Here is a 72,089-nt window from a genome sequence, read left to right on the forward strand (position 1 = left end):
AGCATGAGTGTAAAGAGTCAGCCGGAAAATGTGTTTCCTGTAATAGTAGTAAGTTTACTTGATTTTTATGCATTTGATACAAAATTTGCCCCCTTTTAGAGGCCCTATTTATTCCATTGACGTTATAAGACCCCAGCTACAGCCGGGTCCGAGAGAGGTTTGTAGGTATCATAGCAGAGTGTGTAAAAAAAAAAAAAAAAAAGTGCAGTAAAAAACAGGGAAAGGCACTCCAAGATAGGAGTCCAACAAAACTATAGTGTGGGCTTAACAGACTAAGCACAACACTACGTGAATATCACGTCAAAGGCACTAACTGTGCCTAGCCTAATTTTGAAAAAAAAAAAATGAAGGAAGGGGGCAGTTCTAAGCCAGATCGGGGAAGACGGAGGAGAACACCCTGTCGCGTACCTGAGTAGAAAATTGTTACCCAGAGACGTGGCAGTGGAAAAGGAGTGTTTAGCCCTGGTGTGGGCTCTAAAGAAACTTACACCATATCTGTATGGCCAAGAATTTACCTTTATTACAGATCATAATCCCTTGGTATGGTTGAACCGAGTGGCTGGAGAAAATGGACGCTTGTTGAGATGGAGCCTAGCACTACAACCATACAATTTCTCCATCCAATACCGCCCTGGCAAGTTGAATGGGAACGCGGACGGACTGTCCAGGCAAACAGAACTTTTACCCTGACAGTCAGTCGGGCAGCCCAAGGTTGACCCGAAAAGGATCAATCCGGGTCTGCCGGAGTGTTCCACAAAAGGGGAGCAGTGTAACAGACCCTTACCTTTAACCACTTAAGCCCCGGAAGATTTTACCCCCATTCCGACCAGGGGGTATTTTGCGATTCGGCACTGCGTGACTTTAACGGACAATTGCGCGGTCGTGCGACGCTGTACCTAAACTAATTTGGCGTTCTTTTTTTCCCACAAACAGAGCTTTCTTTTGGTGGTATTTGATCACCTGTGCGATTTTTTGATCACGCGCTATAAACAAAAAAAGAGAGTCAATTTTGCAAAAATAACAATATTTTTCTCATTTTTTTATATGAAATTCCCCCCCAAAAAAATGTAAAAATCAAAATTTTTTAACATTTTCGGCCAATTTGTTTTATGCTACCTATGTTTGGTAAAAAAAATCGCAAAAAGCGTATTTTGATTGGTTTGCGCAAAAGTTATCGCGTTTACTAACAAAGGGAAAGATTTTGTCATTTTTGTTGTTTTTTTTTAACGCGTAATGGCGGCGATCTGCAATTTTTTTTACGGTACTGCGACATTGCGGCGGACAGATCGGACCCTTGACTGACATTTTTGACACTTTTGGGGTTACCAGTGACATTTCTACAGTAATCAGTGCTATATATATATGCACTGTTACTGTAAAAATACACTGGTAGTGAAGGGGTTAACTTTATTTGGGAGGGAGGGGCTGTGTGTGTCCCTAGGGGCGTGCTTTCTACTGTGATTGGCTGTGGCTTCAGCTGTAAGGACACTGATCAACGGATCTACATAGTAGATCCATGTGATCAGTGTCTTTGCAGCGAGGAGAATGACAGGCAGCTTGTTTACACAAGCTGCCTGACATTCTCCCTCTCCCCCGCCGATCGCCGAGTGGCCGGCGGACATCGGGTCCGCTGGTCAGACGCGCGGGGGGGTCCATGACCACGCGGGAGCCGGAGCGCGCCTCCGGGGGGGCGCGCGCGCTCGCTCCCTAGACCCTCACAAGCAAGCAACGTAGCCCTACCTTAGTTTGCCTGTGAGGGGCTGACCGCCGACGTAGATAGTCGTGCGGCGGTCGGCAAGTGGTTAACAGAGAATATTTGTGCTTACCTGGTTCATGTGTGTGAAGGATTTCCGTTATTTACACTCCCTGCTATCATATCTCTCTTTGCACTGTGAGCCCCAGGAAGTGACTCCTTATATGGACATTCCATGAAGTCAAGGTATGGCCAGCCTAGAGACGAAATGTGTGCTGATTAACGAGGCGCTTTTGTCTACATTATGTTGATTTGGGCTGAGGCAGCTTTTGTTAAGTGTGGTAATGACCTTACCTATTTGTCTGGGTGGATGTCAGGCCATTGTTTAAGTAGTGTCTGATATACTCCCCAGGTGTATAAAAGCCTGTATTCTGGTTTCAATAAAGTGTTGTTTTCCTTGACCCTTCAAAACGTAGCTTGGTCTCGTTCCTGGAGGGGGATTTTCCAGCATTACCCGGTCGTTCAACAGCTGAACCTGACTCTCCTCTTGGATCCTATGGTTGGGATTCTACTACTCCATTACTACACAGGGACTTGCCAGGAAAAAAGGACATCCCCAACGGCTGATACCCTCTCACCACCTGGATAGCCGTTACATCCGCGAACCGCGAGTTTGCGGCGGGCCCCATTGACTTTAATGAGAGGCAAACTTTAAAAACCTTTAGGTCATATTTGCAGCCACAAAAGACATACTAGCTGTGCACAAATAGTCCCAGCACATGGACAATGTCATAACAGAAGTATTGCAATTGAAAAAGTTGCCCTAATTTTTTTTTTTTTTTTTTTTACAGCAAAAAATATATATATTTTTGTCATAAATCAGCCAGAACTGACATCAGCTTTAAATACATTGTCTAATACATATAGGGTCCATTCACATTGACAGAACGAATTGTGTTTGACTGCAGCCAATCTCTAACTGCCCCTAAAGCAACCACTGGATACCTGCCCCTATAGTAAAGAGACTGTAATCTACCCTATAACAACATTGGCACATTTTAAATTACTTTTGTGGACATTGACATAGCGATTTCTGTGTGACTGCAGCCAATCTCTAACTGCCCCTAAAGCAACCACAGGATACCTGGCCCTATAGTAAAGAGACTGTAATAGACCCTAAAACGACATTGGAGCATTTTAAATGACTTTGGTGGACATTGACAAAGCAATTTGTGTGTGACTGCAGCCGATCTCTAGCTGCCCTTAAAGCAACCACAGGATACCTCTCCCTAAGCTCTAAAGATACTAGACCTATACCGAAATACCAGCCCTCAAAAGGACTTTTGTGGACATTGACAGAGCGATTTGTGACTGCAGCCAATCTTTAACTGCCCCTAAAGCAACCACTGGATACCTCTCCCTAAGCTCAAAAGATACTAGTAGACCTATACTGAAAAATACCAGCCCTGAAAAGGACTTTTGTGGATCTTCACAACACTATATGTGTCTAGCAAACCCTCCCTGACGAGCACAGCAGACCTCTCCCTACACTGGCAGAAAGCGGAATGTGAAATGGCCGCCAGATCGGGTCTATTTATAGGGTAGGGGGACTGTCCATGTGCTGGAATGTTTCACTTGGCTGTCCCGTTCCACCTGACGGCTGTGTCACGGGTCAAAGTTCTCCCCAATGTAAACAAATATGGCCGCCGCGAACGACGCCATGTGTCCAAAAATTTGGCGGGTAGCGAACAAGCAAAATTTGCCGCGAACCGACCGCCGGGCGAACCGCAAGGCCATCTCCATTAGAGATAGGGTTAGGGATAGGGTTTGGTTTAGGGTTATGGTTGGGGTTAGGGATAGGGTTGGGGTTAGGGTTGGGGTTAGGGATAGGTTTGGGGTTAGGAATAGGGTTAGGGTTAGGGTTGGGGTTGGGGTTAGGATTAGGGATAGGGTTTGGGTTAGGGTTAGAATTAGGGATTAGGGATGATCGAACGGTTTGGGTCGACCATCGGTTCAACCCGAACATTGGGTGTTGGAAATTCGGCCGAATTCCGAACTTTTTGCGGTAATGCAAAAAATGCAATGGGACAGGAAGTGGGCTTTAAAAGCCCGTGATTGGCCCAGAAACGTCAGTAAAAGCCAATGAGGGGGCAGGAGTCTGCTAGGAACGTGATTGGAGTGACTACGGGACCAATCAGGAGTGAATACGCCTCCCAGTATATAACATAGCCCCGCCTAACCTCTAGCACTGTAATATAGAGGCTGTGGAAGAGAGTGGAAGCATTTGTGTTACTCCTGCTTTGTTACACAACGTTTGCTGCATAGCCGATTGCTTGTAAAGCTCCATATCAGCAGAAGAGCAGTTAGCTTACAGACAGATTGTCAGTGTAGTTAGAAATACAGCAATTGTGCTGTTTGAGTCAGAAAAAAAAAAAATTAAAGGGACAGTGTCAGTTAGAAATTTTCTTCTGCTGTATGGAGCTGTTCTTTTAGTGTGAAGAAAGGGATATGCAGTGTAGTTAGGGTACTATATACCACTATAGTTAGATTCAATAATCTAGTCTTTGTAGGGATACTTTTAAGTGTCAAGGTTCTGTCTAGTGAGCACGTTGCACTGCTGATATATCTACAGCAGGTATACGTGCTTGCTAGTCAGCTATTGCGATACACACATCTGCTGTATTTAGCGACAACTTTGGGTCGCATAGCAGTGTGCGTTTTGCAGGTGAATTTCACCGGGCAGAGTTGCCAAAGCCTCAGTGACAAGTTACGCCTGTGCAAAAGGCTTTGCTACTCTGCGTCACACACATCTGCTGTATTTAGCGTCAACTTTGGGTCGCATAGCAGTGTGCGTTTTGCAGGTGAATTTCAATGCGCAGAGTTGCCAAAGCCTCAGTGACAAGTTAACGCCTGTGCAAAAGGCTTTGCTACTCTGCGTCACACACATCTGCTGTATTTAGAGCAACTTTGGGTCGCATAGCAGTGTGTATTTTGCAGGTGAATTTCACAGCGCAGAGTTGCCAAAGCCTCAGTGACAAGTTAACGCCTGTGCAAAAGGCTTTGCTACTCTGCGTCACACACATCTGCTGTATTTAGCGACAACTTTGGGTCGCATAGCAGTGTGCGTTTTGCAGGTGAATTTCACCGCGTAGAGTTGCCAAAGCCTCAGTGATAACTATGTCAGGTAGACCAAGGAAAGGCATACGTGGCCCTGCTGCGGAAAGGGGCACAGCTTCTAGGGTGTCTAGAGGCAAGGGTGGACGTGGTGGTCTGTCCTCAGCTAGGCCACCATTGCTATTGTTCTCCCGCAGTGGCCAAGCTATACGTCCACAGTATGTACAGGAGGTGGTAGACTATATTACCAAACCCTCATCATCGTCATCATCAGCAACTACAGTGACCTAGGCAGAGAAAAGTGGTCAGTCTTCTGCAGTTGGCAGAGCAAATAAAGATGAGTCCGTGTCCACCTCAAGTCCTTCCTTAGACCCAACTTCAGACATGGCAGAGGAGTCAGCTGAGCTGTTTGACCACAGTGTCGGCCATCTACTCCAGCCTGATGCTCAGTCCTTTATGGAATCTGATGTTGGGTCTGAGGTTCAGGAGGAGGCAGAGCAAGCAAGAGGGGAGAGCAGATGGCCCACTCCATCTAAGGCCGCATCTGTTGTCTCCCGGGCCACTATACAAACCTCTTCTTGCTGGGCCTTTTTTGAGACATCTCATGCAGGTCGAACAGTTGCGATCTGCAAGATTTGTCATAAGGGAATAAAACGTGGCAAAAATGTCAACCACTTGGGTACAAGCTGCCTAACCAGGCATTTGACAACCCACCACTTGGCCCGTTGGCAGGAGCATTTGAAGAACCCGCAAAAGGGCCAAAGATCGGTCAGTCGGCCTCCTAGTCCTCCTCGCGCTCCTCCTCGTGCTCCACCTGCACATCAGTCTGTCCCTGCTATAGTCACTCGTCACCTGTTGGCAGCCTCCACTGACAGGGATGATGATATAGCACGCAGTGTCGCATCTACCTCCAGCACACCACCAGCTGTAACATCTAGACGGCAAATTTCGATTCCACACATGCTGGAACGAAAAAAAAGTATACTCCCCGCCACCCACATGCCCAGCGTCTAAACAGTAGTTTGGCAAAACTACTGGCTCTGCAACTCTTACCATTTAACCTGGTAGAGTCTGCTTCCTTCCGCGACTTTCGAAAATGTGCAGTTCCACAGTGGCAGGTGCCAAGTCGGCATTACTTTACCCGTAAGGCCCTGCCATCCCTATACCAACATGTGGAAGGCAATGTAGTGTCGTCCCTGGCCAAGTCAGTCAGCCGTAAGATACACCTGACGGCTGACACTTGGTCAAGCAAACATGGGCAGGGAGGGTACATTTCTGTCACTGCTCATTGGGTGACACTGCTTGCCAGCGGAAGGGATTGTAGCCAGAGCTCGATGCTGCAGCCAGTATTGCCCCCACGTCTGCAAACAGCTGGTGGTGTCACTGATCCGGGTAGATCGATCACTTCTACCCCCTCCTGCTCCTCCTCCTCATCCTCCTCCATGCCCTCCTCTGCAGCATGGTTCTTTGAATAAGATGGTACCACGTAAGCGTTCAAAGGTCTATTCTATGTCTCAGGCCAAAAGGTGTCACGCAGTGCTGCAGCTTGTGTGTCTAGGGGACAGGCAGCACACTGCCCCTGATATTCTTGGGGCTCTGCAGGCACAGGCCCAGAGGTGGTTTACACCACGTCAGCTGCAGCCAGAAATGGTGGTTACCGATAATGGGTCAAACCTCCTGGCCGCCCTTTGGCAGGGAAAGTTGACCCATGTGTCATGCCTGGCGCATGTCCTGAATCTCGTGGTACAGTTTTTGAACTCGTACCCGGGAATGCAGGATGTGCTAAGGATGGCAAGAAGGGTGTGCAGTCACTTCAAGCGGTCGTACAGTGCCACTGTACGTTTGGCCGAAGTGCAGCGTGAGTTTCACCTGCCGGTACAACGCCTCATCTGTGACATGCCCACCCGCTGGAACTCCACCTTGGCTATGCTGCAGCGCCTGTACACGCAGCAGAGGGCCCTCAATGAATATCTATGCGAGTACGGCACCAGCACTGGCTCTGCGTGCCTGGGCTTCTTTTCACCACGGCAGTGGCTTTTGATTAAGGATGCATGCGCTGTCCTCTCGCCATTTGGGAGGCCACAAGGATGGTCAGCCGGGACAGCGCATGCATCAGTGACACCCTACCGGTACTGTTTTTGTTGGAGCACACTCTGCGTGGCATTATGGACAGGGCACTGGAGGCAGAGCATCAGGAGGAAGAGGATGACTTCCTTGTCTCTCAAGGCCCCCTTTATCCTGAGAATCCTGACCCCATTATGCCTAGCTCCCAGAGGCCCAAGCAGGATCCAGGGGTGGAAGAGGAGGAGGAGGACAATTCTTCGGGAACTTTTGCAGGGTTTGAGGAGGAGGAGGAGGAAGACATGCGGCAATCTGCAAGGCCTATTTTGACTCCCTCGGGACACTTTGGAGTAGTACGTGGCTGGGAGGAGGAGGAGCACGTTCAAGATCATGTCATTTTGAGTGACCCCGAGGAGTCAGCTTCTCAGGCCTTTGCAAATGTGTGACGCATGGCAAACATCATGCTTCAAAGCCTGCGAAAGGACCCCAGAATCAAGGCCATTAAAGAGACTGACCACTATTGGTTGGCCACCCTACTTGACCACCGGTACAAATCAAAAGTCTCTGAGCTTTTCCCATCCACCCAGAGAGTCCACAGGATCAAATCCCTTGAGCACAGTCTCAAGAGGATTCTGGTGAACACGTTCCCCGACTCCCGTAGGGTGCAGGGGCGGGGACAACCTACCATGGATTCTACTGCGGGTCACGAGAGGAGCGTTGGAGAAGGCGTGCGGTTGACGGATGCCTTTCGGTCTTTTTTTAGTCATCACCGCCCAGGCCTCTCAGCTGCCACATCGCATCGACAGCGTCTGCATCACATGGTGGACGATTACGTCAGGGCACAAAGTGACACAGAGGGCTTTTCATGTGACGAATCCGATCCACTGGCATACTGGGTCTTAAGATTAGACCACTGGCCTAAACTGGCCCAGTATGCCATGGAGTTGTTGGCCTGCCTTGCTTCCAGTGTCCTATCGGAACGGGCATTCAGCGCAGCTGGAGGATTCATCGCAGACCATCGAACGAGACTCTCCACCGACTCAGTCGACCGTTTGACATTCATTAAAATTAATCAGTCGTGGATATCAAGCTTTGATGCACCTGATGCAGACCTTGTAGACTAGTCTATCGTTGTGATGTGGCAGCTAAGCCTCAGTTTAAGCCTGGACCAGGATGCCACCCTCAAACCCTCCTCTCGTTCTGTTTACATAGTTACATAGTTACATAGTTACATAGTAGGTGAGGTTGAATAAAGACAATAGTCCATCCAGTTCAACCTGTGTAGGTGTGTGTGGCTGTAATCATCTCACATACCCCTGAATGTTCTGATCCTTGAGATTTAAGTCTAAGAGTCTTTTGAAAGCCACCATACTACCCGCAGAAACCACCTCTTGTGGTAGAGAATTCCACAAACTTGTAGCCCTAACAGTAAAGAACCCCCCACGTTGCCTGAGGTTAAAACGCTTCTCCTCTAATCGCATTGTATGCCCTCGAGTCCTCATGCAATCCCTTCGAATGAACAGCTTTTTTTCTAAGCTGGGATCCCCATTAAGATATTTATAAATTGCTATCATGTCCCCCCTCAGAAGTCTCTTCTCCAGGGAGAATAAATCGAGCGATTGTAGACGCTCTTCATAGTCAAGGTCCTCCAATCCCCTAATTAGTTTAGTTGCCCTTCTCTGGACTCTCTCCAGCTCCAACACATCCCTCCTGAGGACTGACGACCAGAACTGGACAGAATACTCCAGATGCGGTCGGACCAGAGTTTTATAAAGTGGAAGGATTATAGTCTCATCTCTGGAATACATCCCTTTCTTTATGCATGCTAATATTCTGCTGGCTTTGGCAGCTGCCGCTTGACATTGCATGCTGTTGCCTAATCTATCATCAACCAAGACTCCCAGATCCTTCTCCATTTTTGATTCCCCCAAGGGTTCCCCTCCTAACGTGTATTGTGTTTTTATGTTTTTAGTCCCCAAGTGCAAAACCTTACACTTCTCCACGTTAAACCTCATTTGCCATGTCGTTGCCCACTCTGTAATTTTGTCCAGGTCATTCTGTAGGATATCTGCTTCATGCTGTGCAGTTATTGCCCTGGCCAATTTTGTGTCATCTGCAAAAACTGATATCGAACTACTGATCCCGACCTCAATGTTGTTTATGAATAAATTGAACAAGGTTGGTCCCAGGACTGAGCCCTGGGGCACCCCGCTTACTACCTCAGACCAGTCTGAGTATGCGCTGTTTATTACCACTCTTTGGACACGCCCTTTAAGCCAATTCCGTATCCAAGAGCAAACCCTGCTGTTGATACCTGCAGACCTTTTATAAATTAAGCGCTTGTGGGGAACTGTATCAAACGCCTTAGCGAAATCCAAGTACACCACATCCACTGGTCTCCCCCTATCTAGCTCACAGCTCACCTCCTCGTAGAATGTTAATAGATTGGTTTGACAAGAACGCCCATTTGTAAACCCGTGCTGATTACTGCTGATGATGTTGTTGTCTTTAGCAAACTCTACGATATAGTCCCTTATCATCCCCTCCAGAAGTTTACATACTATTGATGTCAAACTGACAGGCCTATAATTTCCCGGGATATGCCTCTGACCCTTTTTGAATATCGGAATCACGTTAGCTTTCTTCCAATCCCCTGGTACATCTCCTGTCCTAATACTGTCAGCAAAGATCAGGAACAGTGGTCTGGATATAACCTTACTGAGTTCCTTGAGTACTCTCGGATGTACGCCATCCGGGCCTGGTGATTTGTTTGTGTTAAGTTTATCCAGCCTTTCCCTGATTACACCCTCTGTTAGCCAGAGTGGCAAGTCCTGTGTATTACTACTAACCATACAGTCATGGTCAGTGTACCCCTCCGTTTCCTGTGTAAAGACTGACGAGAAAAAAGCATTCAGCACGGTTGCTTTTTCAGTGTCCTCTGTAACCATCCCCCCATCATCGCTAATTATGTGTGCAATATGCTCTGCCCTAGTTTTTTTGCTGTTGATATATTTAAAGAATTTCTTTGGGTTTTTTTTACTATCCCCCGCTATTTGTCTTTCAAAGTTGATTTTAGCCATCTTGATTTCTTGTTTACTTTTCTTATTTGCCCTCCTTGTATTGCTCGAAAGTCGAAACTGTGCCCTCTGATTTATACTTCTTGAAGGCCAATTTTTTCCCCCTAATAAGTTTTTTGACGCTACGGTTTAACCAGCCAGGTTTGGCTTTGTCTCTTCTAAATTTATTTCCCATAGGAATGCACTGCAAGATGCCTTTGCCTAATATGTTCCTAAAGCATTCCCATTTTTCCTCTGTGGTCAGGGATCCCAGGGTTTGGTCCCAGTTTACCCTTTCCATCAATGAGTACAATTTTGGAAAGTTTGCCTTTCTGAAGTTTAGGGTTCTTATGTTCCCCACTTGCCTTGTTATATTGTTATTTATACTAAATGTGATCATCCTGTGATCGCTAGAGCCCAGGTTGTCCTGGACTCCTACCTCCGAGATTATGTCTGGGTCATTAGTGATCAATAGATCCAGGACTGCATTTTCTCTAGTGGGAGAATCCACCAACTGTGACATGTAATTATCCAGTAAGGTTTCCGTGAATAGGCGGGCCTTCTGTGAGTGTGTAGTCCCCTCGTCCCAGTCAATGTCGGGATAATTGAAGTCCCCCAATATGATGACTGATCCCAATTTTGCCACTTTACTCATTAGTGCTAAGAATTCCAGCTCTACCTCCTCCCCTTGGTTAGGTGGCCTATAGCAAACCCCCACAATTACTTTCCCCTTTTCTCCTTCCCTATGGAGTTCAACCCACACAGATTCTAAATCCATGCTCATCCCATCCGTAATGTCACTCCTTTCTATCACCTTTATATTGTTCTTGACATAGAGACATACCCCTCCCCCTCTTTTTCCTACCCTGTCCTTCCGGTACACCGAATACCCTTGGATATTGGCCAGCCAGTCATGTGAGGGGTCGAACCAAGTCTCTGTTATTCCCACAAGGTCTATGTCCTCCTCATGTACCAATATTTCCAACTCATCCATTTTATTAGCTAGGCTCCTGGCATTAGCATATACCCCTCTTAGTTTTACGGAAGTTAAGCGCAATTGGCGGATATGTTTATTCCTGTTTGGTCTGAGATTTTCCCGCACAGACCTGCCAATTGACATTGTGGACCTACTGTCGCTGCTGACCCTACAGCTGCCTTCAGTCCTCTGCTCCCTCCTGACTGACTCTACTTCTGAGCCCTCCCCCACGTCTCCTAGTTTAAAAGCCCCTCCAACTTGGTGGCCATCTTTCTCCCCAAAAGAGCTGTACCGTCCCCATTAAGGTGCAGCCCATCCTTACTAAAGAGCCGGTAGCCGACTGAGAAGTCAGCCCAGTTCTCCAGGAACCCAAACCCCTCCTTCCTACACCAGTTCCTCAGCCACTTGTTAACTTCCCTAATCTCCTTCTGCCTCTCATGTGTGGCTCGAGGTACAGGCAGTATTTCAGAGAAAACCACCTTGGAGGTCCTTTTCCTCAATCTATTACCTAAGTCCCTGAAATCGTTCTTAAGGATCCTCCACCTACCTTTAACTTTGTCATTAGTGCCCACATGCACCATGACCGCTGGGTCATCCCCAGCCCCCCACATCAATCTGTCTGCCAGATCTGCGATGTGCCGAACTCGGGCGCCCGGTAAACAACAAACTGTTCGTTTCACGAGATCTTTTTTACAGATTGCCCTCTCTGTCCTCTTGATAATTGAGTCCCCAACTACCACAACCTTTCTAACCTTTCCTGAGTTACAGCCCCCCTTCTTCCTGAGCCGTCCCTCCCCTGGCAGCTGGGGGAGGGTGCATGCTCCAGCTCTGCCACCCCTGAGTTGATATCCCCCTCAACCTGCAACTCGGCAAATTTTTTAGGGTGTACCAACTCAGGATTGGCCTCCCTGGCACTCATCCCTCTACCCTTCCTAACAGTCACCCAGCTGCGTACCTCTGCTGCTTGCGTCTCCTCTATTCCTCCCTCCTCTATGCTGGCCCCTGCCAGCACCTGATAGGTAATGTCCAAGCTCCTTTCCAGGTTGTTGATGCCACGCAGTGTTGCCACTGTGTTCTGTAGGTCCAGGATCTGGTCTAACAGAGCAACAAGTCGCTCACATCTTGCACAGCAGTATTCGCCCTCGATTGGTTCATCAAGGAACGCATACATGCAGCAAGAAGTGCACTGAGTGGCATCCGCAATCCTGTCGGACATTATTACCCACTACTCTATGGGGATATATTAACGACCTGCTCTTCCTTACCTACACTACCTCTGTCTCCCCTGGTACTAAACCTGGGGTCCTCACCAGTCGCTAAGATACTCACCAGTCGCAAAGATCCAACAGACGCAAAGATACTCACCAGTCGCAAGATACTCACCAGTCGCAAAGGATACTCACCAGTCGCAAAGATACTCACCAGTCGCAAAGATACTCACCAGTCTCAAGGATACTCACCAGTCGCAAGGATACTCACCAGTCGCAAAGATACTCACCAGTCGCAAGATACTCACCAGTCGCAAAGATACTCACCAGTCGCAAGGATACTCACCAGTCGCAAGGATACTCACCAGTCGCAAAGGTACTCACCAGTCGCAAAGATACTCACCAGTCGCAAAGATACTCACCAGTCGCAAAGGTACTCACCAGTCGCAAAGATACTCACCAGTAGCAAAGATACTCACCAGTCGCAGGATACTCACCAGTGGCAGAACCTCATTCTAGTTTCCACTAGAAAAGATTAATTTTTTTTGGCCTTCTGCAACACCAGCTCTTTGGGCTTACGGTGGGGAGGCTCCGCCAACACCAAAAATACCATGTTTGCGCACCTGTTCCACAGGTGCACACCTTCATAATTTTTTGGCCTTCTGCAACACCAGCTCTTTGGGCTTACGGTAGGGAGGCTCCGCCAACACCAAAGATACCATGTTTGCGCACCTGTTCCACAGGTACACATCTTCATAATTTTTTCGCCTACTTCAACACCAGCTCTTTTGGCATACAGTGGTATGGCTCCGCCAACACCCAAACAACAATTTTTGCGCACCTTTTTCACAGATGCATATCATTGCAATTTTTTTCCTTACAAAGGCAATTATTGCCTACATGACCAGCACTTTAATAGGGTTATGTTGTCAAGGCATCGTCGGCACCACCAAAGGCCCAATTTTTAAGCATCCTTTACTTCTATTCAAAGTCAAGAGACAACAGTATTCATCCAAAACATCTCTAATCTTGTTCACTCTGCACTACATTGTGGCCCCTACCCCTAACCCTAAACCTAACCCTCAATGTATCCGTGCATATATGTCTGTTTCTTGTGAGAATTCAAGTTAAAGTGCACCAAACACCATTTTACATGAAATAAAGTGCATCTACATACATCTTTTGACTTCTTGAAAACATTTGGTAATAATAGCCCCATTGTGAAAATACACCCGTTAATTATATCCACATTTAAAGAGACCGCACCTTTTTCCAAAAAAAAAACTCTTGTTCCCAGTGCACTGCATTATGTCCCCATCATACACATTGGCAGTGCAGTTGATTAGGAGCAAAAGAAAGATACCGCTAAGCAAAAAAGTCATTTTTGAAGTTTTGGCATGCTATAATTCTGGTTCTGTACATGCTACAGAGCTGAAACTTCACATGCACACTTTTTTAGAGCCCCCAGACACTAAATCCAAAGAAATCTCATTTTTTTTTTCAAAAATGTTTTCAATAATTGGCTCTCAATCAAAAACGACAATTTTTAAGAACTTTTTTTTGCCTGATTCATAGTCCCTGGGGCATGACCCAGAACCCTAAGCACTTTTTAGGGGCACCTATTAGGTTTTAGGGCTTCAAAATGGTGTTTTTTGATTCCCGAAGTTCGGGTCCCATTGATTTCAATGGGGTCCGGGAATCAGAACCGAACTTTCGGGAAATTCGGGTGTTCTGATCGAACCAAACTTTTCAAAAGATCGATCATCCCTATTAGGGATAGGGGTAGGGGTAGGGTTAGGGTTTCGGTTAAGGGTAAGGATTAGGGATAGGGTTAGGGTTAGGGTAAGGGTTGGGTTTATGGTTATGGTTGAGGTTAGGGTTAGGGTTGGGGTTAGGGATAGGGTTAGGGATGGGGTTAGGGTTAGGATTAGGGATAGGGTTAGGCATAAGGTTAGGGTTAGGGTTAGGATTAGGGATAGGGTTAGGGATAGGGTTAGGGATAGGGTTGGGGTTAGGGATTGGGTTGGGTTTAGGGTTATGGTTGGGGTAAAGGATAGGGTTAGGGATAGTTATAGGGTTGGGGTTAGGGATAGGGTTAGGGTTAGGGATAGGGTTAAGGATAGGGTTAGGGATAGGGTTGGGGTTAGGGTTAGGGTTAGGGATAGGGATAGGGTTAGGGATAGGGTTGGGGTTAGGGTTAGGATTAGGGTTAGTGATACGGTTAAGGTTAGGGTTAGGGATAGGGATAGTGTTAGGGATGGGGTTAGGGTTAGGGATGGGGTAAGGGATAGGGTTGGGGTTAGGGTAAGGGGTGGGGTTAGGGTTAGAATTAGGGATAGGGATTAGGGTAAGGGTTAGAGTTAGAGTTAGGGATAAGGTTAGGGTTAGGAATAGGGTTAGGGATAGGGTTAGGGTTAGGGAAAGGGTTGGGGGTTAGGGATAGGGTTAGAGTTAGGGTTAGGGATAGGGTTGGGGTTAGGGAAAGGGTTGGGGTTAGGGATTGGGTTAGGGTTAGGGATAGGGTTAGGATTAGGGATAAGGTTTGGGTTAGGATTAGGGATAGGGTTAGGTTTAGGGTTAGGGATAGGGTTGGGTTTAGGGTTATGGTTGGGATTAGGGCTAGGGTTAGGATTAGGGATAGGGTTAGGGTCAGGGATAGGGATAGGGTTAGGGATAGGGTTGGGGTTAAGGTTAGGATTAGGGTTGAGCGAACACCTAGATGTCCGTGTTCGACGGGTTCGGCCGAACTTTAAAAAAAAGTCCGGGTCCGTGTCCCGGACTTTTACCGAACTTTTCCCGGACACCGAACCCCATTGAAGTCAATGGGGACCCGAACTTTAAGGCACTAAAATGGCTCTAAAACACCAAAGGAAAGGGCTAGAGTGCTGCAAATGGCAGCAAAACGTAATTAAGAGCATGGCAAGTGCTCTGCAAACAAATGTGGATAGGGAAATAACTTAAAACAACAAAAAAAAAACAGAAAAATAAAACAATGTTCTTCTTCATCTCTGAAGGACGAGGCCCATATGGAGTAGGAGGGAGGTTGAGGTGGTGGTGGATGTGGCGGTGACATAGGCGTGCGCACAGGGTGTGCTGGGTGTGCCTGGGCACACCCTAATCACCTAGGGCACATAGCATTGCCAGTGAGGAGATGGGAAAGATCTCCCTGGGACCTGCTCTGCTCTATTTCTCCTTGCCTACAGGTACATGGCCCCGATACATTACTCTCCCTGCTGGCAAACACATGCATGTGTATTTCAACTTTGGGGTGCACACCTTAATGCAATAGGCTGCGCACACCTATGGGCGGTGTAGGTGGAAGCGGCGGTGGAGGAGGACCAGGGCCGGATTAACAGCATCATGGGCTTGGTGCTGAGGATTTTGAAGGGCCTTAAGGGCCGTGCCTTGCCATGCACCCAGAGGAGGAAGGGTGCAGCCATGCATGCCTAATTCAACATGGGATGCTGTCTCTGAAGCCCATAAACACATCCATGCATCGCCAACTGTCCCTCCTTGTCCGGCCTTCACGCTGTGTGGGGAGGTTCTGAGGGTGCTGCCTGGGGAAGCGAGCATAGAAGCCAGACTTCTGTGTTTACAAGTGACAGAAGAGCGGTAACAGTGAATATGGCCAACCCGGGGCCTATATAAAAGGTAGGGGCCTGGAGCTGCAGCTCCAATAGCCCCTACATTAATCTGGCCCTGAGGAGGAGGACGAGGTAGCCAACACTGCTTCTTTTCAAAAATTTTAAATGAGGGTACACCCCAAAAGAGTGAGAAAGAGCAAAAATGGAACAATGGGTGGGTAAGGTCGGTATCCATTGCTATTCTGCATAAGGTACGGAAAAGTCCCGTGGGATCCATGCCTGGTTCATTTTAATGAACGTGAGCTTGTCCACATTGTCTCTGGACAGGCGGCTGCGCTTGTCTGTTATAACGCCCCCAGCCGTGCTAAATACCCGTTCAGATAATACACTGGCTGCAGGGTACGCCAGCACCTCCAAGGCGTAAAGGGCAAGCTCAGGCCATGTGCCCAATTTGGAGACCCAGAAGTTGAAGGGGGCAGACCCGTCATTCACTACATGTAGGCGTGTGCACACATACTGCTCCACCATGTTGGTAAAATGCTGCCTCCTGCTAAGACGTTCCATCTGAGCTGCTGGTGCTGCTGTTTGTTGTGGCGTGCTGACAAAGCTTTTCCACATTTCGGCCATGCTAACCCTGCCTTCTGAGGTGCTGGCGGTGCCCTGGTTGCGTTGGCGACCTCCTCCTCCTCCTCCTCTGCCTTGTGCTTCCACTGTGGCCCCGCTGTCAGATGGGAATGCCAGCAGCATGGCGTCTACCAGCGTGCGCTTGTACTCGCGCATCTTGCGATCGCGCTCCAGTGAGTGAATTAAGGACGGTACGTTGTCCTTGTAACGGGGATCCAGCAGCGTGGCCACCCAGTAATCAGCACAAGTTAGAATGTGGGCAACTCGGCGGTCGTTGTGGAGACACTGCAGCATGTAATCGCTCATGTGTGCCAGGCTGCCCAGAGGCGACGAAAGGCTGTCCTCTGTGGGAGGTGTATCGTCCGTGTCCTCTGTATCCCCCCAGCCACGCACCAGTGATGGCCATGAGCTGGCCTGGGTGCCACCCTGCTGTGAACATGGTTCCATCTCCTCCTCCAGCTCCTCCTCCTCCTCATCCTCCAGAACTGTGCCCCTGCTGGACAATTGCGTCCCTGGCGTTTGCGTGTGCAGGAACCCACCCTCGGAGCCCCTTGCGAATGACTGCCCTGAAAGCCTTGGAAATGTTACCTCTTCATCCTCCTCCTCCTCCTCATCCTGTGCCACATCCTCTTCCATCATCGCCCGAATTGTTTTTTCAAGGAGGCATAGAAGTGGGATAGTTAAGCTGAGAACGGCGTCATTGCCACTGGCCATGTTGGTGGAGTACTCAAAACAGCGCAACAAGGCACACAGGTCTCGCATGGAGGCCCAGTTATTGGTGGTGAAGTGGTGCTGTTCCGCAGAGCGACTCACGCGTGCGTGCTGCAGCTGAAACTCCACTATGGCCTGCTGCTGCTCGCACAGTCTTTCCAGCATGTGCAAGGTGGAGTTCCACCTTGTGGGCACGTCACATATGAGGCGGTGAGCGGGAAGGCCGAAGTTACGCTGCAGCGCTGCCAGGCGAGCAGCAGCAGGGTGAGAACGCCGAAAGTGCGCACAAACGGCCCGCACTTTCTGCAGCAGCTCTGACATATCGGGGTAGTTTTTAAGGAACCTCTGCACCACCAAATTCAGCACATGCGCCAGGCAAGGGATGTGCGTCAAACCGGCTAGGCCCAGAGCTGCTATGAGATTTCGCCCGTTATCACACACCACCAGGCCGGGCTTGAGGCTCGCTGGCAGCAACCACTCATTTGTCTGCTGTTCCATGCTCCTCCACAACTCCTGCGCGGTGTGTGGTTTGTCCCCCAAACAGGCAAGTTGTAAAACTGCCTGCTGTCGTTTACCCCTGGCCGTGCTGAAGTTGGTGGTGAAGGTGTTACGCTGTCCGGATGAGGAGGCGGTAGAGGATGAGGAAGCGGAGTAGGAGGAGTTACGAACAGGAGGCAAACTGAAGCGCCCTGCAATCCTCGGTGGTGGAAGGACATGCGCCAAATTGCTATCCGCCTCAGGCCCATCCGCCACTGCATTTACCCAGTGTGCCGTTAGGGAGATATAACGCCCCTGACCGTGCTTACTGGTCCACGTATCCGTAGTTAGGTGGACCTTGGCACAGATGGCGTTGCGCAGTGCACACCTGATATTTTCCCCCACTTGGTTGTGCAGGGAAGGGATGGCTTGCCTGGAAAAGTAGTGGCGGCTGGGCACGACGTACTGTGGGACAGCCACCGACATAAGGTTTTTAAAACTGTGCGTCTCCACCAGACGGAATGACAGCATTTCAAAGGCCAATAATTTTGAAATGCTGGCATTCAGGGCCAGGGATCGCGGGTGGGTAGGGGGGTACTTCCTCTTCCTCTCAAGTGTTTGGGAGATGGAAAGCTGAACGCTTCCACGGGACATTGTGGAGATGGTTGTTGGTGACCCAGGTGGTGGTGTTGCTGACAGATCGTCTGTTTGCGGGGTGGCAGGTGCCGGTATCACTACAGATGTGGCTGGAGCGGCCGAGACTGCAGCAGAAGAGGAAGCAGGATGAGCCAGAGACGTTTCTTGGTTTTGAAGGTGTGTACTCCACTGCAGCTCGTGCTTTGCACTTAGATGCCTGATCATGCAGGTTGTGCTCAGGTTGAGAAGGTTCATGCCTCGCTTCAAGCTCTGATTGCACAGGGTGCAAACCACTCGTGTCCTGTCATCAGCACATTTTCTAAAGAACTTCCACGCTAGAGAACTCCTTTGAGCTGACTTTGGTGCGCTCGTTCCCTTGCTGCGTTGGGCAGTAGCGGGCGTAGTGTCTAGGGCACGGCCACTCCGCTTCTGCACCCTGCTCCCTCTTCTGCTGTGCTGGTGGCTCTGTGCGACCACCGCCTCTTCCTCCAAACTACTCAGGTCACCTGCATGACGTTCATTCCATGTGGGGTCGAGGACCTCATCGTCCTCCACATCATCTTCCACCCAGTCTTCACCCCTGCCCTCCTTGTCGGTCTCCACAATGCTGAACGCCGCAGCAGTTGGCACCTGCGTTTCGTCATCATCGGAGACGTGCTGCGATGATCCTTGCATGTACTCATCTTGAGAAATAAGTGGTTGGGCATCGCTGCACTCAATCTCTTCCACTTCTGGGGCAGGGCTAGGTGGATGGCCCTGGGAAACCCTGCTGACAGAGTCCTCAAAAAGAATAAGAGACTGCTGTATGGCTTGGGGCTCAGACTGCTGGCCTGATTTGCAAGGGGGTGAGGTGAAAGACGGTTGGACATTGGCTGCAGGTGCCAACTCTGACCTTTCTGCAGTAGACTGGGTGGGAGACAATGTGAAGGAACTGGAGGCACTGTCAGCAGCAAACCAATCTACTATCGCCTCAACTTGTTCTGGCCTCATCACTTCTAGGGGCGTTTGATGCCCTACCAAATACTGATGCAGGTTCTGTCGCCTACTCACACTTGAGGAAGGTGTTTCACTTGTGCGTGTAGCTGGCACAGATCGACCATGTCCTCTCCTTGCAACAGGAGCTCTACCAGCAGCACCACGACCCAGGCCACGGCCCTTATTTGACGGTCTCCTCATATTTCTGTAATTTAAGATCTTGCCCTAGAAAGGTTTTTATTGAATAGCGGAATAGAAAATATGATCCAAAAAAAGTGTATGTATATCACACGTACACAACCACACTAGGCCCCAATTACTATTGTTTGTACCCCTAAAAGGCTAGATGAGGAGTAGGGGGAGTATGGAACAGGCAGCACCCTCAAACCTTCAGAAGTATGAGATGAACCCCAACAACTTGGAAAGGTGGATCTCTCTCACACGTACCGACACAGACTATCCCGCAATTCAATTGATCCTCAAAGGTTTTTATTGAATAGCGGAATAGGAAATATGATCAAAAAAGTGTATGTATCTCGCACGTACACAACCACACTAGGCCCCAATTACTATTGTTTGTACCCCTAAAAGGCTAGATGAGGAGTAGGGGGGGTATGGAACAGGCAGCACCCTCAAACCTTCAGAAGTATGAGATGAACCCCAACAACTTGGAAAGGTGGATCTCTCTCACACGTACCGACACAGACTATCCCGCAATTCAATTGATCCTCAAAGGTTTTTATTGAATAGCGGAATAGGAAATATGATCAAAAAAAGTGTATGTATCTTGCACGTACACAACCACACTAGGCCCCAATTACTATTGTTTGTACCCCTAAAAGGCTAGATGAGGAGTAGGGGGGGTATGGAACAGGCAGCACCCTCAAACCTTCAGAAGTATGAGATGAACCCCAACAACTTGGAAAGGTGGATCTCTCTCACACGTACCGACACAGACTATCCCGCAATTCAATTGATCCTCAAAGGTTTTTATTGAATAGCGGAATAGGAAATATGATCAAAAAAAGTGTATGTATCTCGCACGTACACAACCACACTAGGCCCCAATTACTATTGTTTGTACCCCTAAAAGGCTAGATGAGGAGTAGGGGGGGTATGGAACAGGCAGCACCCTCAAACCTTCAGAAGTATGAGATGAACCCCAACAACTTGGAAAGGTGGATCTCTCTCACACGTACCGACACAGACTATCCCGCAATTCAATTGATCCTCAAAGGTTTTTATTGAATAGCGGAATAGGAAATATGATCAAAAAAAGTGTATGTATCTCGCACGTACACAACCACACTAGGCCCCAATTACTATTGTTTGTACCCCTAAAAGGCTAGATGAGGAGTAGGGGGGGTATGGAACAGGCAGCACCCTCAAACCTTCAGAAGTATGAGATGAACCCCAACAACTTGGAAAGGTGGATCTCTCTCACACGTACCGACACAGACTATCCCGCAATTCAATTGATCCTCAAAGGTTTTTATTGAATAGCGGAATAGGAAATATGATCAAAAAAAGTGTATGTATCTCGCACGTACACAACCACACTAGGCCCCAATTACTATTGTTTGTACCCCTAAAAGGCTAGATGAGGAGTAGGGGGAGTATGGAACAGGCAGCACCCTCAAACCTTCAGAAGTATGAGATGAACCCCAACAACTTGGAAAGGTGGATCTCTCTCACACGTACCAACACAGACTATCCCCCAATTTAACTGATCCCCAAAGGTTTTTGATTAAATAGCGGAATAGAAAATATGATCCAAAAAAAGTGTATGTATATCACACGTACACAACCACACTAGGCCCCAATTACTATTGTTTGTACCCCTAAAAGGCTAGATGAGGAGTAGGGGGAGTATGGAACAGGCAGCACCCTCAAACCTTCAGAAGTATGAGATGAACCCCAACAACTTGGAAAGGTGGATCTCTCTCACACGTACCGACACAGACTATCCCGCAATTCAATTGATCCTCAAAGGTTTTTATTGAATAGCGGAATAGGAAATATGATCAAAAAAAGTGTATGTATCTCGCACGTACACAACCACACTAGGCCCCAATTACTATTGTTTGTACCCCTAAAAGGCTAGATGAGGAGTAGGGGGAGTATGGAACAGGCAGCACCCTCAAACCTTCAGAAGTATGAGATGAACCCCAACAACTTGGAAAGGTGGATCTCTCTCACACGTACCAACACAGACTATCCCCCAATTTAACTGATCCCCAAAGGTTTTTGATTAAATAGCGGAATAGAAAATATGATCCCAAAAAAGTGTATGTATATCACACGTACACAACCACACTAGGCCCCAATTACTATTGTTTGTACCCCTAAAAGGCTAGGAGTAGGGGGAGTATGGAACAGGCAGCACCCTCAAACCTTCAGAAGTATGAGATGAACCCCAACAACTTGGAAAGGTGGATCTCTCTCACACGTACCAACACAGACTATCCCCCAATTTAACTGATCCCCAGAGGTTTTTGATTAAATAGCGGAATAGAAAATATGATCCCAAAAAAGTGTATGTATATCACACGTACACAACCACACTAGGCCCCAATTACTATTGTTTGTACCCCTAAAAGGCTAGGAGTAGGGGGAGTATGGAACAGGCAGCACCCTCAAACCTTCAGAAGTATGAGATGAACCCCAACAACTTGGAAAGGTGGATCTCTCTCACACGTACCAACACAGACTATCCCCCAATTTAACTGATCCCCAAAGGTTTTTGATTAAATAGCGGAATAGAAAATATGATCCCAAAAAAGTGTATGTATATCACACGTACACAACCACACTAGGCCCCAATTACTATTGTTTGTACCCCTAAAAGGCTAGGAGTAGGGGGAGTATGGAACAGGCAGCACCCTCAAACCTTCAGAAGTATGAGATGAACCCCAACAACTTGGAAAGGTGGATCTCTCTCACACGTACCAACACAGACTATCCCCCAATTTAACTGATCCCCAAAGGTTTTTGATTAAATAGCGGAATAGAAAATATGATCCAAAAAAAGTGTATGTATATCACACGTACACAACCACACTAGGCCCCAATTACTATTGTTTGTACCCCTAAAAGGCTAGGAGTAGGGGGAGTATGGAACAGGCAGCACCCTCAAACCTTCAGAAGTATGAGATGAACCCCAACAACTTGGAAAGGTGGATCTCTCTCACACGTACCAACACAAACTATCCCCTAATTTAACTGATCCCCAAAGGTTTTTGATTAAATAGCGGAATAGAAAATATGATCCCAAAAAAGTGTATGTATATCACACGTACACAACCACACTAGGCCCCAATTACTATTGTTTGTACCCCTAAAAGGCTAGGAGTAGGGGGAGTATGGAACAGGCAGCACCCTCAAACCTTCAGAAGTATGAGATGAACCCCAACAACTTGGAAAGGTGGATCTCTCTCACACGTACCAACACAGACAATCCCCCAATTTAACTGATCCCCAAAGGTTTTTGATTAAATAGCGGAATAGAAAATATGATCCCAAAAAAGTGTATGTATATCACACGTACACAACCACACTAGGCCCCAATTACTATTGTTTGTACCCCTAAAAGGCTAGGAGTAGGGGGAGTATGGAACAGGCAGCACCCTCAAACCTTCAGAAGTATGAGATGAACCCCAACAACTTGGAAAGGTGGATCTCTCTCACACGTACCAACACAGACTATCCCCCAATTTAACTGATCCCCAAAGGTTTTTGATTAAATAGCGGAATAGAAAATATGATCCAAAAAAAGTGTATGTATATCACACGTACACAACCACACTAGGCCCCAATTACTATTGTTTGTACCCCTAAAAGGCTAGGAGTAGGGGGAGTATGGAACAGGCAGCACCCTCAAACCTTCAGAAGTATGAGATGAACCCCAACAACTTGGAAAGGTGGATCTCTCTCACACGTACCAACACAGACTATCCCCCAATTTAACTGATCCCCAAAGGTTTTTGATTAAATAGCGGAATAGAAAATATGATCCCAAAAAAGTGTATGTATATCACACGTACACAACCACACTAGGCCCCAATTACTATTGTTTGTACCCCTAAAAGGCTAGGAGTAGGGGGAGTATGGAACAGGCAGCACCCTCAAACCTTCAGAAGTATGAGATGAACCCCAACAACTTGGAAAGGTGGATCTCTCTCACACGTACCAACACAGACTATCCCCCAATTTAACTGATCCCCAAAGGTTTTTGATTAAATAGCGGAATAGAAAATATGATCCCAAAAAAGTGTATGTATATCACACGTACACAACCACACTAGGCCCCAATTACTATTGTTTGTACCCCTAAAAGGCTAGATGAGGAGTAGGGGGAGTATGGAACAGGCAGCACCCTCAAACCTTCAGAAGTATGAGATTGTGTTCACTGTACCCCATAAAGATTGAGTTCACTGCACCCCACAATGATTGTGTTCACTGCACCCCACAAAGATTGTGTTCACTGCACCTCACAAAGATTGTGTTCACTGTACCCCCCAAAGATTGTGTTCACTGCACCCCACAAAGATTCTGTTCACTGTACCCCACAAAGATTGTGTTCACTGCACCCCAAAAAGATTGTGTTCACTGCACCCCAAAAAGGATGTTGTTCACTGCACCCCAAAAAGGATGTTGTTCACTCCACCCCAAAAAGATTGTGTTCACTGCACCCCACAAAGATTGTGTTCACTGCACCCCAAAAAGATTGTGTTCACTGCACCCCAAAAATGATTTTGTTCACTGCACCCCAAAAAGGATTTTGTTCACTGCACCCCAAAAAGATTGTGTTCACTGCACCCCACAAAGGATTTTGTTCACTGCACCCCACAAAGATTGTGTTCACTGCACACCAAAAAGGATTGTGTTCACTGCACCCCAAAAAGATTTTGTTCACTGCACCCCAAAAAGATTGTGTTCACTGCAGCCCAAAAAGATTGTGTTCACTGCAGCCCAAAAAGATTGTGTTCACTGCAGCCCAAAAAGATTGTGTTCACTGCAGCCCAAAAAGATTGTGTTCACTGCAGCCCAAAAAGATTGTGTTCACTGCAGCTCACACACAGAAAAATGGATGTGGATCACTGACACCTGCCTATCTCCAATCCCACACCACACAGCAATATCGATTGTAGTTTGTAGAACACAGTTTCCCTAAAATTCAGCAGACTCTGTCCCTAACAGGATTGAGAAGAGATCGTAGATCAGGATTGAGTGCAGACCCCACCCCCCACACAGCAATATCGATTGTAGTTTGTAGAAGACACTGACCCTATAATTCAGCAGACTCTATCCCTAAAATGCCTACAACTCGCCCTGCCTAAACACTCCGACCTGTCCCTCAATTCTATCCGGACACAAATGGTTTTTTCCTGCCTATCTTTCCCTAATCAGCAGCCAGCACGTTGATGTGTGCTCTGTCCCTGAATCTAAGCAGCATAATGACGCCGCTGCGGCTGCCTCGAACTTATAAAGACTTGGTCACATGCTTCAGACGGCCAATCACAGCTACTGAGACATTTGCAGGCATGGCTGGGATGGCTTAAGGCACACCAGTTAAACGATTGTTGATTGGCTGTTGAAAGCCCGCCATGAAAAGAGCGCCAAAGCATGCAAAACCCGGAAATAAAACGACCGAACACGGATTTTTACCCGAACATACAGTAAAGTGTCCGTGTCCGTGTTCGGGTACAAAAAATCCAATTATTCGGTACGAACACGAATAATACAGTCCGTGTTCGCTCAACACTAGTTAGGATTAATGATAGAGTAAGGGTTAGGCATAGGGTTAGGGTTAAGGTTAGGGATAGGGATAGGGTTAGAGTTAGGGTAATGGTTAGGATTAGGGATAGGGTTAGGGTTAGAGTTTCGTGTTAGTATTAGGGATAGGGTTAGAGTTAGGGATAGGGTTAGGGTGAGGGATAGGGTTGGGGTTAGGATTAGGGATAGGGTTAGGGTTAAGGATAGGGTTAGGGATAGGGTTGGGGTTGGGGTTAGGGTTATGGTTAGGGATAGGGTTAGGGTTTAGGGTTGGGGTTAGGGATAGGGTTAGGGTAAGGATTAGGGATAGGGTTGGGCTTAGGGTTATTGTTAGGGATAAGGTTAGGGTTAAGGTTTGGGATAGGGTTAGGATTAGGGTTAGGGATAGGGTTAGCATTAGGGATAGGGTTAGGGTTAGGTTAAGGTTAGGTTTAGGTTTAGGTTTAGGTTTAGGTTTAGGATTAGGGTTAGGGATAGGGTTAGGGTGAAGGTTAGGGATAGGGTTAGGGATAAGGTTGGGGTTAGGGTTAGGGTTAGGGATAGGGATGGGGTTAGGGAAAGGGTTAGGGATGGGGTTAGGGTTTGGGGTGGGGTTAGGGATATGGTTAGGGATGGGGTTAGGGTTGGGGTTAGGGTAAGAATTAGGGATAGGGATTTGGGTTAGAGTTAGGGATAAGGTTAGGGTTAGGGATAGTGTTAGGGTTAGGGTTAGGGATAGGGATAGGGTTAGGGTTACGGAAAGGGTTGGGGGTTTAGGATAGGGTTAGGGTTAGGCATAGGGTTGGGTTTAGGGAAAGGGTTGGGGTCATGGATTGGGTTAGGGTTAGGAATAGGGTTAGGATTAGGGATAACGTTAGCGTTAGGGTTAGGGTTAGGGTTAGGGTTAGGGTCAGGGTTAGGGTTAGGGATAGGGTTGGGGTTAGGGTTAGGGATAGGGTTAGTGTTAGGGATAGGGATAGTGTTAGGGATAGGGTTGGGGTTAGGGTTAGAGTTAGGGATAGGGTTAGGTTTAAGGTTATGGTTGGGGTAAGGGATAGGGTTGGGGTTAGGGATAGCATTAGGGATAGGGTTGGGGTTAGGGTTGGGGTTAGGATTAGGGATAGGGTTAGTGTTAGAATTAGGGATAGGGATAGGGTTAAGGATAGGGTTAGGGATAGGGTTGGGGTTAGGGTTAGGTTTAGGATTAGGGTTAGTGATATGGTTAAGGTTAGGGTTAGAGATAGGGTTAGGGATACGGTAAGGGATAGGGTTGGGGTTAGGGTTGGGGTTAGGGTTAGAATTAGGGATAGGGTTAGGGATAGGGTTAGGGTTAGAGTTAGGGATAAGGTTAGGGTTAGGGATAGAGATAGGGTTAGGGTTAGGGTAAGGGAAAGGGTTGGGGGTTAGGGATAGGGTTAGAGTTAGGGTTAGGGATAGGGTTGGGGTTAGGGAAAGGGTTGGGGTTAGGGATTGGGTTAGGGTTAGGGATAGGGTTAGGGATGAGGTAAGGGATAGGGTTGGGGTTAGGGTTAGAATTAGGGATAGGGATTAGGGTTAGGGTTAGAGTTCGAGTTAGGGATAGGGTTAGGGCGAGGGATAGGGTTGGGGATAGGATTAGGGATAGGGTTAGGGTTAAGGATAGGGTTAGGGATAGGGTTGGGGTTAGGGTTATGGTTTGGATTAGGGATAGGGTTAGGGTTAGGGTTTAGGGTTGGGGTTAGGGCTAGGGATAGGGTTAGGGTAAGGATTAGGGATAGGGTTAGGGTTATTGTTAGGAATAGGGTTAGGGTTAAGGTTAAGGATAGGGTTAGGGTTAGGATTAGGGTTAGGGATAGGGTTAGCATTAGGGATAGGGTTAGGTTGGGGTTAGGGTTAGGGTTAGGGATAGGGTTAGGGTGAAGGTTAGGGATAGGGTTAGGGATAAGGTTGGGGTTAGGATTAGGGTTAGAGATAGGGATAGGGATGGGATTAGGGAAAAGGTTAGGGATGGGGTAAGGGTTTGGGTCTGGGTTAGGGATAGGGTTAGGGATGGGGTTAGGGTTAAAATTAGGGATAGGGATTAGGGTTAGAGTTAGGGATAAGGTTAGGGTTAGGGATAGGGTTAGGGTTAGGGTTAGGGATAGGGTTAGGGTTAGGGAAAGGGTTGGGGGTTTAGGATAGGGTTAGGGTTAGAGTTAGGGTTAGGGATAGGGTTGGGTTTAGGGAAAGGGTTGGGGTTATGGATTGGGTTAGGGTTAGGAATAGGGATAGGATTAGGGATAAGGTTAGGGTTAGGATTAGGGATAGGGTTAGGGTCAGGGTTAGGGTTAGGGTTAGGGTTAGGGATAGGGTTGGGGTTAGGGTTAGGGATAGGGTTAGTGTTAGGGATAGGGATAGTGTTAGGGATAGGGTTGGGGTTAGGAATAGGGATAGAGATAGGGATAGGGATGGGGTTAGGGAAAGGGTTAGGGATGGGGTTAGGGTTTGGGGTGGGGTTAGGAATAGGGTTAGGGATGGGGTTAGGGTTGGGGTTAGGGTTAGAATTAGGGATAGTGATTAGGGTTAGAGTTAGGGATAAGGTTAGGGATAGGGTTAGGGTTAGGGATAGGGTTAGGGTTAGGGAAAGGGTTGGGGTTTAGGATAGGGTTAGGGTTAGAGTTAGGGTTAGGGATAGGGTTGGGTTTAGGGAAAGGGTTGGGGTTATGGATTGGGTTAGGGTTAGGAATAGGGTTAGGATTAGGGATAAGGTTAGGGTTAGGATTAGGGATAGGGTTAGGGTCAGGGTTAGGGTTAGGGATAGGGTTGGGGTTAGGGTTAGGGTTAGGGATAGGGTTAGTGTTAGGGATAGTTTTAGGGATAGGGTTGGGGTTAGGGATAGGGTTAGGTTTAGGGTTATGGTTGGGGTAAGGGATAGGGTTAGGGATAGGGAGAGGGTTGGGGTTAGGGATAGGGTTGGGGTTGGGATTAGGGATAGGGTTAGGGTTAGGATTAGGGATAGGGATAGGGTTAAGGATAGGGTTGGGGTTAGGGATAGGATAATTGGGTTTTCTGGTGCCTCAAACCAAGAGTGGGTGGGACTTTGCGGGCAGGTAGATGGAGGTATATTTATATAATTTACAAAATTGGTACACAAATGATAGTAAGAAAAAATATGTAGTAAAAAATCAACACAAGTTTATTAACACATGATTCCAGGTATTGTTAATAAAGTAATCGTGAGTATTGTGCTTGGGGTAAAGAGCCCAAGTGTGAGGAAGTAAGAAAGAGGTTGATTCTGAGAGAATCAGTGACAATGGCGCATAGGTGACATGTTCTTGAGGATTATTTGGGGCTGTTTTCCAATAGATATTTCAAGGGACATTGGTCCCCCCAAAAGGATCCCCAATATTCGCTGATGAGTTTCGGCTCATGGGCCTTTTTCAAAGCATTAAGGTCACTCTGTGCATGTTCTAAAAAAGGAGAATATATGTCCTCAGTATTGTCGTCAAAATTGATACAGATAATTTTATAAGTAGAAAAAACAATTTCCACATACATGAGTGTAGCTGGTAGTAACTGCCTTTGGGCTCCCCTGTCCTTATTGTAGTCACAGCGAGATCAAGTTCTGCATGTAGCCTGGGGTGGTGGTGACAAAGAACGTTTAAATGAGGTGGATCTTTGGATATTGTTGTGTCCAATATATATATGTATATATATAAGGTGACCACTTACAGTTTTGTTGGCTGGCGGGGGTTAAAAAACGCTTCCTCCAAAAGGGGGGTGGGGTTTTTTTGTAGTTTTTCTCCCTCTATTGGTGCCAGAATCTGTTATAAATGTATAGTAAAATATATAGTATTGACATATTTGGAGGCCTGTCCAAGTAAATAGTATCATTTGTAAGTATTTCCATATATATAAGGATATAATGCAATTGTGCTTGGAAATAGTAAAAACGGTGTGACTTTTATTTGTGCCAAAGTTTATTGGTAATCTGTGGGGAGTTCCCTTTAAACTTACATTTGGTAGATGGTCAGTTGTAGAAAAAAGTGGTCCATCCGGCTAGGCGCAGGTCACGTCTGTCTCCTTCTCTCTGCTCGAGAGAAGTGGAGACTGACTGTCAATCCCCGGCCTTTTAAAGCCCTCCACACATGCGCAGTACTTCTGCATGTGGGACGGCTTTAGCTCCGAGCGTGATGAGGCATCGTTACGTGCTCCTGCGCTTGTCGGATGCGCGCGCAGGTTGCTATGGCTCGTGGTGAAGGACGCTTTCTGGCCGCCAGCACTGAAGGAGGAGCCCATCTTTCACCCTAAGGTGATTGGTGGATCCCATGCAGCCCCTACGTGCATACGTAGGGGCTACCCGTGCTTGGTGTGACTATCGGGATCAAGGCAAGCTGATCTGCAGAACTGACAGCTACGGTTCATGTGTGTGGATTATCATAGTGCAATTAATTAACATGTAAACACGGGATATATGCATGTGCCGTTACCTAGAGCAACAGGACATATTAACAAAGCAAGAATTCATAAAAATAAAAATAAATTGATTATGCAATAGAACAAGTAGTACATGAATAAGTGGGTTAATAAAGATTTTTAAGCAAAAACATATTAATCCCACTTCAGGGTATTAATGGATCCACAAGGAGCGGTCCCGATACCCGGGCACTCCAGGGTTATCGTGGGGCCATGTCCAGCAGGGTCGGACATGAGCGATCAGCACATATGGAATTTTATCTTGGAGGGGTTAAGACCTCCTATATGTGGGAAGATGTTGGGATCCCACATAGGATTATTTCTAAACATAGAACGAGAATGTGGGGGTAAGGGATGGATGGATGATCGATGGATCATCTGAGTCAATCATCATAAGACCTATAGAGTTTATCGGAGATATGGGAATAGGAACATATTATATAGAGATATGTTTTTGTTTTTATGCATGTCTGTAACGAAGTTTATTTTTCTGAGAGAAGGGTAGATGTTGATTTTTAATCCGTCTTTCCCGATGCAAAGCCCTCCAAAAAAGGGCGAAAACTCTCGTTTTCGTTAAGTCCAGTTGGTTTTGTGGCTTGGAGGCGTCTTATCCACCTCATTTCCATTTGTAGCAGACGTTTGTTCCAATCCCCCCTCTCTATACGGTATATGAATCCTTTCAAGGGCTGTAAATGTGACTTTTGGCATGATATTCTTATGGTGATGTTCTACGTGTCTGCCCAGAGGTACATATAAGTTGCACATCTGCATACTGTTAATATGCTGATTGACACGTTTGCCAAATTCCTGTTTGGTCTTACCTACATAGTAGGATTGACATTGGCATATCATGAGGTAGACCACCCCTCTTGTACGACAGTTCACAAAGTGCCGGGGTTTAAAAAGGTCTCCATTGGGGAGTGTTAGGTTTGTACATTTTTTTATAACATTACATTGCCCACAGTTACCGCAGGGGAATGTGCCCTTCTGTTTGCAGTGATCCCTTCTTGTTTCCTTATACTCACTATGAGTGAGCGACTGTTTCATGGATCCTGCTTTTCTGTATGTGATCTGAGGATTTTCCATTATGAACGGTTTTATGGTAGAGTCCTCCCTTAGGATTTGCCAATGTTTGGCTATGATATTCCTTATTTTGGGGTGGTCATTCGTGAATCTCATAATAACTCTTGTCTGATTTTCTGGTTCATCAGGTGTCTGTTTCTTTTTCTTTTTGAACAGGATGTCATGTCTTTCTTGTTTCTTAACCCTGTTAAAAGCTTTCCGTAGGGTTGTCTTAGTGTATCCCCTCTTCCTAAGTCTAGTTGTCAGGGAATCAGCTTCCTTCTGAAAATCCTGTTCGGTAGTACAGTTTCTCCTTAACCTAAGGAATTGGCTGTATGGGATAGCACTTTTGAGTGAAGGTGGATAGAAACTGGATGCATGTAATATAGAATTACCTGCTGTTTCCTTCCTGAATAAGGTCGTTTTAAGGAGTCCATCTTTGTCCTTGATGATCCATGTGTCTAGAAAGGGTATTTTTTCTTTATCATAACTCATAGTGAAAAACATATTATATGTATTCCTATTCATAGCTTGGAGACATTCTTTTATCATACTCTCTGTGCCTGTCCAGATAATAAAAATGTCGTCAATAAATCTTTGCCAGACGATGATGTTGTTTGCAAAGATGCTGTTTTCCTCTTGGGCTAGAAATTCCTGTTCCCATGCTCCAAGGTATGTGTTCGCATAGGATGGGGCACAACTTGTGCCCATTGCGACACCACATATCTGCAAGTAATAGGTGCCATTAAACACAAAAAAATTGTTGTTGAGAATGTAGTCCAACATCATAATGATAAAGGCATTACATTTTTGATCATGTCCACTCTGTTCTTCAAGGGTTCGTCTGATGACTTCCATTCCTTTCTTATGCGGGATATTATTATAGAGTGCTTCGACGTCAATGATGACAAGAAAAGCATCGTCTGGTATGGTGATACCCTCCAGGATTTGAAGGAGGTGTCCTGTATCTCTGGTATATGAAGGGAGTTTGGTTACATGCGGTCTTAAATATGCATCAATAACCTTGCTGGTATTTTCCGTTAAATTTCCATTCCCCGAAATGATGGTTCTGCCTGGGGGGTTGTCTTTATTCTTATGGATTTTGTTTGCATGTTTTGTCCTAACATACTGCCAGAGTGTGTCTGAGATCATCCCTTGGTTTCGTGCTCCATCTACTTTTTTGTAGAAGTCTTCTTTATACGTCTCTACCATGATTGGCATAATCTTTTTGTAACATTGGGTGGCACAAATAAAAGTCACACCGTTTTTATTGTTTCCAAGCACAATTGCACTCTATCCTTATATATATGGAAATACTTACAAATGATACTATTTACTTGGACAGACCTCCAAATATGTCAATACTATATATTTTACTATACATTTATAACAGATTCTGGCACCAATAGAGGGAGAAAAACTACAAAAAAAACCCACCCCCCTTTTGGAGGAAGCGTTTTTTAACCCCCGCCAGCCAACAAAACTGTAAGTGGTCACCTTATATATATATATACATATATATATTGGACACAACAATATCCAAAGATCCACCTCATTTAAACCTTCTTTGTCACCACCACCCCAGGCTACATGCAGAACTTGATCTCGCTGTGACTACAATAAGGACAGGGGAGCCCAAAGGCAGTTACTACCAGCTACACTCATGTATGTGGAAATTGTTTTTTCTACTTATAAAATTATCTGTATCAATTTTGACGACAATACTGAGGACATATATTCTCCTTTTTTAGAACATGCACAGAGTGACCTTAACGCTTTGAAAAAGGCCCATGAGCCGAAACGCGTCAGCGAATATTGGGGATCCTTTTGGGGGGACCAATGTCCCTTGAAATATCTATTGGAAAACAGCCCCAAATAATCCTCAAGAACATGTCACCTATGCACCATTGTCACTGATTCTCTCAGAATCAACCTCTTTCTTACTTCCTCACACTTGGGCTCTTTACCCCAAGCACAATACTCACGATTACGTTATTAACAATACCTGGAATCATGTGTTAATAAACTTGTGTTGATTTTTTACTATATATTTTTTCTTACTATCATTTGTGTACCAATTTTGTAAATTATATAAATATACCTCCATCTACCTGCCCGCAAAGTCCCACCCACTCTTGGTTTGAGGCACCAGAAAACCCCATTATACTTTATCAGGGACGGTGGCAACACCTACTTATCTTGTGTACAAAAGAAAAAACCCCCTTCACCTATGTTTCGGATGGATAATACATCCACTGCCTCCATTTCTTTTGTTCACACATTTAATTGTTAGAATACTTTATAATACTCATTAGGGTCAAAGCAGGACCCTACTCGGTTTTTTTCAATATAAGGGCCCTGGAATTAGGGATTCTTACCACCCTTGGTGTGACCAGGAGTCCCAAGGGAAAAGGTAACCCAGACAACCAGTGAGCCCCAATCTCCCACCCCACGTGAGAGACCATGAGCACTCCCGAAAGGGAGGACCCACCCACAGGGAACTTGATTGGAGACGGATGGAGCAACCTGATGCTGGACATCCAGAAGAGTTTCCAGGGTCATGAGCAGCAGGAATCGGATGTTTTAGCCTTATTCAACACATTAAAAAGACAACTTGAACGAAAGTCGGCTTTATTCTGGCATATAAAAAGCTTTGAAAGATACGTGACGGAAAACATAAACCCGGTCGGCCTTAGAATTTAGATATTCCCAACAATGGATAATATTACAGCAATGATGAAGAAGGAATGGGAAGAGATCCTTAATGAGTGTTCTAAAAACGAAAATACTGGAGATACAAGAACGCCTTTTCGCAAAATCGCGCCTATAAATGGACGAATAGTAGACAGAACAGGAGAACCACATACAGAACATCTAGGAATCCCGGCCCACAATACTCATCTGATTCATCAGCCTACACGTCGGGACAGGAACAACAATCCTTTCGACGCAGGGGCCAGAATAAGCCCCCGGAGAACCCAGAACCAATCGAAGACAATGATGACCAATCCTCGCAAGATGCGGAGGAACCAAATATTTCAGAAATTAACCCCTCTCCTGATAAAGGGGCTACCGCCCCGAAGAAATATCCTAAAATGTTCACCAGATCCCAACAACCAAAAAATGATAACCCAAAATCGCAGAGGCCTTTTTTAGGCGAGAAAACAAAACAAGTGAACAAATAACCAAAAATGAAGCCATGGAACAAGAAGGATTGACAATTATCAACTTGTCAACACATATTCTAACTAAGGTGTACTTTTAATATGCAGAGAAAAGCCGTGATCCTGAGGATCACGACTGATCTCTGATGAGTTACCGTTTAGTTTGCTGAGATGAGGAGCAGAGAACACGTTCTTCTCTTCTCATCACAGTACATGACCGTTTCTGTCACAAACGGCCAGTTTAGAAAAGTGAGATCTGAAGATCACACAGCCGTTATTCTGAAATATCTCCATTCCAGATTCTCCAGCTCAGAGGTGGAGAATCAGGGGGAGAAGCTGTGTGATCAGAGGAAGAAGACTTCTTTCTTCCTATATATCAGCACCAGGGGGTTCAAAATAAAAAAAATAAAAAATATATATGTATATATGGTATGTATGTATAGGTGTATATATATATATATATATATATATATATATATATATATATATATATATATATATATATATACACACATATACTATATATACATATATATATATACACTGTATGTACTGGTGTGTATATATATATATATATATATATATACTGTATGTACTGGTGTATATATATATATACTGTATGTACATATGTATATACACTGTATGTATACTTTGTATGTGTGTATGTGTGTGTGTGTGTGTATAGATCGATAGATATTCAGTAAGTTTTCATGTGTCAGAACATGTCATTACGAGTGCTTTTAAACTTTGGTTTCACTTTTAAAACTTGGCGGCACTGTAATCTCACAAAATCTCGTGAGATTACAGGCAGTCCACCCAGTTATACAGGGATCACGGCCGTTTTCAGAGAAAAAAATTCTCCTCTGATCACCCTTTGGGAATTGAAGTTCTCGACCACCTAAACTGGGTGCCAGAGTTGATAATTTTTCTCTGAGAATTGCCGAGAAGTGAACTGAGAGAAAACTTCTCAGTTTACTAAACGTACACCTAAAACAGAAACGGAAGTACTATCCCTAGGACTTTCTTTCTGTCCCAATAGGGGGACTGACACATTTGAAATTATTAAAGACGTCAATCTATTCGCGAGGAACTTACTTCTCAAAGTCAAATATAATAAAAAAACAACAACCGCTGAAATACCCCAAACCAGCCTAACAGCAGCCGAGTTTAGGGCCATAAGAGATCTCAACTTATTACTTGAAGAAGGAGCTATTGATGACTGGACTGACGAGGACACACACATCGGAAATGAAAATGAGGAGGCAGAAGACCCTCAAGGAGCTCAAGGGCCCACTTTCAAGAAAAAATCACACATTTTTCCTTCATTAAATGAGAACCCCTCAATAGCCCTCTTTGTCAGGGAGACTACAAAAGATCTTGAGAAACTAAAAGGGAAGAAGATAAAACAGAATCTCACAGAGGAACAAAAAACTGCTTTACAAAAATTAAAGAACAACAAATCCATAACAATAAAACCCTCCGACAAGGGGGGGAATATTGTGTTAATGGATAATGACGACTACAAAATCATGTGTCAGAGAATATTGGATAACACCCAATGTTACAAAAAGACTATGCCAATCATGGTAGAGACGTATAAAGAAGACTTCTACAAAAAAGTAGATGGAGCACGAAACCAAGGGATGATCTCAGACACACTCTGGCAGTATGTTAGGACAAAACATGCGAGAACCCCGACTTTCTACGCTCTACCCAAAATCCATAAGGATAAAGACAACCCCACAGGCAGACCCATCATTTCGGGGAATGGAAATTTAATGGAAAATACCAGCAAGGTTATTGATGCATATTTAAGACCGCATGTAACCAAACTCCCTTCATATACCAGAGATACAGGACACCTCCTTCAAATCCTGGAGGGTATCACCATACCAGACGATGCTTTTCTTGTCACCATTGACGTCGAAGCACTCTATAATAATATCCCGCATAAGAAAGGAATGGAAGTCATCAGACGAACCCTTGAAGAACAGAGTGGACATGATCAAAAATGTAATGCCTTTATCATTATGATGTTGGACTACATTCTCAACAACAATTTTTTTGTTTAATGGCACCTATTACTTGCAGATATGTGGTGTCGCAATGGGCACAAGTTGTGCCCCGTCCTATGCGAACACACAGAAAAGCAGGATCCATGAAACAGTCGCTCACTCATAGTGAGTATAAGGAAACAAGAAGGGATCCCTGCAAACAGAAGGGCACATTCCCCTGTGGTAACTGTGGGCAATGTAATGTTATAAAAAAAATGTACAAACCTAACACTCCCCAATGGAGACCTTTTTACACCCCGGCACTTTGTGAACTGTCGTACAAGAGGGGTGGTCTACCTCATGATATGCCAATGTCAATCCTACTATGTAGGTAAGACCAAACAGGAATTTGGCAAACGTGTCAATCAGCATATTAACAGTATGCAGATGTGCAACTTATATGTACCTCTGGGCAGACACGTAGCACATCACCATAAGAATATCATGCCAAAAGTCACATTTACAGCCCTTGAAAGGATTCATATAACGTATAGAGAGGGGGGGATTGGAACAAACGTCTGCTACAAATGGAAATGAGGTGGATAAGACGCCTCCGAGCCACAAAACCACCTGGACTTAACGAAAACGAGAGTTTTCGCCCTTTTTTGGAGGGCTTTGCATCGGGAAAGACGGATTAAAAATCAACATCTACCCTTCTCTCAGAAAAATAAACTTCGTTACAGACATGCATAAAAACAAAAACATATCTCTATATAATATGTTCCTATTCCCATATCTCCGATAAACTCTATAGGTCTTATGATGATTGACTCAGATGATCCATCGATCATCCATCCATCCCTTACCCCCACATTCTTGTTCTATGTTTAGAAATAATCCTATGTGGGATCCCAACATCTTCCCACATATAGGAGGTCTCAACCCCTCCAAGATAAAATTCCATATGTGCTGATCGCTCATGTCCGACCCTGCTGGACATGGCCCCACGATAACCCTGGAGTGCCCGGGTATCGGGACCGCTCCTTGTGGATCCATTAATACCCTGAAGTGGGATTAATATGCTTTTGCTTAAAAATCTTTATTTACCCACTTATTCATGTACTACTTGTTCTATTGCATAATCAATTTATTTTTATTTTTATGAATTCTTGCTTTGTTAATATGTCCTGTTGCTCTAGGTAACGGCATATGCATATATCCCGTGTTTACATGTTAATTAATTGCACTATGATAATCCACACACATGAACCGTAGCTGTCAGTTCTGCAGATCAGCTTGCCTTGATCCCGATAGTCACACCCAGCACGGGTAGCCCCTACGTATCCACGTAGGGGCTGCATGGGATCCACCAATCACCTTCGGGTGAAAGATGGGCTCCTCCTTCAGTGCTGGCGGCCAGAAAGCGTCCTTCACCACGAGCCGTAGCAACCTGCGCGCGCATCCGACAAGCGCAGGAGCATGTAACGATGCCTCATCACGCTCGGAGCTAAAGCCGTCCCACATGCAGAAGTACTGCGCATGTGCGGAGGGCTTTAAAAGGCCGGGGATCGACAGTCAGTCTCCACTTCTCTCGAGCAGAGAGAAGGAGACAGACGTGACCTGCGCCTAGCCGGATGGACCACTTTTTTCTACAACTGACCGTCTACCAAATGTAAGTTTAAAGGGAACTCCCCACAGATTACCAATAAACTTTGGCACAAATAAAAGTCACACCGTTTTTACTGTTTCCAAGCACAATTGCACTATATCCTTATATATATGGAAATACTTACAAATGATACTATTTACTTGGACAGACCTCCAAATATGTCAATACTATATATTTTACTATACATTTATAACAGATTCTGGCACCAATAGAGGGAGAAAAACTACAAAAAAAACCCACCCCCCTTTTGGAGGAAGCGTTTTTTAATTTCCACCAGCCAACAAAGCTGTAAGTGGTCACCTTATATATATACATATATATATTGGACACAACAATATCCAAAGATCCACCTCATTTAAACCTTCTTTGTCACCACCACCCCAGGCTACATGCAGAACTTGATCTCGCTGTGACTACAATAAGGACAGGGGAGCCCAAAGGCAGTTACTACCAGCTACACTCATGTATGTGGAAATTGTTTTTTCTACTTATAAAATTATCTGTATCAATTTTGACGACAATACTGAGGACATATATTCTCCTTTTTTAGAACATGCACAGAGTGACCTTAACGCTTTGAAAAAGGCCCATGAGCTGAAACGCGTCAGTGAATATTGGGGATCCGTTTGGGGGGACCAATGTCCCTTGAAATATCTATTGGAAAACAGCCCAAATAATCCTCAAGAACATGTCACCTATGCACCATTGTCACTGATTCTCTCAGAATCAACCTCTTTCTTACTTCCTCACACTTGGGCTCTTTACCCCAAGCACAATACTCACGATTACGTTATTAACAATACCTGGAATCATGTGTTAATAAACTTGTGTTGATTTTAAACTATATATTTTTTCTTACTATCATTTGTGTACCAATTTTGTAAATTATATAAATGTACCTCCATCTACCTGCCCGCAAAGTCCCACCCACTCTTGGTTTGAGGCACCAGAAAACCCCATTATACTTTATCAGGGATGGTGGCAACACCTACTTATCTTGTGTACAAAAGAAAAAACCCCCTTCACCAGGGTTAGGGATAGGGTTGGGGTTAGGATTAGGTTTAGGATTAGGGTTAGTGATATGGTTAAGGTTAGGGTTAGGGTTAGAGATAGGGTTAGGGATGGGGTAAGGGATAGGGTTGGTGTTAGGGTAAGGGTTGGGGTTAGGGTTAGGGTTAGAATTAGGGATAGGGTTAGAGTTAGAATTAGGGATAAGGTTAGGGATAGGGTTAGGGTAAGGGAAAGGGTTGGGGGTTAGGGATAGGGTTAGAGTTAGGGTTAAGGATAGGGTTGGGGTTAGGGAAAGGGTTTGGGTTAGGGATTGGGTTAGGGATAGGGTTAGGGATGGGGTAAGGGATAGGGTTGGGGTTAGGGGTGGGGTTTGGGTTAGAATTAGGGATAGGGATTAGGGTTAGGGTTAGAGTTAGAGTTAGGGATAAGGTTAGGGTTAGAGTTAGGGTTAGGGATAGGGTTAGAGTTAGGCTTAGGGATAGGGTTGGGGTTAGGGTTTAGGGATAGGGATAGGGTTGGGGTTAGGGAAAGGGTTAGGGATGGGGTTAGGGTTTGGGGTGGGGTTAGGGATAGGGATAGGGTTAGGGATGGGGATAGGGTTGGGGTTAGGGTTAGAATTAGGGATAGGGATTAGGGTTAGAGTTAGGGATAAGGTTAGGGTTAGGGATAGGGTTAGGGATAGGGTTAGGGTTAGGGAAAGGGTTGGGGGTTTAGGATAGGGTTAGAGTTAGGGTTAGGGATAGGGTTGGGTTTAGGGAAAGGGTTGGGGTTATGGATTGGGTTAGGGTTAGGAATAGGGTTAGGATTAGGGATAAGGTTAGGGTTAGGATTAGGGATAGGGTTAGGGTCAGGGTTAGGGTTAGGGATAGGGTTGGGGTTAGGGTTAGAATAGGGTTAGTGTTAGGGATAGTGTTAGGGATAGGGTTGGGGTTAGGGTTAGGGATAGGGTTAGGTTTAGGGTTATGGTTGGGGTAAGGGATAGGGTTAGGGATAGGGATAGGGTTGGGGTTAGGGATAGGGTTAGGGATAGGGTTGGGGTTAGGATTAGGGATAGGGTTAGGGTTAGGATTAGGGATAGGGTTAAGGATAGGGTTAGGGATAGGGTTGGGGTTAGGATTAGGTTTAGGATTAGGGTTAGTGATATGGTTAAGGTTAGGGTTAGGGTTAGAGATCGGGTTAGGGATGGGGTAAGGGATAGGGTTGGGGTTAGGGTAAGGGTTGGGGTTAGGGTTAGAATTAGGGATAGGGTTAGGGTTAGAGTTAGGGATAAGGTTAGGGATAGGGTTAGGGTTAGGGTAAGGGAAAGGGTTGGGGGTTAGGGATAGGGTTAGAGTTAGGGTTAGGGATAGGGTTGGGGTTAGGGAAAGGATTGGGGTTAGGGATTGGGTTAGGGATAGGGTTAGGGATGGGGTAAGGGATAGGGTTAGGGTAAGGGGTGGGGTTAGGGTTAGAATTAGGGATAGGGATTAGGGTTAGGGTTAGAGTTAGAGTTAGGGATAGGGTTAGGGATAGGGTTAGGGTTAGGGAAAGGGTTGGGGGTTAGGGATAGGGCTGGAGTTAGGGTTAGGGATAGGGTTAGGAAAAGGGTTGGGGTTAGGGATTGGGTTAGGGTTAGGGATAAGGTTAGGGATGGGGTTAGGGTTAGGATCAGGGATAGGGTTAGGCATAAGGTTAGGGTTAGGGTTAGGATTAGGGATAGGGTTGGGGTTAGGGTTAGGGATAGGGTTGGGTTTAGGGCTATGGTTGGGGTAAAGGATAGGGTTAGGGATAGTTATAGGGTTGGGGTTAGGGTTAGGGATAGGGTTAGGGATAGGGTTAAGGATAGGGTTAGGGATAGGGTTGGGGTTAGGATTAGGGATAGGGTTAGGGTTAGGGTTAAGATTAGGGATAGGGTTAGGGTTAGGGATACGGTTAGGGATAGGGTTGGGGTTAGGGTTAGGATTAGGTTTAGTGATATGGTTAAGGTTAGGGATAGGGTTGGGGTTAGGATTAGGGATAGGGTTAGGGTTAGGATTAGGGATAGGGTTGGGGTTAGTGTTAGGATTAGGGTTAGTGATATGGTTAAGGTTAGGGTTAGAGATAGGGATAGTGTTAGGGATGGGGTTAGGGTTAGGGATAGGGTTAGGGATGGGGTAAGGGATAGGGTTGGGATTAGGGTAAGGGGTGGGGTTAGGGTTAGAATTAGGGATAGGGATTAGGGTTAGGGTTAGAGTTAGAGTTAGGGATAAGGTTAGGGTTAGGAATAGGGTTAGGGATAGGGTTAGGGTTAGGGAAAGGGTTGGGGGTTAGGGATATGGTTAGAGTTAGGGTTAGGGATAGGGTTGGGGTTAGGGAAAGGGTTGGGGTTAGGGATTGGGTTAGGGTTAGGGATAGGGTTAGGATTAAAGATAAAGTTTGGGTTAGGATTAGGGATAGGGTTAGGTGGAGGGTTAGGGATAGGGTTGGGTTTAGGGTTATGGTTGGGGTTAGGGATAGGGTTAGAATTAGGGATAGGGTTAGGGTCAGGATTAGGGATAGGGTTAGGGATAGGGTTGGGGTTAGGGTTAGGATTAATGATAGAGTAAGGGTTAGGCATAGGGTTAGGGTTAAGGTTAGGGATAGGGATAGGGTTAGAGTTAGGGTAATGGTTAGGATTAGAGATAGGGTTAGGGATAGAGTTCGGGTTAGGATTAGGGATAGGGTTAGAGTTAGGGATAGGGTTAGGGTGAGGGATAGGGTTGGGGTTAGGATTAGGGATAGGGTTAGGGTTAAGGATAGGGTTAGGGATAGGATTGGGGTTAGGGTTATGGTTAGGATTAGGGATAGGGTTAGGGTTAGGGTTTAGGGTTTAGGGTTGGGGTTAGGGATAGGGATAGGGTTAGGGTAAGGATTAGGGATAGGGTTGGGGTTAGGGTTATTGTTAGGGATAGGGTTAGAGTTAAGGTTAGGGATAGGGTTAGGGTTAGGGTTAGGGTTAGGATTAGGGTTAGGGATAGGGTTAGCATTAGGGATAGGGTTAGGGTTAGGTTAAGGTTAGGGTTAGGGATAGGGTGAAGGTTAGGGATAGGGTTAGGGTTAGGGATAAGGTTGGGGTTAGGGTTAGGGATAGGGATAGGGATGGGGTTAGGGAAAGGGTTAGGGATGGGGTTAGGGTTTGGGGTGGGGTTAGGGATAGGGTTAGGGATGGGGTTAGGGTTGGGGTTAGGGTTAGAATTAGGGATAGGGATTACGGTTAGAGTTAGGGATAAGGTTAGGGTTAGGGATAGGGTTAGGGTTAGGGTTAGGGAAAGGGTTGGGGGTCTAGGATAGGGTTAGGGTTAGAGTTAGGGTTAGGGATAGGGTTGGGTTTAGGGAAAGGGTTGGGGTTATGGATTGGGTTAGGGTTAGGAATAGGGTTAGGATTAGGGATAACCTTAGGGTTAGGGTCAGGGTTAGGGTTAGGGATAGGGTTGGGGTTAGGGTTAGGGATAGGGTTAGGTTTAAGGTTATGGTTGGGGTAAGGGATAGGGTTAGGGATAGGGATAGGGTCGGGGTTAGGGATAGGGTTAGGGATAGGGTTGGGGTTAGGATTAGGGATAGGGTTAGGGTTAGGATTAGGGACAGGGTTAAGAATAGGGTTAGGTATAGGGTTGGGGTTAGGGTTAGGTTTAGGATTAGGGTTAGTGATATGGTTAAGGTTAGGGTTAGAGATAGGGTTAGGGATGGGGTAAGGGATAGGGTTGGGGTTAGGGTAAGGGTTGGGGTTAGGGTTAGAATTAGGGATAGGGTTAGGGTTAGAGTTAGGGATAGGGTTAGGGTTAGGGTAAGGGAAAGGGTTGGGGGTTAGGGATAGGGTTAGAGTTAGGGTTAGGGATAGGGTTGGGGTTAGGGATTGGGTTAGGGTTAGGGATGGGGTAAGGGATTGGGTTGGGGTTAGGGTTAGAATTAGGGATAGGGATTAGGGTTAGGGTTAGAGTTAAAGTTAGGGATATGGTTAGGGTTAGAGTTCGGGTTAGGATTAGGGATAATGTTAGAGTTAGGGATAGGGTGAGCGTGAGGGATAGTCTTGGGGTTAGGATTAGGGATAGGGTTGGGGTTAGGATTAGGGATAGGGTTTAGGGTTGGGGTTAGGGATCGGGATAGGGTTAGGCTAAAGATTAGGGATAGGGTTGGGGTTAGGGTTATTGTTAGGGATAGGGTTAGGGTTAAGGTTAGCATTAGGGATAGGGTTAGGGTTAGGTTAGGGTTAGGTTTAGGGTTAGGGTTAGGGATAGGGTTAGGGTGAAGGTTAGGGATAGGGTTAGGGATAAGGTTGGGGTTAAGGTTAGTGTTATATTCTCTGTGTTGTGAGAGACACAGGACTCTGGTCTGGAACAACGGATGTTTATTCAGGACTCACTGTACAGCATTACAGGACAGCTCTGCCTATCAATACATCTCTGCATGTGTCTAAAGATGGCCACTCTGCCCCTTGACCCTTGTCATCACTCCTGGGTGGAGCCAGCCTTAAAGTGACAGTACATGTGAAACCCTTCAGGTATAACACCTTCCATCCATACCTAAAAAATAAAAAACAAAAAAAAAACAACAAAACAAGAACAGGCATAAAACAGGAACTAATAATTGTCCAATACAGTCCTCCAACTCAAGAGATTTACATGGCTTCTTCCACGTCCGGATGTGAGAACAACTTCCAGGGACGCTACGGGGAGAAAATGGCAGCGGATCACTTTCGGTGGGCCCGTCGATAGTCTTGTAACCGGTCTTGCATTTGAAACCGGTCAGGAGGGCGACAGTGTCGTTGAGGACGGGCACCCAGCGACTCGGGGCCGGAGGAATCAGGGCTGGCCGGAATGGACACCGGCGGGGCCAAGAGGGGATCCCCTAGCTCAGAGGGTGAGCAGACCTCTGGAAGAGGGCTTGAGGGCTCTGTTGGAGCTGAGTTCAAAAGTTCAGAGTCCTCCCAAGCATCAGTCTCAATGCCTCCTGATCCGGTAGGAGCAGATCCTTGAGACACTGGAGGTGCAGCCGATGTCAGGGAGTCGGGCAGCTGAGAACGAGGACGCAATTGGTCCGCATGCCTTCTGCAAATGGAACCATCTTCCAGGCAGACCCTATACATTTTGGGTCCCAAAGTCTCTGCGATGATAGCAGGAAGCCAACGAGTGTTGGAAGCGCCATAAGATCGGGCCCATACCTTTTGCTGGGCTGTAAACCGGGGGAATCTCGTCGTGTTTGACCCTCTTGTCTTGGGACTGCCGTACATGTTCCTGGACCGTTTGAGGGCGGAGCATATCCAAAACAGTCCATGTCTGCCGACCCAAAAGAAGTTCAGCTGGAGTTTTCCCAGTGGTTGCATGTGGTGTGGTTCTGTAAGCAGAAAGGAAGGAGTCCAGCTGCTGGGGTGACAGGGACTGTTGTTTACTTGTAGCCACAGTAGCTTTGAAATAGCGTTTGAAGGTCTGTACAAACCTTTCTGCTTGACCATTTGTAGCCGGGTGGTAAGGTGCGGTCAACTTGTGTTTGATGTTGTGGGCAGTCAGGAAACTCTGAAACTCCTGGCTTGTGAATTGTGCACCGTTGTCTGTGACAATTTCTCTAGGGTATCCAAACGTAGCAGCGAGATGTAACAGTATGGAAATCGTCGCCTTAGTCGTTGGCTGGGTAACCGGAATGACCTCAGGCCACTTTGAATGGGCATCAATAATGATCAAAAAGGTGTGTCCTCTGATCGGGCCTGCAAAGTTCAAGTGTAGGCGAAACCAGGGAACCGTGGGCCAAGTCCAGGGCTGGACGCACCCTCGAGGAGGGTCTCTTGCAATTTGTGCACATCCAGCACACGCATTCACATATGTTGTGATATCGGAGTCGAGGTTCGGCCACCACACATAGCCTCGGGCCTTTTGTTTCATACGTGTGCCTCCAGGATGACCAGTATGTAGCAAGTCCAGAATGTGTCTCCGGAGGGTCTGTGGAACGATCACTCGGTCTCCCCATAAAACACAGTTGCCAGACACAGTTAACTCCAGACGCTTACGGAAGTAAGGTTCATAATCCTGTGTGACAGTTGCAGGCCAACTGTACCGTACCCAGGAGAGTATTGTCTTAAGGAAGGTATCCTTGGCTGTATGGGCTGCTACTTCCCCGGAAGACAGAAAGGACAGGCTGGTGTAACGACAACTCTTGACAGGTGGAGAAGAGTCTGTTAATGTCCTTGTCAGACGGGACATGGTGTCCGCATTAGCATTGGCATCATGGCTGCGATACTGGATTTTGTATCTATATGCTCCCAAGAATAGGGCATAGCGTTGAAGACGGGCCTCAGTCGTCTGGGAGATGCCTTTGTCAGGGCTAAAGATCTGAAGGAGTGGTTTATGATCAGTCAGTATGGTGAATACAGGTAAAGATGAAACTTCTTAATTGCCCATATGAGCGCCAGAGCCTCTTTGTCAATGTGAGAGTAATTGCTTTCTGCTTTTGTCAAGGACCTGGAGGCGAATGCCACTGGTTTCTCTGAACCATCTGGCAAAACGTGAGATAGTACAGCCCTTAGACCATAGGGTGAGGCATCACAAGCCAAGGTGAGAGGCCTTTGGAGGTCATAGTGCACGAGCATGCGTGACGCCAACAGCTTTCGCTTAGAAACTTCAAAAGCACGTTGGCATGCAGCCGACCAGTTCCATCTGGAGTGTTTCTCCAAAAGCTTGTTTAATGGAAACAAAGTGTGTGCTAGATCCGGCAGGAATTTGTGGTAATAGTTCAGCAAGCCCAGGTATGATCGCAGCTGCTGGACATTGGTCGGGGCTGGAGCTTTTACTAAAGCATCAACTTTGGCTTCCGTGGTGTGTATACCCTCTGCATCCACAAGGTGGCCACAAAACTCCAATTTAGGTACCATGAATTTGCATTTCGCTAAGTTCACTTTTAGACCCTGCTCTTTGAGTCTCGCCAACACAAGCTCCACGTTATGCTTGTGTTCCTGGTCCGTCAGGCCCGTGATGAGCATGTCATCTAACAGGCACTGTGTGAAAGGAATGTCCGCCAAAATCTCATCCATTTTGCGTTGCCAAATGGCTGGGGCGGAGGCTACCCCAAACACCATCCGATTGTATTCATACAGTCTCTTGTGAGTGTTGATTGTTAGAAACTTGCGGGATGAAGGGTGGACCTCAAACTGTAAATAAGCTTCCCTGAGATCAAGCTTGGTGAACTTTTGACCTCCTGCAAGAGAGGCAAAAATGTCATCTACTCTGGGTAGGGGATACTGGTCTATCTCCAGTTGAGAATTTAGTGCCATGCGGAAATCGCCACAAATGCGTAAGTCCCCATTCGCTTTCTTTACTGGTACAACTGGTGATGCCCACTCGCTGTGCTCTACCTTTGAGATGACACCTTGTTCCTCCAGCCGGCTTAGTTCAGCTTCCACACCTGCTCGGAGTGCGAAAGGTACCGTCCGAGCTTTGAAGAACCCAGGCTGGGCATTGGGTTTCAGCCTGAGTCTCACACAGTCATGCTTTATTTTTCCCAAATGGTTATCAAAGACTTGTGGGAATCGCTGTTTCAGGGATTCCACCCATCCCTCGTTATCTCTTGATGTGATGGTCACAGTGTTGCAGGGGTTAATGGCGATGTCTGGCATGCCAAAGTGAGCAATCCAGTCTCTCGCAAAGAGAGGGGGTCCCCCATGTTCTAGGATATACAATGGCATTCTTTTCGTCTGACCCTTGTAGGATACCTGTACTTTCACGTACCCCAGTGGGTGGAGTATCTGCTTTGAGTATGTCTGCAGTTTGATTGGTGTTGGACAGACAGTTGTTTGGATCAGAAGTTTTCTCCATTGTTTCTGGGTGATAACTGAAACTGCTGCTCCTGTGTCTACATCCATCTTGAGTTTCTTTCCTTCCACGGTTACCTCTACAGTCATTGCAGAGGGTGCTGAATGCATATGATGTATGTCCAATCTGTGGAGCACTTCCTCATCCTCTGATTCCGATGACGATGTATATCTTCCCACCATATATGCCTTTGTCCTGGTGTTCAGAGGTTGTTTATTTCACACTTTCTTACTATGGCAGACTCGTTTCAGATGGCCTGCCTTACCACAATTATGACAGAGCTGATCCTTAAACTGGCAGACTTTGTGTTCATGGTCTGTATTCCCACAACGGTAGCAAGCTGACGTCCGGGCTGGTGAGGTTCTATATTTACAGTTAGCTGCAGTTTGCTTGACTGCTGTTCTGAAAACTTCCGCTTTAACCTCTCCCCTTCTACTCTGGGGGTTCAATGCCTCTGTATCTTTCACAGCCATTTCCATCACTGAAGCTATCTCAATTGCCTTTGTAAGGGTAAGGTCTTTCTCTGTTAACAGTCTCTTTTGGCTATACTCACTATTCAGTCCCATGACAAACTTATCCCTCAGTGCAGTTGGTAAGTACTCCCCAAAAGAACAGGTTGAGGCTAGTCTGCGAAGGGCGAGCACATAAGCCTTAATATCTTCACCTGGCTGCTGCTGCCGCTGATAAAACCTGAATCTTTCTGCAATCTCTAGTGGTTTAGGCTGGAAGTGATTCCCTAACAGTGTTAGGAGCTCTGCCAAAGTCTTAGTTGCTGGTTTTTCAGGGAAAAGGAGATCCCTAAGAGTGTCATATGTCCTAGCACCAACCACTGTCAGAAATACTGCTACTTGCCTGTCGCCTGGGATGGCATTTGCACAGAAATATTGTTCTAATCTCTCAATCCAGGAAATCCAGGTTGTCTGTTCTTCATCAAAATCACTTAATGTCCCGATCAATGACATTTTCCTGCTGGGCTCTGTGGGTGTTTGTATTCCTGACAATCCAGAGTTTTTTTCTTCCTTTCCTTTCTCACACGGATAGTAAGCTTGTAAATCCCATCCTCGTCGCCACTGTTATATTCTCCGTGTTGTGAGAGACACAGGACTCTGGTCTGGAAAAACGGATGTTTATTCAGGACTCACTGTACAGCATTACAGGACAGCTCTGCATATCAATACATCTCTGCATGTGTCTAAAGATGGCCACTCTGCCCCTTGACCCTTGTCATCACTCCTGGGTGGAGCCAGCCTTAAAGTGACAGTACATGTGAAACCCTTCAGGTATAACAGTTAGGGTTAGGGATAGGGATAGGGATGGGGTTAGGGAAAAGGTTAGGGATGGGGTTAGGGGTTTGGGGTGGGGTTAGGGATAGGGTTAGGGATGGGGTTAGGGTTGGGGTTAGGGTTAGAATTAGGGATAGGGATTAGGGTTAGAGTTAGGGATAAGGTTAGGGTTAGGGATAGGGTTAGGGTTAGGGATAGGGTTAGGGTTAGGGAAAGGGTTTGGGGTTTAGGATAGGGTTAGGGTTAGAGTTAGGGTTAGGGATAGGGTTGGGTTTAGGGAAAGGGTTGGGGTTATGGATTGGGTTAGGGTTAGGAATAGGGTTAGGATTAGGGATAAGGTTAGGGTTAGGATTAGGGATAGGGTTAGGGTCAGGGTTAGGGTTAGGGATAGGGTTGGGGTTAGGGTTAGGGATAGGGTTAGTGTTAGGGATAGGGATAGTGTTAGGGATAGGGTTGGGGTTAGGGTTAGGGATAGGGATAGAGATAGGGATAGGGATGGGGTTAGGGAAAGGGTTAGGGATGGGGTTAGGGTTTGGGGTGGGGTTAGGGATAGGGTTAGGGATGGGGTTAGGGTTGGGGTTAGGGTTAGAATTAGGGATAGGGATTAGGGTTAGAGTTAGGGATAAGGTTAGGGTTAGGGATAGGGTTAGGGTTAGGGATAGGGTTAGGGAAAGGGTTGGGGGTTTAGGATAGGGTTAGGGTTAGAGTTAGCGTTAGGGATAGGGTTGGGTTTAGGGAAAGGGTTGGGGTTATGGATTGGGTTAGGAATAGGGTTAGGATTAGGGATAAGGTTAGGATTAGGGATAGGGTTAGGGTCAGGGTTAGGGTTAGGGATAGGGTTGGGGTTAGGGTTTGGGATAGGGTTAGTGTTAGGGATAGTGTTAGGGATAGGGTTGGGGTTAGGGTTAGGGATAGGGTTAGGTTTAGGGTTATGGTTGGGGTAAGGGATAGGGTTAGGGATAGGGATAGGGTTGGGGTTAGGGATAGGGTTAGGGATAGGGTTGGGGTTAGGATTAGGGATAGGGTTAGGGATAGGGATAGGGTTAAGGATAGGGTTGGGGTTAGGATTAGGTTTAGGATTAGGGTTAGTGATAGGGTTAGGGATGGGGTAAGGGATAGGGTTGGGGTTAGAGTTAGGGATAAGGTTAGGGTTAGGGATAGGGTTAGGGTTAGGGTAAGGGACAGGGTTGGGGGTTAGGGATAGGGTTAGAGTTAGGGTTAGGGATAGGGTTGGGGTTAAGGAAAGGGTTGGGGTTAGGGATTGGGTTAGGGATAGGGTTAGGGATGGGGTAAGGGATAGGGTTGGAGTTAGGGTAAGGGGTGTTGTTAGGGTTAGAATTAGGGATAGGGATTAGGGTTAGGGTTAGAGTTAGAGTTAGGGATAAGGTTAGGGTTAGGGAAAGGGTTGGGGGTAGGGATAGGGTTAGAGTTAGGGTTAGGGATAGGGTTGGGGTTAGGGAAAGGGTTGGGGTTAGGGATTGGGTTAGGGTTAGGGATAGGGTTAGGATTAGGGATAAGGTTAGGTTTAGGGTTAGGGATAGGGTTGGGTTTAGGGTTATGGTTGGGGTTAGGGATAGGGTTAGGATTAGGGATAGGGTTAGGGTCAGGTTTAGGGATAGGGTTAGGGATAGGGTTGGGGTTAGGGTTAGGATTAATGATAGAGTAAGGGTTAGGCATAGGGTTAGGGTTAAGGTTAGGGATAGGGTTAGAGTTTGGGTAAAGGTTAGGATTAGGGATAGGGTTAGGGTTAGAGTTCGGGTTAGGATGTGGGATAGGGTTAGAGTTAGGGATAGGGTTAGGGTGATGGATAGGGTTGGGGTTAGGATTAGGGATATGGTTAGGTTTAAGGATAGGGTTAGGGATAGGGTTGGGGTTAGAGTTATGGTTAGGATTAGGGATAAGGTTAGGGTTAGGGTTTAGGGTTGATGTTAGGGATAGGGATAGGGTTAGGGTAAGGTTAGGGATAGGGTTGGGTTTAGGGTTATGGTTGGGGTTAGGGATAGGGTTAGGATTAGGGATAGGGTTAGGGTCAGGTTTAGGGATAGGGTTAGGGATAGGGTTGGGGTTAGGGTTAGGATTAATGATAGAGTAAGGGTTAGGCATAGGGTTAGGGTTAAGGTTAGGGATAGGGTTAGAGTTTGGGTAAAGGTTAGGATTAGGGATAGGGTTAGGGTTAGAGTTCGGGTTAGGATGTGGGATAGGGTTAGAGTTAGGGATAGGGTTAGGGTGATGGATAGGGTTGGGGTTAGGATTAGGGATATGGTTAGGTTTAAGGATAGGGTTAGGGATAGGGTTGGGGTTAGAGTTATGGTTAGGATTAGGGATAAGGTTAGGGTTAGGGTTTAGGGTTGATGTTAGGGATAGGGATAGGGTTAGGGTAAGGTTAGGGATAGGGTTGGGGTTAGGGTTATTGTTAGGGATAGGGTTAGGGTTAAGGTTAGGGTTAGGGTTAGGATTAGGGTTAGGGATAGGGTTAGCATTAGGGATAGGGTTAGGGTTAGGTTAGGTTTAGGGTTAGGGTTAGGGATAGGGTTAGGGTGAAGGTTAGGGATAGGGTTAGGGTTAGGGATAGGGTTAGGGACCCGAACATTGGATGTTCGATATTCGGCCGAATACCGAACTTTTTGCGGTAAAAGTTCGGTATTCGGCCACCAGAACCGCCCAAAATGCACTGGGACAGGAACTGGGCTTTAAAAGTCAGTGATTGGCCCAGAAACGTCTGCAAAAGCCAATGAGGGGGCAGGAGTCTCTAACCCTAACCCCAACCCTATCCCTAACCCTATCCCTAACCCTATCCCTAACCCTATCCCTATCCCTATCCCTAACCCTAACCCTTACCATAACCCTAACTCTATCCTTAACTCTAACCCTAACCCTATCCCTAACCCATACCCCAATCCTGACCCTAACCCTAACCCCGACCCCAACCTTAAACCTAACCTTAACCCTAACCCTATCCCAAACCCTAACCTTAACTGCAACCCTATCCATAACCCTATCCCTAACCCTAACCCTAATCCTAACCCTATCCCTAATCCTTACCCTAACCCTATCCCTAACCCTATCCCTAACCCCAACCCTAAACCCAACCTTATTTATAACCCTAAACCTATCGCTAAACCCAATCTCAACTCCATCCCTATCTCTAACCCTATCCCTAACCCTATTCCTAAACCTAACCCCAACCCTATCACTATCCCTAACCCCAACCCTAACCCCAACCCTATCCCTAATCCTAAACCTAACCCTATCCCTAACCTTAACCCCGACCCGATCCCTATCCCTTACCCTATCCCTATCCCTAATCCTAACCCCAACCCTATCCCTAACCCTATCCCTAACCCTAACCCCAACCCTATCCCTAACCCTATCTCTAACCCCATCCCTATCCCTATCCCTAACCCTTACCCCATCCCTAACCCTAACCCAAACCCCAACCCTATCCCTAACCCTAACCCTATCCCTAACCTTCACCCTAACTCTATCCCTAACCCTAACCCTAAACCTAACCCTAACCCTAACCTAACCCTATCCCTAATGCTAACCCTATCCCTAACCCTAATCCTAACCCTAACCCTAACCCTATCCCTAACAATAACCCTAACCCCAACCCTATCCCTAATCTATACCCTAACCCTATCCCTATCCCTAACCCCAACCCTAAACCCTAACCTTATCCCTAATCCTAACCATAACCCTAACCCCAACCCTATCCCTAACCCTATCCTTAACCCTAACCCTATCCCTAATCCTAACCCTATCCCTTACCCTAACCCTATCCCTAACTCAAACCCTATCCCACATCCTAACCCGAACTCTAACCCTAACCCTATCCCTAATCCTAACCTTTACCCTAACTCTAACCCTATCCCTAACCTTAACCCTAACCCTATGCCTAACCCTTACTCTATCATTAATCCTAACCCTAACCCCAACCTTATCCCTAACCCTATCCATAACCCTGACCCTAACCCTATCCCTAATCCTATCCCTAACCCTAACCCCAACCATAACCCTAAACCCGACCCTATCCCTAACCCTAACCCTATCCCTAATCCTAACCCTATCCCTCATCCTAACCTTATCCCTAACCCTAACCCAATCCCTAACCCCAATCCTTTCCCTAACCCCAACCCTATCCCTAACCCTAACTCTATCCCTAACCCTATCCCTAACCCCCAACCCTTTCCCTAACCCTAACCCAATCCCTAACCCTATCCCTAACCTTATCCCTAACTCTAACCCTAATCCCTATCCCTAATTCGAACCCTAACCCTAACCCCAACCCTATCCCTAACCCTAACCCCATCCCTAACCCTAACCCCATCCCTAACCCTATCCCTAACCCTAATCCCTATCCCTAATTCGAACCCTAACCCTAACCCCAACCCTATCCCTAACCCTAACCCCATCCCTAACCCTAACCCCATCCCTAACCCTATCCCTAACCCTATCCTTAACCCTTACCATAACCCTAACCCTATACTTAACACTAACCCTAACCCTATCCCTAACCCATACCCCAATCCTGACCCTAACCCCGACCCCAACCTTAAACCTTACCTTAACCCTAACCCTATGCCAAACCCTAACCTTAACTGCAACCCTATCCATAACCCTATCCCTAACCCTAATCCTAACCCTATCCCTAATCCTTACCCTAACCCTATCCCTAACCCCAACCCTAAACCCAACCTTATTTATAACCCTAAACCTATCCCTAAACCCAATCTCAACTCCATCCCTATCTCTAACCCTATCCCTAACCCTATTCCTATACCTAACCCCAACCCTATCACTATCCCTAACCCCAACCCTATCCCTAATCCTAAACCTAACCCTATCCCTAACCTTAACCCCAACCGATCCCTATCCCTTACCCTATCCCTATTAGGGATGATCGAACTTTTGAAAAGTTCGGTTCGACCAGAACACCCGAATTTCAGGAAAGTTCGGTTCGGATTCCAGAACCCCATTGAAATCAATGGGACCCGAACTTCTGGAATCAAAAAAACCCATTTTGAAGCCCTAAAACCCAATAAATGCCCCTAAAAAGTGCCTAGGGTTCTGGGTCATGCCCCAGGGACTATTAATCACACAAAAAAAAGTTCTTAAAAATTGTCGTTTTTGATAGAGAGCCAATTATTGAAAAAATTAAAAAAGAAAAAAAAAAGATTTCTTTGGATTTAGTGTCTGGGGGGTCTAAAAGGTGTACCTGTGAAGTTTCAGCTCTGTAGCATGTCCAGAACCATAATTATAGCATACCAAACCTTCAAAAATGACTTTTTTGCTTAACCGCACCTTTATTTTGCTCCTAATCAACGGCACAGCCAATGTGTATGATGGGGACATAATGCAATGCACTGGGAACAAGATTAGAGTTTTTTTTGGAAAAAGGTGCTGTCTCTTTAAATGTGCATATAATTAACGGGTGTATTTCCACAATGGGGCTATTATTACCAAATGTTTTCAAGAAGTCCAAAGATGTATGTAATTGCACTTTATTTCATGTAAAATGGTGTTTGGTGCACTTTAACTTGAATTCTCACAAGAAACAGACATATATGCACGGATACATTGAGGGTTAGGGTTAGGGGTAGGGGCCACAATGTAGTGCAGAGTGAACAAGATTAGAGATGTTTTGGATGAATACTGTTGTCTCTTGACTTTGAATAGAAGTAAAGGATGCTTAAAAATTGGGCCTTTGGTGGTGTCGACGATGCCTTGACACCATATCCCTATGAAAGTGCTGGTAATGAAGGCAATAATTGCCTTTGTAAGGAAAAAAATTACAATGATATGCATCTGTGTGACAGGTGCGCAAAAATTGTTGTTTGGGTGTTGGCGGAGCCATACCACTGTAAGCCCAAAAAGCTGGTGTTGAAGAAGGCGTAAAAATTATGAAGGTGTGCACATGTGGAACAGGTGCGCAAACATGGTAGTTTTGGTGTTGGTGGAGCCTCCCCACCATAACCCCAAAGAGCTGGCTTTGAAGGAGGCCCAAAAATTGTAAAGGTGTGCACCTGTGGATTGGAACAGGTTCGCAAACATGGTAGTTTTTGTTTAGCATAGCCTCCCCACCTTAACCCCAAAGAGCTGGTGTTGAAGGAGGCCCAAAAATTGTAAAGGTGTGCACCTGTGGAACAGGTTCGCAAACATGGTAGTTTTTGTTTAGCATAGCCTCCCCACCTTAACCCCAAAGAGCTGGTGTTGAAGGAGGCCCAAAAATTGTAAAGGTGTGCACCTGTGGAACAGGTTCGCAAACATGGTAGTTTTTGTTTAGCATAGCCTCCCGACCTTGACCCCAAAGAGCTGGTGTTGAAGGAGGCCCAAAAATTGTAAAGGTGTGCACCTGTGGAACAGGTTCGCAAACATGGTAGTTTTTGTTTAGCATAGCCTCCCGACCTTGACCCCAAAGAGCTGGTGTTGAAGGAGGCCCAAAAATTGTAAAGGTGTGCACCTGTGGAACAGGTTCGCAAACATGGTAGTTTTTGTTTAGCATAGCCTCCCCACCTTAACCCCAAAGAGCTGGTGTTGAAGGAGGCCCAAAAATTGTAAAGGTGTGCACCTGTGGTACTGGTTCGCAAACATGGTAGTTTTTGTTTAGCATAGCCTCCCCACCTTAACCCCAAAGAGCTGGTGTTGAAGGAGGCCCAAAAATTGTAAAGGTGTGCACCTGAGGAACAGGTTCGCAAACATGGTAGTTTTTGTTTAGCATAGCCTCCCCACCTTAACCCCAAAGAGCTGGTGTTGAAGGAGGCCCAAAAATTGTAAAGGTGTGCACCTGTGGAACAGGTGCGCAAACATGGTAGTTTTTGTTTTAGCATAGCCTCCCCACCTTAACCCCAAAGAGCTGGTGTTTAAGGAGGCCCAAAAATTGTAAAGGTGTGCACCTGTGGAACAGGTGCGCAAACATGGTAGTTTTTGTTTTAGCATAGCCTCCCCACCTTAACTCCAAAGAGCTGGTGTTGAAGGAGGCCCAAAAATTGTAAAGGTGTGCACCTGTGGAACAGGTGCGCAAACATGGTAGTTTTTGTTATAACCAAAATGAGGTTCTGTGAATGTAAAGAGAATGAGAGGAGGGTTTGAGGTTGGCACCATGGTCCAGGCTTAAACTGAGGCTCAGCTGCCACATCACAACGATAGCCTAGTCTACAAGGTCTGCATCAGGTGCATCAAAGCTTGATATCCACGACTGATTCGTTTTAATGAATGTCAAACGGTCGACTGAGTCGGTGGAGAGTCTCGTTCGATGGTCTGTGACGAATCCTCCTGCTGCGCTGAATGCCCGTTACGATAGGACACTGGAAGCAGGGCAGGCCAACAACTCCATGGCATACTGGGCCAGTTCTGGCCAGTGGTCTAATCTTAAGACCCAGTATGCCAGTGGATCGGCATCGTCACATGAAAAGCCCTCTGTGTCACTTTGTGCCCTCACGTAATCGTCCACCATGTGATGCAGACGCTGTTGATGCGATGTGGCAGCTGAGAGGCCTGGGCGGTGAGGACTAAAAAAAGACCGAAAGGCATCCGTCAACCGCACGCCTTCTCCAACGCTTCTCTCGTGACCACCAGTAGAATCCATGGTAGGTTGTCCCCGCCCCTGCACCCTACGGGAGTCGAGGAACGTGTTCACCAGAATCCTCTTGAGACTGTCCTCAAGGGATTTGATCCTGTGGACTCTCTGGGTGGATGGGAAAAGCTCAGAGACTTTAGACTTGTACCGGGGGTCAAGTAGGGTGGCCAACCAATAGTGGTTAGTCTCTTCAATGGCCTTGATTCTGGGGTCCTTTCGCAGGCTCTGAAGCATGATGTTTCCCATGCGTCGCAAATTAGCGAAGGCCTGAGAAGCTGACTCCTCGGGGTCACTCAAAACGACATTATCTGAACGGGCTCCTCCTCCTCCCAGCCACGCACTACTCCAAAGTGTCCAGAGGGAGTCAAACTAGGCCTTGCAGATTGCCGCATGTCTTCCTCCTCCTCCTCCTCCTCAAACCCTGCAAAAGTTCCCGCAGAATCTTCCTCCTCCTCTTCCACCCCTGGATCCTGCTTGGGCCTCTGGGAGCTAGGCATAATGGGGTCAGGATTCTCAGGATAAAGGGGGCCTTGAGAGGCAAGGAAGTCCTCCTCTTCCTCCTGCTGCTCTGCCTCCAGTGCCCTGTCCATAATGCCACGCAGAGTGTGCTCCAACAAAAACAGTACCGGTAGGGTGTCACTGATGCATGCGCTTTCCTGGCTGACCATCCTTGTGGCCTCCTCAAATGGCGAGAGGACAGCGCATGCATCCTTAATCAAAAGCCACTGCCGTGGTGAAAAGAAGCCCAGGCGCGCAGAGCCAGTGCTGGTGCCGTACTCGCATAGGTATTCATTGAGGGCCCTCTGCTGCGTGTACAGGCGCTGCAGCATAGCCAAGGTGGAGTTCCAGCGGGTGGGCATGCCACAGATGAGGCGGTGTACCGGCAGGTGAAACTCGCGCTGCACTTCAGCCAAACGTGCAGTGGCACTGTACGACCGCCTGAAGTGACTGCACACCCTTCTTGCCATCCTTAGCACATCCTGCATTCCCGGGTACGAGTTCAAAAACCGCTGTACCACGAGATTCAGGACATGCGCCAGGCATGGCACATGGGTTAACTTTCCCTGACGAAGGGCGGCCAGGAGGTTTGACCCATTATCAGTAACCACCATCCCTGGCTGCAGCTGGCGTGGTGTCAACCACCTCTGGGCCTGTGCCTGCAGAGCCCCAAGAATCTGAGGGGCAGTGTGCTGCCTGTCCCCTAGACACACAAGCTGCAGCACTGCGTGACACCTTTTGGCCTGAGACATAGAATAGCCCTTTGAACATTTACGTGGTACCTCATCATATTCAAAGGACCATTCTGCAGAGGAGGGCATGGAGGAGGTAGAGGAGGAGGAGCAGGAGGGGGTAGAAGTGATCGATCTACCCGGATCAGCGACACCACCAGCTGTTTGCAGACGTGGGGGCAACACTGGCTGCAGCACCGAGCCCTGGATACAATCCCTTCCGCTGGCAAGCAGTGTCACCCAGTGAGCAGTGACAGAAATGTACCATCCCTGCCCATGTTTGCTTGACCAAGTGTCAGCCATCAAGTGTATCTTACGGCTGACTGACTTGGCCAGGGATGCCCTCCTTATATCAATTATGACTTTATATTATTTTGCTTTCAAGGCGCCTAAATTTTTCCTCCCCTGTTTCGTTTCATTTATTCCCCAGATGGTATCCCCCTAGGACGCCTTGGGTTTGCACGGTGGTGGGAAAGGTTACCTCCTTGAATGTGCCCTGAGGGTGCGGGACTCGGCACCTTTCCCTGTATCTTTAAGTGTGAGGTTCTAGGGGTGGCCACCCTGATGTCCTCACACGGTTGCATCCCTCCTATATGTGGCCCTGTATGTGGTGTTTAACGCAGCCAGTACTTCCAGTCTCCTGTCCAAGCACCTTACAGCACGAGTACTTTGGTGAGCATCAAATGATTTTTCAAAGAATATATGCTTAGATGGTTGCATATGTATATATTTTTCTGTATCTTTTGTAACTTATTTTCCTTTTTCTCTATGATAGTTAACCAAGGATTATCAAACGGTCTTTGAAAAAGCGCCATTCATGAGAAACGCGTCAGACCTATCCTTTTTGGTTATTAACAATGTTATTTGTACTGTCAATGTCTAATATCAATTTCTATTTATGGAGTTGGCTCCATTTTTATATCTCTGTATGTTTGTAAATCACTACAATAAAGTCTATATTTTTATATTACCCTGTCTGTTAAATTGCTGTAATACAGCGGTTTTTAGTGCTCTAAACTAGCTGGTTGTGACAGCCTCCTTACCATCCCTTTTCTCGTTCAGAGGTACAGCGGAGGCCCTGCCCTTAGGGCCAGCGTCCCACTGTCCCTGTCATACATATTCTTAATTACATTACCCGGGATTGGAGGTAGTTCACACCAGTGCTTTACTAGTTTATCCAACAACCACTCTCTTTCTTTACATAACTTAACGCCTGTTGTTCAAAGCGTTAGGTCCACTGTGCAAAAGGCTTTGCTACTGTGCGTGACACATCTGCTGTGCTGTATCCAGCGACAACTGTGGGTCGCATAGCAGTGTGCGTTTTTCACCGCACACAGTTGCCAACGCATCAGTGACAAATATGCCTGGTAGACCAAGAAAAGGCATACGTGGCCCTGCTGCGGAAAGGGGCACAGCTTCTAGGGTGTCTAGAGGCAGGGGTGGACGTGGTGGTCAGTCCTCAGCCAGGCCACCATTTGGATTGTTCTCCGGCAGTGGCCAAGCTATACGTCCACAGTATGTACAGGAGGTGGTGGACTATATGACCAAACCCTCATCATCGGCATCATCTGCAACTACAGTGACCCAGGCAGAGAAAAGTGGTCAGTCTTCTGCAGTTGTCAGAACAAATACAGATGAGTCCATGTTCACCTCACGTCCTCCCTTAGACCCAACTTCAGACATGACAGAGGAGTCAGCTGAGCTGTTTGACCACAGTGTCGGCCATCTACTCCAGCCTGATGCTCAGTCCTTTATGGAGTCTGATGTTGGGTCTGAGTTTGAGGAGGAGGCAGAGCAAACAAGAGGGGAGAGCAGACGGCCCGCTCCATCTAAGGCCGCACCTGTTGTCTCCCGGGGCAAGGCCTGATGCTCAGTCTTTGATGGAGTCAGATGTTGGGTCTGAGGTTGAGGAGGAGGCAGAGCAAGCAAGAGGGGAGAGCAGACGGCCCGCTCCATCTAAGGCCGCACCTGTTGTCTTCCAGGCCAGGCCTGATGCTCAGTCTTTGATGGAGTCAGATGTTGGGTCTGAGGTTGAGGAGGAGGCAGAGCAAGCAAGAGGGGAGAGCAGACGGCCCGCTCCATCTAAGGCCGCACCTGTTGTCTCCCGGGCCACTATACACACCTCATCTTGCTGGGACTTTTTTGAGACATCCCATGCAGGCAAAACAGTTGCGATCTGCAAGATTTGTAAGAAGGGTATAAACGTGGCAGAAATGTCAACCACCTGGGTACAAGCTGCCTAAACAGGCATTTGACAACCCACCACTCAGCCCGTTGGCAGGAGCATTTAACCACTTACCGCCCGCCCGCCGTCATATGACGGCGGGACGGTGCGGCTATTATCCTGGGTGGACGTCATATGACGTGACCCAGGAAATGCAGGGCAGGCGTGCGATCGCGGGCGCGCCGCCGTACACTGCCGGTGTCGGCTTGTCCCCGGGACACAGCCGGTCACCGGCAGGGGGGAAACAGCCAATAGGCATGGCTGTTTCCCACGTGATCGGCTGTGTTCCAATGACACAGCCGATCACAATGGAGGCGCCTGGGAGATGACCGCGCATGCGCGATCGGGAGCGCGCAGCGCGGTCATGTCGGTGGCACTGTGTTCCGTAGGAACACAGCTGTCACCGGCAGTAGTAAACAGTCACTGACAGTGACTGTTTACTATGTGATCGGCTGTGAATCCATTCACAGCCGATCACAAAATGTAAACAAAGAGCAGTAACTCACTGTTACTAGCTCTTCTCCCCTCACACAGTTTCCAGTATGAGGGGAGAAGAGCTAGAAATAGTGAGTTACTGCTCTGTACACCTGTCAAAAGTAAAAATCACACCAATAAAGGTCCCCACACACAGTCCTCAGCCCCCCCCCAATGTCACCTGTCACCCAATAGTCACCTCATCAGTGCCCAGAAATTGACACCCATAATGTTCACATGTGAGCGCAGCGATCGCAGGCAGAATCACAGCGATTCTGCCCGCGATCCGGAAATCATTGCAAATTGCGGGACGCCTGTGCGTTGCCCGTTTTTTGCAATAGCCCCCCAAACGCTGTGCGATGTTGCCGCCATTTCCGCCTGCCGAATCGCGGTAACATCGCGCAAACAACGCATGACGCCCAAAAAAGGTACAAGAGTTTCTGTGGGGCGTCATGCGTTGTTTGCGCGATGTTACCGCGATTCGGCAGGCGGAAATCGCGGCAACATCACACAGCGTTTGGGGTGATATTGCAAAAAACGGGCAACGCACAGGCGTCCCGCAATTTGCAATGATTTCTGGATCATGGACAGAATCGCAGTGATTCTGCCCGCGATCGCTACGCTCACATGTGAACGTAGCCTAAAGTTCACCGGTCACCAGAGACTGCCATGAGTACCGCCGTGCACCATCGCTCGTCACCTGTCACCCATCAGTGACCATCTCCCGTCACCTGTCACCCCATCAATCACTGTCACCTGTCACCCCATCAGTCATCATCACCTGTCACCCCATCAGTCATCGTCATCTGTCACCCTATCAATCATCGTCACTTGACACCCCATCAGTGATCGTCACTTGTCACCCCATCAATCATCGTCACATGTCACCCCGTCAGTGATAGTCATCTGTCACCCCATCAATCATCGTCACTTGTCACCTCATCAATCATCGTCACCTGTCACCTCATCAATCATCATAACCTCTCATCCCATCAGTCATCGTCACCTGTCACCCCATCAGTCATTGTCACCTGTCACCCCATCAGTCATCGTCACCTGTCACCCCATCAGTCATTGTCACCTGTCACCCCATCAGTCATTGTCACCTGCCACCCCATCAGTCATCGTCACCTGTCACCCCATCAGTCATCGTCACCTGTTTGCCATATACATGCAATCACTTACTGACCGCCTAACGACTATATGCGTCGGCCATTAAAAGCTAAATACTGGGGTTATGGCAGCATAGCCCCCATAACCCCGGTATTTTTTAAAACGGCGGGCGGTCGGCTTTCAGATAAGGGTGGTCCCAGTGGCGGATTCGCCGCAGAATTACCCTTACGGTGCAGGGGAAAAGGTGCCCCCCCCTCTCGCCGCGTCCCAGACGTTTTCCCAGCTTACCGGACCCGCCGGCAGCGGGGAAAACTATCCGGTCCCGGATCCTCAGAGACAGGAAGTCGAGTGAGGGCAAGATGGCCCTCACTCAACTCTATGGTCTTGGAGGACCGGAGCTACGTCAAAAGACGTTGCCTAGCAACCGGTTTAAAGGGCCGCTTTTTTTTTTTTCCTCTTTCAACAATTTTTTTTTTTTCTTTTTTAGTGTAGTTGTGAGGTGTGAGGTCTTTTTGACCCCAGATCTCACAATAAAGAGGACCTGTCATGCCTATTTCTATTACAAGGGATGTTTACATTCCTTGTAATAGGAATAAAAATGATCAAAACATTTTTTTTTTAAACTGTGTAAAAATAAAAAAATAATAAATAAAATAAATAGGAAAAAAAAAAAAAATTAAAGCGCCCTGTCCCCGTTAGCTCACGCGCAGAAGCAAACGCATACGCAAGTCCCACCCACATATGTAAACGGTGTTCAAACCATACATGTGAGGTATCGCCGCGATCGTTAGAGCGAGAGCAATAATTTGAGCCCTAGACCTCCTCTGTAACTCTAAGCTAGTAACCTGCAGAAATTTTTAAAATGTTGCCTATGGGGATTTTTAAGTACCAATGTTTGGCGCCATTCTGTGAGCATGCGCAATTTTGAAGCATGACATGTTGGGTATCTAATTACTCGGCGTAACATTATCTTTCACATTAAGAAAAAAATTGTGCTAAATTTACTGCTTTCTTATTTTTTATTTCAAAAAAGTGAATTTTTTTCAAAAAAATCGCATTTGGAAGACTGCTGCGCAAATATGGTGTGATAAAAAATATTGCAACGATCTCCATTTTATTCTCTAGGGTCTCTGCTAAAAAAATATATATATATAATGTTTGGGGGTTCCAAGTAGTTTTCTAGCAAAAAAAATGATTTTAGCTTGTAAACACCAAGTGTCAAAAATAGGCCCAGTCTTAAAGTGGATAAATGGACAACTTTGTGTAAAGCGCTACTTGGATGTTAGGCCTATGTATGTGGCCAGGCTGTGAAAAAGTGTTACACATGTGGTATCGCCATACTCAGGAGGAATAGCAGAATGTATTTTGGGGTGCAATTTTTGCTATGTACATGCTATGTATTAGAAATATTGCATAAATGGACAGCTTTGTGTAAAAAAAATGTGTTTTCATTTTCTTTCCACATTTTCCAAAAACTTGTGGAAAAAAATGACATATTCAAAAGACTCATTATGCCTCAAAAATTATACGTTGGGCTGTTTGCTTTCCAAAATGGGGTCATTTTATGGGGGTTTCCATTGTTTTGGTGCTCCAGGGCCTTCAAAAGTGCGATAGGTTGTCAGGAAATTATATGTGTAATTTATGCTCCTAGAATGCCCGACGCTGCTACTTGGATGTTAGGCCTCTGTATGTGGCCAGGCTGTGAAAAAGTCTCACACATGTGGTATCGCCATACTCAGGAGGAGTAGTAGAATGTGTTTTGGGGTGTAATTGCAAGTATACATGTGCTGTGTGAGAGAAATAACCTGTTAATACGGCAATTTGTAAAAAAAAAAAAAATCTTCATTTTGCAAAGCATTGTGGGAAAAAAATTACAACTTCAAAAAACTCACCATGCCCCTTATTAAATACCTTGGAATGTCTACTTTCCAAAAAGGGGTCATTTGGGGGGTATTTGTACTTTCCTGACTTTTTAGTGTCTCAAGAAATGAGATAGGCCTTCAGTACATCAGGTGTGATCAAGTGTGATCAATTTTCAATGATTCGCACCATAGCTTGTGGACTCTATAACTTTCACAAAGACCAAATAATATACACTTACTTGGGTTATTTTTACCAAAGATAAGTAGCAGTATAAATTTTGGCCAAAATTTGTGAAGAAAAATGACTAATTTGCAAAATTTTATGACAGAAACAAAGAAAAATGCTTTTTTCACGATATTTTCAGTCTTTTTTTATTTATAGCACAAAAAATAAAAAACCCAGTATTGATCAAATACCATCAAAAGAAAGCTCTATTTGTGTGAAAAAAGGACACAATTTTTGTATGGGTACAGTGTTGCATGACTGAGTAATTCTCAGTCAAAGTGTGAGAGCGCTGAAAGCTGAAAATCGGTCTGGGCAGGAAGGGGGTGAAAGTGCACTGTAGGCAAGTGGTTAAAGAACCCACAAAAGGGCCAAAGATCGGTCAGTCGGCCTCCTAGTCCTCCTCGCGCTCCTCCTCATGCTCCACCTGCTCCACCTGCTCCACCTGCACATCAGTCTGTTCCTGGCCCTGCTATAGTCACTTGTCACCTGTTGGCAGCCTCCACTGACAGGGATGATGATATAGCAGGCAGTGTCGCATCTACCTCCAGCACACCACCAGCTGTAACATCTAGATGCCAAATTTCGATTCCACACATGCTGGAACGAAAAAAAATGTATACTCCCCGCCACCCACATGCCCAGCGTCTAAACAGTAGTTTGGCTAAACTACTGGCTCTGCAACTATTACCATTTAACCTTGTAGAGTCTGCTCCCTTCTGTGACTTCGCAAAATGTGCAGTTCCACAGTGGCAGGTGCCAAGTCGGCATTACTTTGCCCGTAAGGCCCTGCCATCCCTATACCAACATGTGGAAGGCAATGTAGTGTCGTCCCTGGCCAAGTCAGTCAGCCGTAAGATACACTTGACGGCTGACACATGGTCAAGCAAACATGGGCAGGGACGGTACATTTCTGTCACTGCTCACTGGGTGACACTGCTTGCCAGCGGAAGGGATTGTAGCCAGGGCTCGGTGCTGCAGCCAGTGTTGCCCCCACGTCTGCAAACAGCTGGTGGTGTCGCTGATCCGGGTAGATCGATCACTTCTACCCCCTCCTGCTCCTCCTCCTCTACCTCCTCCATGCCCTCCTCTGCAGAATGGTCCTTTGAATATGATGAGGTACCACGTAAACGTTCAAAGGGCTATTCTATGTCTCAGGCCAAAAGGTGTCACGCAGTGCTGCAGCTTGTGTGTCTAGGGGACAGGCAGCACACTGCCCCTCAGATTCTTGGGGCTCTGCAGGCACAGGCCCAGAGGTGGTTGACACCACGCCAGCTGCAGCCAGGGATGGTGGTTACTGATAATGGGTCAAACCTCCTGGCCGCCCTTCGTCAGGGAAAGTTAACCCATGTGCCATGCCTGGCGCATGTCCTGAATCTCGTGGTACAGCGGTTTTTGAACTCGTACCCGGGAATGCAGGATGTGCTAAGGATGGCAAGAAGGGTGTGCAGTCACTTCAGGCGGTCGTACAGTGCCACTGCACGTTTGGCTGAAGTGCAGCGCGAGTTTCACCTGCCGGTACACCGCCTCATCTGTGGCATGCCCACCCGCTGGAACTCCACCTTGGCTATGCTGCAGCACCTGTACACGCAGCAGAGGGCCCTTAAATGAATACCTATGCGAGTACGGCACCAGCACTGGCTCTGCGCGCCTGGGCTTCTTTTCACCACGGCAGTGGCTTTTGATTAAGGATGCATGCGCTGTCCTCTCGCCATTTGAGGAGGCCACAAGGATGGTCAGCCGGGACAGCGCATGCATCAGTGACACCCTACCGGTACTGTTTTTGTTGGAGCACACTCTGCGTGGCATTATGGACAGGGCACTGGAGGCAGAGCAGCAGGAGGAAGAGGAGGACTTCCTTGCCTCTCAAGGCCCACTTTATCCTGAGAATCCTGACCCCATTATGCCTAGCTCCCAGAGGCCCGAGCAGGATCCAGGGGTGGAAGAGGAGGAGGACGATTCTGCGGGAACATTTGCAGGGTTTGAGGAGGAGGAGGAGGAGGAGGAAGACATGCGGCAATCTGCAAGGCCTAGTTTGACTCCCTCTGGACACTTTGGAGTAGTGCGTGGCTGGGAGGAGGAGGAGCCCGTTCAAGATAATGTCGTTTTGAGTGACCCCAAGGAGTCAGCTTCTCAGGCCTTCGCTAATTTGCGACACATGGGAAACATCATGCTTCAGAGCCTGCAAAAGGACCCCAGAATCAAGGCCATTAAAGAGACTAACCACTATTGGTTGGCCACCCTACTTGACCCCCGGTACAAGTCTAAAGTCTCGGAGCTTTTCCCATCCACCCAGAGAGTCCACAGGATCAAATCCCTTAAGGACAGTCTCAAGAGGATTCTGGTGAACACGTTCCCCGACTCCCGTAGGGTGCAGGGGCAGGGACAACCTACCATGGATTCTACTGGTAGTCACGAGAGGAGCGTTGGAGAAGGCGTGCGGTTGACGGATGCCTTTCGATCTTTTTTTAGTCCTCACCGCCCAGGCCTCTCAGCTGCCACATCGCATCGACAGCGTCTGCATCACATGGTGGACAATTACATGAGGGCACAAAGTGACACAGAGGGCTTTTCATGTGACGATGCCGATCCACTGGCATACTGGGTCTTAAGATTAGACCACTGGCCAGAACTGGCCCATTATGCCATGGATTTGTTGGCCAGCCCTGCTTCCAGTGTCCTATTGGAACGGGCATTCAGCGCAGCAGGAGGATTCATCACAGACCATCGAACGAGACTCTCCACCGACTCAGTCGACCGTTTGACATTCATTAAAATGAATCAGTCGTGGATATCAAGCTTTGATGCACCTGATGCAGACCTTGTAGACTAGGCTATCGTTGTGATGTGGCAGCTGAGCCTCAGTTTAAGCCTGGACCATGGTGCCACCCTCAAACCCTCCTCTCATTCTCTTTACGTTCACAGAACCTCATTTTGGTTATAACAAAAACTACCATGTTTGCGCACCTGTTCCACAGGTGCACACCTTTACAATTTTTGGGCCTCCTTCAACACCAGCTCTTTGGGGTTAAGGTGGGGAGGCTATGCTAAAACAAAAACTACCATGTTTGCGCCCCTGTTCCACAGGTGCACACCTTTACAATTTTTGGGCCTCCTTCAACACCAGCTCTTTGGGGTTAAGGTGGGGAGGCTATGCTAAAACAAAAACTACCATGTTTGCGCACCTGTTCCACAGGTGCACACCTTTACAATTTTTGGGCCTCCTTCAACACCAGCTCTTTGGGGATAAGGTGGGGAGGCTATGCTAAACAAAAACTACCATGTTTGCGAACCTGTTCCACAGGTGCACACCTTTACAATTTTTGGGCCTACTTCAACACCAGCTCTTTGGGGTTAAGGTGGGGAGGCTATGCTAAACAAAAACTACCATGTTTGCGAACCTGTTCCACAGGTGCACACCTTTACAATTTTTGGGCCTCCTTCAACACCAGCTCTTTGGGGTTAAGGTGGGGAGGCTATGCTAAACAAAAACTACCATGTTTGCGAACCTGTTCCACAGGTGCACACCTTTACAATTTTTGGGCCTCCTTCAACACCAGCTCTTTGGGGTTAAGGTGGGGAGGCTATGCTAAACAAAAACTACCATGTTTGCGAACCTGTTCCAATCCACAGGTGCACACCTTTACAATTTTTGGGCCTCCTTCAAAGCCAGCTCTTTGGGGTTATGGTGGGGAGGCTCCGCCAACACCAAAACTACCATGTTTGCGAACCTGTCACACAGATGCATATCATTGTAATTTTTTTCCTTACAAAGGCAATTATTGCCTTCATTACCAGCACTTTCTTAGGGATATGGTGTCAAGGCATCGCCGGCACCACCAAAGGCCCAATTTTTAAGCATCCTTTACTTCTATTCAAAGTCAAGAGACAACAGTATTCATCCAAAACATCTCTAATCTTGTTCACTCTGCACTACATTGTGGCCCCTACCCCTAACCCTAACCCTCAATGTATCCGTGCATATATGTCTGTTTCTTGTGAGAATTCAAGTTAAAGTGCACCAAACACCATTTTACATGAAATAAAGTGCAATTACATACATCTTTGGACTTCTTGAAAACATTTGGTAATAATAGCCCCATTGTGGAAATACACCCGTTAATTATATGCACATTTAAAGAGACAGCACCTTTTTCCAAAAAAAACTTTAATCTTGTTCCCAGTGCACTGCATTATGTCCCCATCATACACATTGGCTGTGCCGTTGGTTAGGAGCAAAAGAAAGGTACGGTTAAGCAAAAAAGTCATTTTTGAAGGTTTGGTATGCTATAATTATGGTTCTGGACATGCTACAGAGCTGAAACTTCACAGGTACACCTTTTAGACCCCCCCAACACTAAATCCGAAGAAATCTCTTTTTTTTTTTCAATAATTGGCTCTCTATCAAAAACGACAATTTTTAAGAACTTTTTTTGTGTGATTAATAGTCCCTGGGGAATGACCCAGAACCCTAGGCACTTTTTAGGGGCATTTATTGGGTTTTAGGGCTTCAAAATGGGGTTTTTTGATTCCTGAATTTCGGGTCCCAATGGGGTTCTGGAATCCGAACCGAACTTTCCTGAAATTCGGGTGTTCTGGTCGAACCAAACTTTTCAAAAGTTCCATCATCCCTAATAGGGATAGGGTAAGGGATAGGGATCGGGTTGGGGTTAAGGTTAGGGATAGGGTTAGGTTTAGGATTAGGGTTGGGGTTAGTGTTGGGGTTAGGGATAGTGATAGGGTTGGGGTTAGGTTTAGGAATAGGGTTAGGGATAGGGTTAGAGATAGGGATGGAGTTGAGATTGGGTTTAGGGATAGGTTTAGGGTTATAAATATGGTTGGGTTTAGGGTAAGGATTAGGGATAGGGTTAGGGCTAGGGATAGGGTTATGGATAGGGTTGCAGTTAAGGGTAGGGTTTGGGATAGGGTTAGGGTTAAGGTTAGGTTTAAGGTTGGGGTCGGGGTTAGGGTTAGGGTCAGGATTGGGGTATGGGTTAGGGATAGGGTTAGGGTTAAGGATAGGGTTAGGGTTATGGTAAGGGTTATGGTAAGGGTTAGGGATAGGGTTAGGGATAGGGTTAGGGATAGGGTTAGGGATGGGGTTAGGGATAGGGTTTGGGTTAGGGTTAGGGTTCGAATTAGGGATAGGGATTAGGGTTAGAGTTAGGGATAAGGTTAGGGATAGGGTTAGGGATTGGGTTAGGGTTAGGGAAAGGGTTGGGGGTTAGGGATAGGGTTAGGGATAGAGTTAGGGTTAGGGATAGGGTTGGGGTTAGGGAAAGGATTGGTTTTAGGGATTGGGTTAGGGATAAGGTTAGGATGAGGGATAGGGTTAGGATTAGGGATAGGGTTAGGGTTAGGGTTAGGGTTAGGGTTAGGGTTAGGGATAGGGTTGGGTTTAGGGTTATGGTTGGGGTTAGGCTTAGGGATAGGATTAGGGATAGGGTTAGGGTCAGGGTTATGGATAGGGTTAGGGATAAGGTTGGGGTTAGGGTTAGGATTAATGATAGAGTAAGGGTTAGGCATAGGGTTAGGGTTAGGGTTAGGGATAGGGTTAGAGTTAGGGTAAAGGTTAGGATTAGGGATAGGGTTAGGGTTAGAGTTCGGGTTAGGATGTGGGATAGGGTTAGAGTTAGGGATAGGGTTAGGGTGAGGGATAGGGTTGGGGTTAGAATTGGGGATAGGGTTAGGGTTAAGGATAAGGTTAGGGATAGGGTTGGGGTTAGGGTTATGGTTAGGATTAGGGATAAGGTTAGGGTTAGGGTTTAGGGTTGGATTTAGGGATAGGGATAGGGTTAGGGTAAGGATTAGGGATAGGGTTGGGGTTAGGGTTATTGTTAGGGATAGGGTTAGGGTTAAGGTTAGGGATAGGGTTAGGGTTAGGGATAGGGTTAGCATTAGGGATAGGGTTAGGGTTTAGGGTTAGGGTTAGGGTTAGGGATAGGGTTAGGGTGAAGGTTAGGGATAGGGTTAGGGTTAGGGATAGTGTTGGGGTTAGGGTTAGGGATAGGGTAAGGGTTAGGGATAGGGATAGGGATGGGGTTAGAGATAGGGTTAGGGATAGGGTTGGGGTTAGGGTTAGGGATAGGGTTGGGGTTAGGATTAGGGATAGGGTAAGGGATAGGGATCGGGTTGGGGTTAAGGTTAGGGATAGGGTTAGGCTTAGGATTAGGGATAGGGTTGGGGTTAGGGATAGTGATAGGGTTGGGGTTAGGTTTAGGAATAGGGTTAGGGATAGGGTTAGAGATAGGGATGGAGTTGAGATTGGGTTTAGGGATAGGTTTAGGGTTATAAATAAGGTTGGGTTTAGGGTTGGGGTTAGGGTTAGGGATAGGATTAGGGTAAGGATTAGGGATAGGGTTAGGATTAGGGTTAGGGTTAGGGATAGGGTTATGGATAGGGTTGCAGTTAAGGTTAGGGTTAAGGTTAGGTTTAAGGTTGGGGTCGGGGGTTAGGATTAGGGTCAGGATTGGGGTATGGGTTAGGGATAGGGTTAGGGTTAGGGTTAGGGTTAAGGATAGGGTTAGGGTTATGGTAAGGGTTAGGGATAGGGTTAGGGATAGGGTTAGGGATGGGGTTAGGGTTAGGGATAGGGTTGGGGTTAGGGTTAGGGTTCGAATTAGGGATAGGGATTAGGTTTAGAGTTAGGGATAAGGTTAGGGATAGGGTTAGGGATTGGGTTAGGGTTAATGTTAGGGAAAGGGTTGGTGGTTAGGGATAGGATTAGGGATAGAGTTAGGGTTAGGGATAGGGTTGGGGTTAGGGAAAGGATTGGGGTTAGGGATAAGGTTAGGATGAGGGATAGGGTTAGTATTAGGGATAGGGTTAGGGTTAGGGATAGGGTTGGGTTTAGGGTTATGGTTGGGGTTAGGGTTAAGGATAGGATTAGGGATAGGGTTAGGGTCAGGGTTATGGATAGGGTTAGGGATAGGGTTGGTGTTAGGGTTAGGGTTAGGATTAATGGTAGAGTTAGGGTTAGGCATAGGGTTAGGGATAGGGTTTGGGTTAGGGATAGGGTTAGGGATAGGGATAGGGTTAGGGTTAGTGTTAGGGTTTAGGGTTGGGGTTAGGGATAGGGTTAGGGTAAGGATTAGGGATAGGATTAGGGATAGAGTTTGGTTTAGGGTTAGGGATAGGGTTACGGTTAACCACTTAAGCCCCGGAAGATTTTGCCCCCTTCCTGACCAGGGGGTATTTTGCGATTCGGCACTGCGTGACTTTAACAGACAATTGCGCGGTCGTGCGACGCTGTACCTAAACGAATTTGACTTCCTTTTTTTCCCACAAACAGAGCTTTCTTTTGGTGGTATTTGATCACCTGGGCAATTTTTTGATCATGCGCTATAAACAAAAAAAGAGCGACAATTTTGCAAAAATAACAATATTTTTCACATTTTTTTATATGAAATTCCCCCCCAAAAATTGTAAAAATCTAATTTTTTTAACATTTTCGGCCAATTTGTTTTATGCTACATATGTTTGGTAAAAAAAAATCGCAAAAAGCGTATTTTGATTGGTTTGCGCAAAAGTTATTGCGTTTACTAACAAAGGGAAAGATTTCTGTCATTTTTGTTGTTTTTTTTATAGCGCGTAATGGCGGCGATCTGCGATTTTTTTTGCGGTACTGCGACATTGCGGCGGACAGATCTGACCCTTGACTGATATTTTTGACACTTTTGGGGTTACCAGTGACATTTCTACAGTAATCAGTGCTATACATATGCACTGTTACTGTAAAAATACACTGGCAGTGAAGGGGTTAACTTTATTTGAGAGGGAGGGGCTGTGTGTGTCCCTAGGGGCGTGATTCTAACTGTGATTGGCTGTGGCTTGAGGTGTAGGAACAATGATCAACAGTCCTACATAGTTGAACCGTGTGATCATTGTTTCTACACCGGGGAGAATGACAGGCGGCTTGTTTACATTAGCCGCCTGCCTTTCTCCCTCTCCCCCGATGATCGCCGAGTGACCGGCAGACATCGGGTCCACCGGTCACACGCGCGGGGGGGGTCCGTGACCGAGCGGGAGTGGGAGAGCGCCTCCGGCGGTGCGCTCTCGCTCCCCAGAGCCTCACAGGCTAGCGACGTAGACCTACGTCGCTCTGCCTGTGAGGGGCTGACTGCCGCAGTAAATATACTGTGAGCAGTCGGCAAGTGGTTAAGGTTAGGGATAGGGTTAGGGTTAGGATTAGAGTTAGGGTTAGCGATAGGGTTAGGGATAGGGTTGGGGTTAGAGGTTAGGGTTAGGTTAGGTTTAGGGTTAGGGTTAGGGATAGGGTAGGGGTTAGGGTTAGGGTTAGGGATAGGGTTAGAGTTAGGTTAGGGTTAGGGTAAGGATTAGGGATAGGGTTAGGATTAGGGATAGGGTTGGGGTTAAGGTTAGGGATAGGGTTAGGGTTAAGGATAGGGTTAGGGTTTAGGTTAAAGATAGGGTTAGGATTAGGGATAGGGTAAGGGATAGGGTTAGCGTTAGGGATAGGGATAGGGTTGGGGTTAGAGATAGGGTTAGGCTTAGGATTAGGGATAGGGTTGGGGTTAGGGATAGGATTAGGGATAGGGTTTGGGATAGGGTTAGGGATAGGGTTGGGGTTGGGGTTTGGGTTGGGGTTAGGGATAGGGTTGGGGTTAGGGATAGGGTTAGGGTTAGGGATAGGGTTAGAGATAGGGATGGGGTTGAGATTGGGGTTAGGGATAGGTTTAGGGTTGGGGTTAGGGATAGGGTTAGGGAAAGGCTTAGGGATATGGTTAGGATTAGGTTTATTGATAGGGTTGCGGTTAGGGTTAGGGTTTGGGATAGGGTTAGGGTTAATGTTATTGATAGGGTTTAGGGTTAGGGATAGTGTTAGGGTTGGGGTTGGGGTTAGGGTTAGGGATGGGGTTAGGGATAGGGTTAGGGATAGGGATAGGATTAAGGATAAGGTTAGGGTTAGGGATAGGGTTGGGGTTAGGGTTAGGGATAGGGTTGGGGTTAGGTTTAGGGTTAGGGATAGGGTTGGGGTTAGGGTTAGTGATAGGGTTAGGGTTAGGGTTGTACTCCTCTGTATACCACCGCATGTCTGACCCCCTGTACTCCTCTCCATACCACCTCATGTCTGACCCCCCTGCTCCTCTCCATAACACCCCCAGTCTGACCCCCTGTACTTCTCTCCATAGCACCCCATGTCCGACCCCTGTACTCCTCTCCATACCACCCCATGTCTGACCCCCTGTGCTCCTCTCTATACCACTACATTTCTGACCCCCTTTACTCCTCTCCATACCGACCCATGTCTGACCCCCTATACTCCTCACCATTCCACCCCCTATACTCCTCACCATTCCACCCCATGTCTGACCCCCTGTACTCCTCTCCATACCACCCCATGTCTGACCCCCCCTACTCCTCTCCATACCAAGCCATGTCTTACCCCCTGTACTCCTCTCCTATCCATACTATCCCATGTCTGACCTCCCTACTCCTCTCCATACCAACCCATCTCTGACCTTCTGTACGCCTCTCCTTTCCATAACACCCCATATCTGACCCCCTATACTCCTCTCCATACCACCCCATGACTGACTCTCCTACTCCTCTCCATGCCACCCCATGTCTTACCCCCTGTACTCCTCTCCTCTCCCTACCACCTCATGTCTGACCCACCCACTCCTCTCCATACCACCCCATGTCTGACCCCCCCTGTACTTCTCTCTATACCACCTCATGTCTGACCCCCTGTACTCCTCTCCTCTCAATACCAACCCATGTCTGACCCCCTGTACTTCTCTCCTCTCCATAGCACCCCATATCTGACACCTTTTGCTCCTCTCCATACCACCCCCTGTCTGACCCCCTGTACTCCTCTCCTTTCCATACCACCCCATGTCTGACCCCTTGTACTCCTCTCTATACCACCCATGTCTGACCCCCTGTACTCCTCTCCTCTCCATACCACCCCGTGCCTAACCCTCTGTACTCCTCTCCTCTCCATACCACCCCATGTCTGACTCCTGTACTCCTCTCCATACCACCCCAAGTTTGACGCCCTGTACTTCTCTCCTTACCACCCCATATCTGACCCCCTGTACTCCTCTCCATAACCACCCCATGTCTGACCCCCTGTTCTTCCCTCT

Source organism: Pelophylax lessonae (genome assembly GCF_965119305.1).
Source record: "Pelophylax lessonae genome assembly, chromosome: 13".
In the NCBI taxonomy this organism is placed as follows: domain Eukaryota; kingdom Metazoa; phylum Chordata; class Amphibia; order Anura; family Ranidae; genus Pelophylax; species Pelophylax lessonae.